Genomic DNA, 72,089 nt, shown 5'->3' with positions numbered 1-72,089 from the left:
AGGGGGTTGGGAAGGAGGGAAGGGAGGGGGAAAGGGGGAGAAAACGACACTGTGTATTTTGGTCAATATAATTCATAATGTGAAAAATAAAAAAAAATTTAAAATATATATACATCAGGCAGAAGATCAAGAGCATTCTGCAACATCACAAACTGCTCTTGATGAGTCTTAGGTTGTAAACTCTTATCCTTTAGTGTTATCATTTCATTCCTGCATTACACAGGAATGGCTAGATTTTCTTCATATTATAATATGAAGAACTACATAACTTGCTGGTATCCGCAACATCCAACACAAGTTGCAGTTCCTGTACGAGTTAACTATTGTGTTTTAAATTGTGTTGTAAGTTGTTAGAAGTATATGAACTGGAACTTGTGGGTCAAGGGAAACAGCTAGGATTCAAGAAACTGCATAGCTGTTTAATTAAACTGGTTGAATGATTGTGATTTTAACATCACAAGGACTAAAAGAGATATACAAATCCCTTTGTGCATATTCAATAGTAAATCAGGTACCAAAAGGGAAATAATGAATTGGTGCTGGATATGGCATGAGACTGGATTGAGAGATAAATTTATACATTTTAAATTTATTTTAAATTTAGACATACAGCATGATAACAGGCCCTTTCGGCCCACGAGCTCGTACTGCCCAATTACACTCAATTGACCTACATCGGTGGTACATTTTTGGATGATGGGAGAAACTAGAATAACTGGAGGAAACCCATGCAGATACAGGGAGAACGTACAAACTCCTTCCAGACAGCGAGGGATTGGAACCCCAGTCGCTGGCACTGTAACAGCATTGCACTAACCGCTATGCTGCCTGAGAAATAAGTAAAAGAAACAAAATTTTAAATTGTACAGTTTTAAATTTCCAACAATAATCAGAACCTGAGGCAATAGGCATTGGACTTCTAATGGTTAATTTTCAATGTCAGAGAATTTAATTGGCAACAATAAACTCCAATTATATGATCAAGAGACTTGAAAAGATTCAAAGAGATGTTACGAGTTTTCTTTCTAACTGTTGCACAAAAAATTATATCAGTGATCAAAATTAACTTATCCTTTCTAATCCAGATCCTGAACCATGTGTGTCCACGAGGTTGAAAACTCCGTTGTACCCGTCATCAATTGTTCTTCACTTCTGAATATTTTTCCTTGGTTTTACTGATGACTGTTCACCTCAATATTGTACTCCCAACAAAAGCTAGGAAGCTTTCGTCAAGTCAATATTTTGAGGTAGATTGTTAACCTGACCATAAAGAAATCACTTGCTACGCTGTTCTGCATAGCAACAAGATATTTCATTCCCAATGATCTTGTTTCTTCCACCTCTCATTTCAATTTCTTTTCATCTTCTTTCTGTCAATAAATTTCCTTTTAAACTCTTTTCTAATTAAACCCAGGTGTAACTCTGTTGTTCAATACACCAGTGACAATACCAGTATTCATAGTCCAAGAATGGATATTTCTGACATGTTACAAGTCGAAACGAAAAACACTTTTCTGTGATCAAAGACTATTCCTGTATTGCCATGGGGACTTTCCTATAAGGATGTAGCAATTAAAGTACAGAAACAATGAGATAAAAAGAATATTGCTTCCTATTTGAGACAAAGCACAAAATGCTGGAAACTCACAACAGATTAATATGCATCTGAGATAGAAAGATGGATTAATGTCTTTGGCCTGGTCTGGGTTAGAAATGAAGCATTTATAATTTATTTGCCCTGCTCTTTCTGGCTTTTGTTTATCCACACATTTCCTCGGTATTATACTCAAACATCCTCCCAGGATCACAGCTGTTGTCCTGTCTCCTCCTGCATTTTGATAGAGAGTTGTTGAAATTCTCAATCCCAAAAATGGGTCAGGAGCACAAACTACCACAGTGAGGCACTTTCTTAAATTTATTTTGAGATTCTTATTAAAAAATAAAGAGAAACCTGTCAATCTGAAATGCTGGTATCCTTGAATTCTGAGAGCAGGTTATCAGAAGGCATGAGTGATGGACTCAGAGTCCCTCAGAAGGCCATGGCTGTTTGATGGAGGAATGGATAGATAGGAGAGCCATAGAAGAGGTGATGAGAAAGAATCAGATGGCTCTATGGGAGGAGAAGTAGCTATCCTCATGACTTTAATGAAGGGGAAAAAAGGTTACCCAAAATGTTGGTCATGTATCTTCGCTGAATAAAATACGCTGTTTGACCTGTTGAGTTTCTCCACCATTGTGTTTTTACTTCAACCATAGTGTCTGCAGACTTTCATGTTTTACTACTTCAATGAAGGGAAAGCATTCCCCAAGTAATTCCCACCACTTACCCCCACCACAATAAAAGTAATCCTCCAAGTGAAGTAATCCTCCAAGTGGAGACACTGGAATTCATTTTTTAAAAACAGCCCTTTTAACAAAAGGCTTGAGAATCAGCTGCCGCCAAATCTTTTCAGAGAGGTTCATCAGCAACGATAAGCCACACACAAACTCCACTCACTACCCCCTCCCTGAGACTCAGCACCCTTGTCCCAGAGCTTCCAGAGAGCACCAAGCTTCTATCCTAATGCACAGGCACCTTCTAGAATTTTGGTAATTAGGTCACCCTGTCCCTATTACCCAGATGAATATGGCAGACAAGAGATACAGGTGCTGAGATTGAAAGCTAAACACAGAGTGGTCAATGTTTCGAGCCACAACCTTTTATTGAGACTCTTCTCTCCCTGCCCCCCGCCCTCCCTAAAGTGGTTTCACCCCTCGAATTGCTCCAGGAAATTGGTTTAACTTGATAGACAATTTGGATTGCAGGTTCAGACAATAATTTGATGCCCAAAGCCTAACAGTATGGAGCCACATCAAAAAGGTATCACAGAAGGGCTTGACATTGAAGAGAACTTAATTACTGGGTAAAACACTATTCTGTCATATAGCCTGGTATCTCATGGCAGATTTCTATGATAAATTCCACACATGGGGGGAAAAATCAAGACTGATCCGACCAAGTGGATGATTCATCTTGGCTTGTCATTCAGGTTTCTACTATCACCATACCTTCAGCCACTCCCTCCAATATCAAGTTCCTGGATCCAGGTTCCATTTTCCCGAGGACATAACCCAGAACAAGCTGTGCTTCTAACCAAGCTTTTCCAGTCCACCTACAACAGTGGCATCTACCCAAAACTATGGAAATCATTCTGATTATGACCTGCTGAACAAAAAACACAGGAAGAGTCACCTCAATTACCACCCTTGGGCCTATGACATGTAAAATGATAGATGGCTTTGTCAATGGTTCCATCAAGCCCTCCCCACAAATCTGTAATTTTCTTTCCATCAGTTTTGCAAGAGCTTCATGCCTCAAGGCATTATTGAAAACCTGGACAAAAAGATTTGAATTCCAGAGATGAGTCACTGTTTTTATATCAAGGTAGTATTTAATTGAGAGCACGTGAAGGAGCTCTGTTAAGTTCAAAATTAACAGGAATCAAGAGGAAAGTTCTGCACAGGTTGAAGCTGCCCTCCCTACAAATAATGGCTGTAATTGTTGGAGGATTATCAACTCATTTCCAGGATATCACTGTCAGAGTTCCTCATGGCAGTGCTCTCCACCCAATCGTCTTCAGCTGCTTCATCGATGATGTTCTTTACATCAGAATGTTAGAAGTAGGGATCTCCCTGATGAAGGCACATTGATCAATTCCATTTCAACAAAGTAAATCATGCCAGCTGTTCTCAACCATTTTCTTTTTCCCCCACTCACAAATCACCTTAAGTAATCCCTTACTAACCACAGACCACCTACGACATAAGATGACAGAGGTGTCATAAAGCTGAAAGAAATGGATGCTGAAATGCAATTAATTTTAAGACCATACATGTGCCAGGAAATGACCATTTCAGGTAAAAGTCACGAGGCACTTATGCTTTACTCTCGAGTTTTCTCCAACAAAGGAAAAAAGGGTATGGAATAGGGTCTGAATGTGGGTAAGCATAGGTGGCCTGGATATGATAGGCCACTTTCTCAGCTGTCCAACTCCATAATTTTAGCCATGTCTCTGATGCAGAGGTTGTCAAAATGGATCCAAACCTTGGTCACATAAATCCAGTGTTTACAGGAGATTGGATGGGGTTTTAAATCTAATTAATAGAACATGGAACATTATGGCAAAGCATAGGCCCTTTGGCCCATAATGTTGTGCCAACCTCTGCATGTGCGCACGCGCACCTAAATCCTCCCTACCTCATAACCATCTATTTTACTTTCACCCCGTGCCTATGAGTCTCTTAATTGCCCTTCTTGTTCCAGCCTCCACCACCATCCTTGACAAGGCATTCCAGGCACCTACCACAGTGTGAAAAAGCTTACCCCTGATGTCTCCCATAATCTTTCCTCTGTTTATTTGTGCAGATACCCTCTAGTATTTGCTATCCTCGCCCTGGGAAAAAGGTGTTGTCTGCCCATGCCTCTCAGAATCTTATCAGATTCAACTTTATATCATTTTGCCAAGAACAGATACAAAGCCAATTAAATGCAATTAGCATCAAAACCAGAAGTACGAAGAATAGTGCAATTTACAAGTAACTGTGAATAAAAGCCAGCGCTTCAGCAAACAAGTATAAAAGTTCTGACAGTACATTATGGGTGCAATGTGGCCCGGCACTGCAATTAAAAATTCAGCAGGATCACAGCCTCAGGAAGGAAGCTCTTTCATGAGGCCGTGAATCTTACACTCCTGTTAGATCACCTCTCATCCTTCTTTGCTCCAAAGAGAAAAGCCCAGGCTCTGCTAACCTTGTCTCATAAGACACATTTTCCCATTCGGGGAACATCCTAGTAAATTTCCTCCACACCCTCTCCATAGCTTCCACATTCTTCCTGTAAATGAGGTGACGAGAACTGAACACAATACGCTAAGTGTGGTTTCACCAGAGATTTGTAGAGCTGCCTCATTACCTCACGACGCCTAAACTTAATCCCTCAACTAATGAAAGCCCGCAGACCACAGGCCTTTTTAATAATCCTATCGACCTGCATGGCAACCTTGACAGTTGTATAAATTTAGACCCAAAGATCACTTTGCTCTTCCACACTGTTAAGTATCCGACAATTAATCATGTACTCTGCCTTCAAGTTTTACTTTCCAAAACATCTCACTTATAAGGATTGAACTCCATCTACCACTTTTCCCACCCAATTCTGCATCCTGTTGTAACCTACAACAATCTTCAACACTATCCACAACTCCTCCAACCTTCATATTTTCTGCAAACCTACTGACTGACCTCCAGCCAGAATACTCCCTGTCCATTGCCTTACTTTCTACAGGCAAGCCAATTCTGAATCCACACAGCCAAGGTTGCATAGATCCCTTGCTTCATGACTTTCTGAATGGGTCTCTGAAGAGGGACCTTGTCAAATGCTTTACTAAAATCCATATTCACCATAACTTCTGCCCCTACCATTTACATTGTATGTCCTACATTGGTTTGTCTTCTCACTTGTCAGCATTAAATTCCATCTGCCATTTTGCATCCCATTTTTCCAGCTAGTCCAGATCCTTCTTCAAAGTTTGAAAGCCTTCCTTGCTGTCCATTTCACCTGCAATTTTTGTGTCATCTGCAAACTTACTGATCCAATTTACCACATTATCAGCTAGATCAATGACAATTAACAATGGGCTCCGCACTGATCCTTGAGGCCCACCACTAGTCACAAGTCTCCAGTCAGAGAGGCAATCATCCACTACCACTCTCTGACTTCACCCTTTAAGCCAATGGCTGCCTGATGTGATAGGACCTGGAAAATTTTGCTGTCAGGATATACTTTGGAAAAATTTCAATCTTAATTAATTTTGCCAAAAACTATTAACTAACTCAATTTCCATGCAATAATAGTTATATCCTTCTGCCACTCATGTGACATGCCACTCCTACATTGCAGTGATGCAGAAGTTTTTAATCATATATTAGTAGGCTTAGCACAGAAGTGAGATCATAAATTTCATTCAGTTTCAGCTGACCCATGAGCAAGAACATGAGAATAGCAGTAATTCTTTTATTTGTGATGGTTGTAAGCATATGGAAATCAATAAGTGGTCAGGAAAGGCACATAAAAACAGAAATGGGTCATTAGCTTCTTAAATTGTTCAATGAGATCATGGCTGATCTGTGACCTAACTAAATATCCTTCATGTTGGTCTTTCCCTATAATCCCTTAATATCTTTAGTTAAGGAAAAACGATAAGTTGAACAATTGATCCTGCCATTTATGGAAGAACATTTCAACTTCCACTGCTTTTTGCACATCAAAGGATTTTCCAACTTTATTGCCAAAACATCTGGCTTTGAATTTTGGGACAAAGTCCATTTTCCCCAAACTCACCAGTCACTTTTCTCTCCATGCACCTAACCACTTCACATTCATAGCGTAAAAGATTTTGTCAATCTCACTTCATTTTTCATAATTACAGGGAACTCAAGTCTTTGTGATAGAATACATATATCATATAATGACAGACATACAAATGAAATTATAGCTGCCCATTGTTGGAACATGCATGGGAATCTCAGCATAATATTCATTCTTCTCCTCCATAAATCAATCGCTGTTAAAAGGGAGAGTTAAATCTAAAGGTGCACCAACTCTCTGTTCAAGTGAAAATCAACAACTGCAAAGAGTAATCTCATCAGCAGGAAGAATGCATTCAAGGAAAATAGACATCGTTGCCAATCAATGATTAAGGCTAACAAAAGAAAGACCCATGGCCTAGCTCCAGCAACTTACTTTAATCATTCTGAACAGCAGTCTGCTGGAGAAGAATTTACCAATGCCCCAGATGTAGGTTATGGTTGGTTGCCAATATTTCTAGGTGAGATCAAATGCTACTGAACAAAGTCTGATTCTAATTAGGTAAGATTCATCATGTTAGTTCCATAATCAAGAAGACATGAACCTATGGAGCTGGGCTGCATTAATGGAGGTGGCCAAAGGGGTTTCTGGAATCACCATCATGGAAAACTTTGCAAATAATTTCAAATGAAATAAATACAGTGAACTGGGAAGATACAGAATAATGGACACTGAGGGGAGTTACTGTAAATCAAGGAGTAAAGGGTTGCACGCCAAGCAGTAACCATTAAATACTCAGCATAATTGTTTTTTCAGCTCCAAGGAGGGGTGGGTGGTAGGGGGTAGGTTAAGTGGGGGAGAGAGCTGTAAAGGTTTTTTGTTGGATAATTTTGTAGGTATGTATTTTGTAAAACTTTTAAATAAAATTTTCAAAGAAAATTCCTCTCTTTCATTTGCAGAAATTAACTTTACTTTCCCAGCTAGATTGCACCCATGATCCTTCTTGGATTATACTAAACTCAATTGCTTTACCTCAAGTTCAAGTTTATTGTCATCCACTCACACAAGTATAACCTGACAAAACAACTTTCTCCAGTCCTTGGTGCAAAACATACAAGCGCACAACCAAACATAACACAGACAAACAATATGTATGCAGGACATATATACATGTATAAAAATAAATAAATATTATTTAATAAATAGTAGCATTTCAAATGATTAGTATGAGCAGTTCATTTAGTCATTCAGCATTCCCACTACCTGTGGGAAGAAGCTGTTTCTCAGCCTGGCGCTGGCTCTGATACACCTGTATCACTTTCCTGATGGAAGTAGCTGAAAGATGCTGTCTGCGGGTGGTAGGGGTCCTCAAGTTTCTGTATGCGAGCTGAACCTTGACCCAGAAATTATTAACTCCTTCTCTCACATGCTATTTCATATAGGAATTTTCAGTTGAAAGCATCAACCACTAAATACCCGACAATTGTTTTTTTTCAGCTCAGGGAGAGGTAGGTGAGGCGGGGGGAGGCAGGTGAGGCGGGGGGAGGCAGGTGAGGCGGGGGGAGGCAGGTGAGGCGGGGGGAGGCAGGTGAGGCGGGGGGAGGCAGGTGAGGCGGGGGGAGGCAGGTGAGGCGGGGGGAGGCAGGTGAGGCGGGGGGAGGCAGGTGAGGCGGGGGGAGGCAGGTGAGGCGGGGGGAGGCAGGTGAGGCGGGGGGAGGCAGGTGAGGCGGGGGGAGGCAGGTGAGGCGGGGGGAGGCAGGTGAGGCGGGGGGAGGCAGGTGAGGCGGGGGGAGGCAGGTGAGGCGGGGGGAGGCAGGTGAGGCGGGGGGAGGCAGGTGAGGCGGGGGGAGGCAGGTGAGGCGGGGGGAGGCAGGTGAGGCGGGGGGGAGGCAGGTGAGGCGGGGGGAGGCAGGTGAGGCGGGGGGAGGCAGGTGAGGCGGGGGGAGGCAGGTGAGGCGGGGGGAGGCAGGTGAGGCGGGGGGAGGCAGGTGAGGCGGGGGGAGGCAGGTGAGGCGGGGGGAGGCAGGTGAGGCGGGGGGAGGCAGGTGAGGCGGGGGGAGGCAGGTGAGGCGGGGGGAGGCAGGTGAGGCGGGGGGAGGCAGGTGAGGCGGGGGGAGGCAGGTGAGGCGGGGGGAGGCAGGTGAGGCGGGGGGAGGCAGGTGAGGCGGGGGGAGGCAGGTGAGGCGGGGGGAGGCAGGTGAGGCGGGGGGAGGCAGGTGAGGCGGGGGGAGGCAGGTGAGGCGGGGGGAGGCAGGTGAGGCGGGGGGAGGCAGGTGAGGCGGGGGGAGGCAGGTGAGGCGGGGGGAGGCAGGTGAGGCGGGGGGAGGCAGGTGAGGCGGGGGGAGGCAGGTGAGGCGGGGGGAGGCAGGTGAGGCGGGGGGAGGCAGGTGAGGCGGGGGGAGGCAGGTGAGGCGGGGGGAGGCAGGTGAGGCGGGGGGAGGCAGGTGAGGCGGGGGGAGGCAGGTGAGGCGGGGGGAGGCAGGTGAGGCGGGGGGAGGCAGGTGAGGCGGGGGGAGGCAGGTGAGGCGGGGGGAGGCAGGTGAGGCGGGGGGAGGCAGGTGAGGCGGGGGGAGGCAGGTGAGGCGGGGGGAGGCAGGTGAGGCGGGGGGAGGCAGGTGAGGCGGGGGGAGGCAGGTGAGGCGGGGGGAGGCAGGTGAGGCGGGGGGAGGCAGGTGAGGCGGGGGGAGGCAGGTGAGGCGGGGGGAGGCAGGTGAGGCGGGGGGAGGCAGGTGAGGCGGGGGGAGGCAGGTGAGGCGGGGGGAGGCAGGTGAGGCGGGGGGAGGCAGGTGAGGCGGGGGGAGGCAGGTGAGGCGGGGGGAGGCAGGTGAGGCGGGGGGAGGCAGGTGAGGCGGGGGGAGGCAGGTGAGGCGGGGGGAGGCAGGTGAGGCGGGGGGAGGCAGGTGAGGCGGGGGGAGGCAGGTGAGGCGGGGGGAGGCAGGTGAGGCGGGGGGAGGCAGGTGAGGCGGGGGGAGGCAGGTGAGGCGGGGGGAGGCAGGTGAGGCGGGGGGAGGCAGGTGAGGCGGGGGGAGGCAGGTGAGGCGGGGGGAGGCAGGTGAGGCGGGGGGAGGCAGGTGAGGCGGGGGGAGGCAGGTGAGGCGGGGGGAGGCAGGTGAGGCGGGGGGAGGCAGGTGAGGCGGGGGGAGGCAGGTGAGGCGGGGGGAGGCAGGTGAGGCGGGGGGAGGCAGGTGAGGCGGGGGGAGGCAGGTGAGGCGGGGGGAGGCAGGTGAGGCGGGGGGAGGCAGGTGAGGCGGGGGGAGGCAGGTGAGGCGGGGGGAGGCAGGTGAGGCGGGGGGAGGCAGGTGAGGCGGGGGGAGGCAGGTGAGGCGGGGGGAGGCAGGTGAGGCGGGGGGAGGCAGGTGAGGCGGGGGGAGGCAGGTGAGGCGGGGGGAGGCAGGTGAGGCGGGGGGAGGCAGGTGAGGCGGGGGGAGGCAGGTGAGGCGGGGGGAGGCAGGTGAGGCGGGGGGAGGCAGGTGAGGCGGGGGGAGGCAGGTGAGGCGGGGGGAGGCAGGTGAGGCGGGGGGAGGCAGGTGAGGCGGGGGGAGGCAGGTGAGGCGGGGGGAGGCAGGTGAGGCGGGGGGAGGCAGGTGAGGCGGGGGGAGGCAGGTGAGGCGGGGGGAGGCAGGTGAGGCGGGGGGAGGCAGGTGAGGCGGGGGGAGGCAGGTGAGGCGGGGGGAGGCAGGTGAGGCGGGGGGAGGCAGGTGAGGCGGGGGGAGGCAGGTGAGGCGGGGGGAGGCAGGTGAGGCGGGGGGAGGCAGGTGAGGCGGGGGGAGGCAGGTGAGGCGGGGGGAGGCAGGTGAGGCGGGGGGAGGCAGGTGAGGCGGGGGGAGGCAGGTGAGGCGGGGGGAGGCAGGTGAGGCGGGGGGAGGCAGGTGAGGCGGGGGGAGGCAGGTGAGGCGGGGGGAGGCAGGTGAGGCGGGGGGAGGCAGGTGAGGCGGGGGGAGGCAGGTGAGGCGGGGGGAGGCAGGTGAGGCGGGGGGAGGCAGGTGAGGCGGGGGGGAGGCAGGTGAGGCGGGGGGAGGCAGGTGAGGCGGGGGGAGGCAGGTGAGGCGGGGGGAGGCAGGTGAGGCGGGGGGAGGCAGGTGAGGCGGGGGGAGGCAGGTGAGGCGGGGGGAGGCAGGTGAGGCGGGGGGAGGCAGGTGAGGCGGGGGGAGGCAGGTGAGGCGGGGGGAGGCAGGTGAGGCGGGGGGAGGCAGGTGAGGCGGGGGGAGGCAGGTGAGGCGGGGGGAGGCAGGTGAGGCGGGGGGAGGCAGGTGAGGCGGGGGGAGGCAGGTGAGGCGGGGGGAGGCAGGTGAGGCGGGGGGAGGCAGGTGAGGCGGGGGGAGGCAGGTGAGGCGGGGGGAGGCAGGTGAGGCGGGGGGAGGCAGGTGAGGCGGGGGGAGGCAGGTGAGGCGGGGGGAGGCAGGTGAGGCGGGGGGAGGCAGGTGAGGCGGGGGGAGGCAGGTTAGGCGGGGGGAGGCAGGTTAGGCGGGGGGAGGCAGGTTAGGCGGGGGGAGGCAGGTTAGGCGGGGGGAGGCAGGTTAGGCGGGGGGAGGCAGGTTAGGCGGGGGGAGGCAGGTTAGGCGGGGGGAGGCAGGTTAGGCGGGGGGAGGCAGGTTAGGCGGGGGGAGGCAGGTTAGGCGGGGGGAGGCAGGTGAGGCGGGGGGAGGCAGGTTAGGCGGGGGGAGGCAGGTGAGGCGGGGGGAGGCAGGTTAGGCGGGGGGAGGCAGGTTAGGCGGGGGGAGGCAGGTTAGGCGGGGGGAGGCAGGTTAGGCGGGGGGAGGCAGGTTAGGCGGGGGGAGGCAGGTTAGGCGGGGGGAGGCAGGTTAGGCGGGGGGAGGCAGGTTAGGCGGGGGGAGGCAGGTTAGGCGGGGGGAGGCAGGTTAGGCGGGGGGAGGCAGGTTAGGCGGGGGGAGGCAGGTTAGGCGGGGGGAGGCAGGTTAGGCGGGGGGAGGCAGGTTAGGCGGGGGGAGGCAGGTTAGGCGGGGGGAGGCAGGTTAGGCGGGGGGAGGCAGGTTAGGCGGGGGGAGGCAGGTTAGGCGGGGGGAGGCAGGTTAGGCGGGGGGAGGCAGGTTAGGCGGGGGGAGGCAGGTTAGGTGGGGGGAGGCAGGTTAGGTGGGGGGAGGCAGGTTAGGCGGGGGGAGGCAGGTTAGGTGGGGGGAGGCAGGTTAGGTGGGGGGAGGCAGGTTAGGTGGGGGGAGGCAGGTTAGGTGGGGGGAGGCAGGTTAGGTGGGGGGAGGCAGGTTAGGTGGGGGGAGGCAGGTTAGGTGGGGGGAGGCAGGTTAGGTGGGGGGAGGCAGGTTAGGTGGGGGGAGGCAGGTTAGGTGGGGGGAGGCAGGTTAGGTGGGGGGAGGCAGGTTAGGTGGGGGGAGGCAGGTTAGGTGGGGGGAGGCAGGTTAGGTGGGGGGAGGCAGGTTAGGTGGGGGGAGGCAGGTTAGGTGGGGGGAGGTAGGTTAGGCGGGGGGAGGAGGCTGTAGGGGTTTTTTTTTAGATAATTTTGTATGTATTTTGTAAAACTTTTAAATAACATTTTCAAAAAAAAATTCCTCTCTTTCAACCTATGATGTACTGTAGAACTGGAGGTAAAATAATTGAGTTACAAATTATTGCATTAACAAAGACATGATTCACTAAGGATCAGATAATTCTAACAAGGTTGATGTCCTCAGTTCTCAATGTCTCAGTTACAAGATCATTATTTAAGTCCTCCATCTTCACATGTTAATTCAATCTGAAGTTTAATTCTGGAATCAAACCCATTTGTAGTTTTTTTTAAAAATAGTTAAATATTGCAAAAATAATTTGGAAAGTAGTTCTCCCTGAAGAATGCAGTGTTACTTGTGGAAGTACCTCATGCAACCTGATCCACTTCCACGCGAGTCAGTGTAATGTTAACTTGAACAGGACTAGTAGTGCAGCCAGGGTTCCAAGGAACTCCATCAGGTAAGATCTTTGTGGCGGTTTACAGTGAAAGTTAACTTGTGTTTAAAACTATGTTCATATTGTGTTGCATTATACAGTGATGTCATGATCTTATTCTCCAAAGCGATGTGAAAATCTCCAAAGCAAGATTAACTGAATTTGTTCCACAATGAACCATAACACCTTTCTGCCTGGAGAACGTGTAATATGGTAAAGCATGTTCCTCAAATGTAGATCATGGTATTTTAAAATTATCAATGATGTCTGTACAAAAAAAATTGATATTATCTGGATTCAAGGTGGATCAAGAACCAGGATTAATTGCTCTTGCTGATGCTTCATTTACACCAGTTGGTTATGTGCTATGATTTCAAAGATGCAAATGCAGAGAGAAACTCAGCATTCTGACAGGAATAACCGACCCCAATGTAAGCCCCGGGCCAATGGGTATTCTAAGCCTTGGAATCAACCAATGCAACCTTTCCATCTGCTCTCACACTACAGCTAAAGCTGTTGCAAGGCGATGCTTGGGAGGTTTCAAGGAAAGCAAAACAATCCTAAATGTACAAAAATGTCAGCTTACAAATTGACTTAGTATCTGCAACATGATAAAAATAAGCAATATATAAACCACATGCTTATAGCAAGAATTTAACATTGCAGTGCAATGAAATGAAATTCCAAAACACTTCAAATCTGATTTTAAACAGGACTTGGTCTGTGGAACAGAATGTGCATTGTTTTTCTCAGAAGTTATGATTATTCATCATCATTTAATGATGGTACTGTCACAGATTATTGTGGTCACTTTACGAGGGCCAACTAACTGACAAGCAAAAGGCTAATTGACTGCTCCATGCTTAACATTTCAACTGATATTAGGCAACATTCCTGCTTTGACTGTTGGAATTGATTGAGTCAACAGATGTAACAATCTCAAAAAAAAAGACAAAGTCTAACATAGGATGGTTTGTCAAGGAGATTGAACTTTTATGCCTGCAACTAGGACATGAAATGCATCAAAGATAATACATGTTAGTCAAGTGCTTCATTTTTTCGTGAAGACATGGAGACATAATCAACATGATATATATTTATACATAATACTGTATACATTTACTTCAAACCTACATTATTGTCTGCAGCAGACACCTCAAGGCACTGGAGAAATATCATCAAATCATTGGTAGGATAAGCTGACAAATCTGAGAACATAACTAAGGCAGTAGATAGTGAGGGGACTAGCAGCTAGAGTAAATCCTGATAAAGCCCCAGTGGACTGAAAGAATTTTTATGGAGTAGCCACCTCAACCTTGGGACTCTCTTCAAAGTTTATGGACCCCCCGACCCACCCCACTTTTCCTGTGACGCAGTCAAATTTAGCTGGGTCTTTTTTCTGTACTTCTCTCCTAATAAAAAGAGCTCTAAAAATATTTTCAGATTCAGTCCGTGCCCACCCCCAAATGCACTGCGGTCCTCCGGGGGGGGGGATAAACAGCCCCCATTTAAAATTGCTATTATAGAGCAAAAATTAGTAGGTATGATTAAATGGATCATAAATGGATCTTTTTCAGATTGGCAGTCTATAATTATTGGATTGCCAAATAATTAGTGCTGGGTATCAGTTTTTACAATCTGACTCAGAACTTTTCGTTGAATGAAATGGCCAGCTTGTACTCAAAAATAGCCATCAGGCCCAGCTGTCGACTTCCTGAAAAGTGGTGAATTAATCATCTAAAGGCTGTATGTGATGGCAAAGTCCTGTGTTGGTAACTGTAGGATCGGACAGATGGACGGACAGGGGCGATGGGGAGGTTGAAGAGACCAATTCCTGATCATAAAATTCAGAAAGTAACTTTTACTTCCTAGCCATTTTTTTTAACTTGTGAAATGTATCAAAAGTGACAAATGCTTCTTACTGACGCTGTCCTTGAGAAACATTAAAAATTATTAAAGATCAGTAAAACAAATATTTCAAATGACCAAAAACATAGAAACCATTTAAAAACATGTACATAAAGTCAATTAATTCAGTATCAAATCACTGAATACCTAGGTGTTAAAGAGGACCCAAGATTGCTCCGAAGACAAATACAATCGCAAAATCAAACTTTTAATCACTTTGCCAAGTGTGATCACTTGTTACAGCAAGAAGCACTTTCCACAAGAAGCTAACTTACTACAAAAGAGAATAACTGATTGTTGCGAGTGAGGAAATAAGCTTGGTAGATCTCAAAGTCAAGGACTCTGGACAGTTTTGATGGGGAAGGATTTTATTTACCGAACACAAGTTTGGGAAATGGTAACAGACGCACGCACGCACGCACGCACGCACGCACGCACGCACGCACGCACGCACGCACGCACGCACGCACGCACGCACGCACGCACGCACGCACGCACGCACGCACGCACGCAGTTTACAGCAGCCATGGGAAAGTAATAGTGGACAATTAATAACAAACATGGCGTGGGAACAAAATACACAAACATACAATGAACTGCTATATACAATGATCAAGGAAAAAAATTACTACGACGCCCCACCATCCCTTGACTCAGTGCAGGCACAGCTCTATGCTACAAGGAACACTAATTAAACACTCCCAACCCTTTTAACAGTGCACATCTTACCAAGTTTCCCTGGTACTCTTCCACATTTCTAGGCCTAGAGTGAAGCAGGGTGGTCACAAGCTGGTAAAAAGAGAGAACAAACAACACATGGCACCTTTATAGTGCTGGAGGGACAAGCCCAGGTCGTTAGCAGGGACAAATGCCTCAGTACCAGGGGGATTAATCCAATTACTATAGCCAATAGCCCAAGGCCAAGTACAGGCAGGTAATTTACATGAGACCAATGGCAATGTGTGCGCTAATGGGCGAGGTGGAATGGAACCAAACCTTGATTGGCAGCTGGTGAGTCTTCCAACTCGGTAGGGGGGCAGTGCTGTCATGTGATAGCTACAACCCTTCCCAAGAGACTAATGGCTTACAATATCACCTTGTTTATAATTTTTTAACCTCTAGTGTTCTGGAACATTCAAATGGGCTGCTCCATGTAAGTATTCCTTAAAATTCTGTTGGGATCTGTAAGTTAGTCTCACACCACCCTGCCAAATAAGGAGCTTTTATTTTATCAGCTCCAAAACTGATAATAATAAAGGAAGGCAGCCCTCCTTTTCCCTTCCAGTCATCATTTTAAAAGTTACATTTTTATATTCTACAATTTACTTTCTTGTATGTACCTTGTAGCTTCTCTGCTACATTCTAATTTAAGGATATATTATTCCTCCAGTAGGTTCAGTCAAAACCTTCTCAGATGTGAAATTGCTACAGTATTGTTCCAATGCTGAACTCGGGGAGGAACCCACTGTCAAATAGCAGTCAACAAAGCATCTGCAATAGATGACAGTGAGTTTGGGACTTCAGAATTATACGGTGTATACAGAAGCAGGAATCATGAGCGAAAGGGAAGACTCAGTAGGTGGAGCTCAGAGGAGGCAAAGAACACTCAACAGTTTGAAATCAAGACCCTGCATCAGGACAGGGTCTTGACCTGAAATTTTAACCATTCCTTTGCTTCAACAAATGCTGCTCAACCTGCTGGGTTCTCCTCAGTTTACCTCATGCTCAAAATTCCTGTTTCTGCAAAGACAGGTCTTCCAGCAATTTATTTTTTGATCCAGATTCCAGCATCAGTGGTCTTTTGTGCCTCCAATGGGAGTCATAAACTTAGTGGCATTTATACAGAGAAATACTTGCACTTCCATGTGAAAATATCATTAGATCCCTGCAAGAAGGAGGTACAGGAGCATCAAATTCAGGACTGCCTGGCTCTTATTAAGGTATTGCAGGCCTGTAGCAAATATTTTAAAGAGGCCTTAAATTGTGCTGGCTGACGCATGCACAGTGAGGGGGGAGCCACCTACACTGAAATTACACCTACACTCTCCCTTCCCCTCCCCTGATGGGGGACGGGGACCACTCCCTGCCCAGTGGGATGGAGGGTGCGACTTCTCCCTGCCCAGCAGAACAGGAGACAGGCCAAGGGACACGCCCTCTCCCTGCCCAACTGGACAGGGGACAGGGCCGGGGAACTCAACCTTCCCTGTAAAAAAAAAAGCTTAAGCCGGCGGCGGCTGGCAGCATGGGGGATCAATGGCCATCTTCATTACCCATAATTCCCCATGCAGCTGGAACCACTCTACGTTTCCCTAACGCTGACACTGGCAGAACAGTTCCAGCTGTGTGGGGGATTATAATGAAGATGGCCATTGCTTCTGCATTGATCTGCCGGGGATGGTGTGTGTTAATAACCTCAATTAAATTTAAGGTTAGTGAGTTTTGCAAATTATCATCTTTAAACAGGGTTATTAACACAAACTGTCAGTGGAATCTGATAGCCGCTGCACAAAGATGAAAACAAAAGTATTTCTCATAATTCATAAACATGGGGGCCCTTGAAATTAAAGGACCTGTAGCATTTGCTACTCTTGCTACTATGTTAATGTGCCCTAGCTGGGTAACAGCTTCTTCCCGCAGACTTTTAAATTGATGCACAGTATCCTGTAACTGTGTAGCTAATCCCAAGTATTTATATATTTATTTTGAGAATTTATGTGCTCATTATTGTTTCTGTGTGTGCACCGTGGTCTGGAGAGGTGCTGTTTTGTCAGAATCAGATGATAATAAATTTGAATTTGAACCCATACAAAACAGTGGAACCAGACAACATACCTGGGTTATGAAGGACTGCACAGACCAATTGACGGAAGTCTTCACGGACACAGCATTGCAACAGTCCATCATCCCTGTAGGTTTCAAAACAGCCACCATCATCCTGGTACCAAAGAGGGAGACAGTAACAGGCCTCAATGACTCCCACCCAGTGATACTGACCTCCACCGTTATCCAATGTTGGGACACATCACGCTCCCATTTCAATTCACCTATCGAAGAAACCGTTCCACTGATGATGCTATAGCCTTGATCCTACACTTCATCCTGACCCACCTGGAGAACAATGCCTCAGAGCAGGCTGCTATTCATCAACTTCAGCTCAGCATTTAATACGATCATTCCCCAGAGGCTAATGGAGAAGCTGCCCCTGCTGGGACAGCATTCTGAATTCTGGACTATGTAACAGAAAAACCACAGAGGTATCAGGGTGAGTAGCAGAACCTCAAGCAGTCACGCTGAGCATTTGAGCACCTCAGGGCTGTGTGCTTTGCTCACTCCTGTTCATGCTACAGACCCCGGCTGCATCGCCAGATCTAGCTCCAATATTCATCAAGTTTGCAGATGACACAACTGTTTCATCAGTTTGTACTTGTGTGATTGGATGACAATAAATTTGAACGAGGTAAAGCAATTGAGTTTAGTGTAATCCAAGAAGGATCATGGTGTTAATCTAGCTGGGAAAGTTAGCTGTGAATTTCTGCAAATGAAAGAGAGAGAGAAATTTGATTGATTGACCAGATAAGAGGAAAACACAATATTATTTAAAGAATTATTTTGTGTTCAAAATGAATTGGGTCTCCTCCTATACATAACACCAAAAGTCACTAAGTAGATAAGTATACAATTACGGGAAAAAGACCTTTAGGACAAGAATGTTAATGTCATGAAGTCTGGGTACAATTGTACAGGATTATTGGGAATCTAAACCTGGAATGTTATGTGGAGAAACCCAGCAGGTCAAACAGTGTACTTTATACAGCAAAGATAAAGGCACATAACCATCGTTTAGGGTCTGAGCCCTTTACCCAGATAAAACAAAATGTTATGTGTAGATCTGGTTACTGTACTTCAATACAACAAAGAATTGCTAGATTGATTTCTGAGATGAGGTTATCGAGGAGAGTTTGAGAAAGAATCCATTCTCTCGAGTTTAGAAGTATGAGAGGTGATCTCATTGAAACATATGAGAAGGATTTGAAAGAATTTTGAAATTGGGGCTTTCCTTAACCAGGAGCTATTATAGGTCAGCAAGCAGAGCAGAGCACTTATCAAGTTGTCATAGTTTGGGAAAACAAGAGTTAAATGATAAAGCACAGAGCCTGGAGAACGTGCAATAATGAAAGTAGTGGTTTAGTGTTTATTTCTGGACTTGCAGTTCTTCTGCTATTATGATATGCCATCTGTGTTACATTCTAGGCCTGTCCAACCTCACTCCAGATATGCTTTTGAGCAGATTTATATATTTAAAACAAGCACAAATTTAAAAAAGAACTGGCAGATGTGTGCCAATATGCAGAGTAGGGAATTTCATGAGAGAGAAGAGAGAGAGTTAAGGTGTCTTCTAATCCTCACCCAGCACCATGCCACATGTTGTTAATCAGCATTATGTTCCAAACTTTTTTGTGCTTATATGATGGAGATGTTAAAATGTACAGTTGTGTACTTTTTAAAGAAGATTTCATTTGTAGAAACTTGATTTTTCTCACTGGGTCCAAGCACCTTTTCTGAATGATGAGTCTGCAAAAAAAATGCAAGACTTTCTTCCAATGAGTTCTGCAGAATGGTTCATGTCTGGGGTAACCACCTTTTTCAAATCAAATTGTTGCAATTAGATATATTCTGAAAGTTTGCTTGTATTTATTCATCTGCTCCATCTGAAGTTAACAAACTGGTTGTTATAAAGCTGAAAGCTGTAGAATTTATCCCCAGACTGTACAAAGCCAGCTAACTTCATCCTGGGTATCAAGGGCAACATTAAAACTGATTGCCGCAATCCTGCTTAAATGAAGAGTAAAATCGGCAGGGTTTCTACTCCAGAGCATTATCTGGCAAAGACTGGAGGTTCGTATTTGAGCGTAAATTGCACAAGGGCAATATTTGGCTGTAATGTTTCCTATTGATATGCAGAGTATCTAAACAGATGAAGAATGGCAATCTGGGTAGCTGCAGGGGGTAACCAATCTCCTGGGAAATGTACCAGAGTTTAATATGTCAATGCATACAAGAAATGATCAGAAAATTGAAAGTCAAGGAAAAGAACCATCAGGTAACAGAATGTAAATTAAAGCTGCTTTCAGATGCTCAGATGCAGATAATGTGCTGGCGAACACGGCTGGGGGAGTGCAGCTGGGACGTTCAGCTCGCGTCTGAGCGAACTCTGGCTCCCGTGGACTGTGGCCGTTGTCCCACTGCTGCTTTCAGGTGCAACGGGGGATTCTCGGAGCCGGAGATTATACTTACAGGAGGAGGGTTAGGTAAGTGCTCCTTCTGGTCGGGATCTCCACTTTCAGGTGGCCTCCCGACATAGGGGTGGAATAGGCAGATTTACATTGGGGTATTTTTGGCCACTTGAAAGCGCCTGAAGTCACATGAAATTAAAAATGGAAAGAAATCTTCCATTAATGGCAAGGAGCAAAAAGAATGGACAATAGATCAGGTGCAGCTGGAAACCAGGGGAAGGGATAACCGCAGTCAAAGGTTCTTTCACCACTGGAAATTGAGGGAATACTCCTCAAAAACCTGAAGCATGTGGAACCTCAGGGGGGTGTGGGCATATTAGTGGCCATGAGGCTAACACTACAATATGTAGAATCTGAATGTATAGACTAAATATCAATATGAAAGCTTGGAGATTAGAACTCTAGAAAGCATTTGTACTGTTTTCCTTGAATACATTTTTATTGTGAATTAAGTTTATTTTTGAAATTTGAAAATTTCTCAAATTCAATTGCCCAACAATTTTTTTTTTACAGCATGGCGATTGCTATTGTTTCCATGTTGCAAAGAAAATTTAGCCAGTTCAGGCCATATGTGATTCTGGGTCTGAAGTGTTTTAAGGCAAAGTGGGAGGCTTTGGGCTGGCTGGGTTAACACAGCAGAAGATGCATTGGGAAGGATGGTGGCGTATGGGGATTTGAGGTGGGTGTGAGTGGTGAGGGTGAATGAGGCTGTAGAAGGGTGTATGAGTGAATATGAGAATGAGCTTATGGGGTGAATGAATGGGAGGCTGGAGGTTTGTAGGTTGGATGGATAAATGAAGGATTGTGGGGTAGGGATGTGTGGATGTTTTGGAGTGTAGGCTTTTTTGGGATGGGTTGGTGAATGGGTAACTGTGGGTGCATCTATGATGAGCTCATCAACTTCATTCACTTCATTGTCAACTTCCACCCCTGATCTCAAATTCACTTGGTTCATCTCAGCCAACACTCACCCCTTTCTTGATCTCTCTGTCTCCATCTTGGGAGACCAACTTTCCACTGACATATTTTACAAACCCACCAACTCCTTGCCTTCTCAATGCCTTCCACACATCATATGATGACATTAACAGCGAAGTGCCACCCCTCTGCACCCACTGGTGTCTTGCAGGGGTGTGGACCACACCAGGTGACACCATCAGAGGGGGTGACACCAAAATGGCTGTCTACAATTTTTTTGTGCAGTGTTTCAGTAGAAATTTATTCCTTTTTATAAAAATATCCCTGTAGTTAATTATAACAACAAAAATATTTTTGTAAGCCCAGCTTACAAGGCTAAAACTCGATGCTAATTTGCTTTTTGAACCTTCTAATGTGCTACGGTCAGAGCTGTCATTATTACCCAATTACAAAGATGCTTCGAATCACGTGGTTTCATCTACACGCACAACAAACGTGCTGGTGTTTTTATAGTTGCTGCTTTTGTCAAATTTTCTGGTGTTTTAGCTACAATATTGTGGTAATTAGTATTTGTGAACCTATATCAATAACTCTTTTGAGAATGAATTAAAGGAAAAAAGGATGTAACTACTAATGTTGCCATTCAATGTAGAAAGATTTTACAAAACAATTTTGTTGTTAGTATTCATTTAATATTCATATGATATTGTAATTTGAAGGTGAATTTTAATTTTGCTAGTTGTTTATCTCACTGCTGTTGCCATTACATGGGAATTAAAATTTAGGAGTAACATCAGTCCAAAAAACATTACAAAGGATTCTGTATGGTCTGGTACAGGAGGAATCCATAAGGGGGGGGGGGGGGTGGGGGGAACTACATGAATTACTTGCACTGGGTGACATCAACCTTAGTGACACCATTGTGCGCACCTCCACATCCCCTGATGATCCCATCCTGTCCGTATCTGAGGATGACGTGTGTGCTGCCTTCAGGAGAGTGGATCTGAGGAAACCATCTGGCCCAGATGGAGTACCCGGCCAAGTATTAAAAATCTGTGCTGACCAACTTACCAATATATTCCTGAATATCTTCAATATCTCACTCCAGCAGGGAATGGCACCCTCCTGCTTCAAACAGGCATCAATCATACTGGGGCGCAAGAAGAATGTAGTAACCTGCTTTAAAGACTAGTAGCACTTACATCAACAGTGATGAAGTGTTTCAAAAGGCTGGTGTTGATGCATATCGGCCCCTATCTGAGCAGTCACATGGATACGATCCGGTTCGCCTATCATAGCAACAGCTCTTCAGCAGATGCCATCTCACTGGCTCTACAATAAGCCCTGGAACACATGGACAGTAGAGATGCATTCATCAGAATGCACTTTATTGACTGCAGTTCAGCATTTAACACCATCATCCCCTCAAAACTGATCAGTAAACCAAGACCTGAGACTCAACACCCCACTGTATAATTAGATCTTGGATCTTCTCATCTCCAGGCCACAATCAGTGAGGATTGGTAAGAACATCTCCTCCACAATATCCCTCAGTACGGGAGCACCACAGGGTTACATTCTTAGCCCCATGCTCTACTCACCTGTGTGACTCAGTACGACAATAACACCATCTACAAATTTGCCAGTGATACCAACGGTGGGTTGTATAAAGAAAAGTGATGAGTCAGCATACAGGAGGGAGCTTGAAAACTTGGCTGAACGGTGCATGAACAACAGTGATACACTCAATGACACCAAAGCTAAGCAGCTAATGATTGACTTCTGGAAGGGAAAGCCAGAGGTATGGAATCCAGTGATCATTGGGGGATCAGAGGTGAGCAAATTTAAGTTCTTGGGAGTCACTATCTCGGAGAATCTTTCCTGGACCCAACACACTAATAGCATCATGAAGAAAACACGTCAGCACCTCTACTTCCTCAGGAGTTTGTAGAGGTTTGGTATGACGCCAGAACTCTGTAACTCTCTACTTACAAACGGCAACATTGTAATAGTGATTTATAACTCCAATGTCCTGAGTGAACTGAAAGACTCCCATTACCACAGCTCAGGGTGCAAGTAAAAAGAGAGAGAAAAAAAGCAAAAGGTTCATTACACAAGCTGCACTCGAAATGTGCATTACAAAAGATGCAGTTGTTGAGCTCGGGTGTCCAATTATGACTTTTCCATGGCAACAGCTGACATTTGCCTGCTTGAAAGTTCTGTGCATAAGTGACAACAGTTCCTTGCTGTTTAAACAGAACAGTAGGAATCCGTGATGGGATTGCAGCAGTCTGGTTTGATGAGTGTTTCGTAAACCCTCACATAGAGAAGGGGAACAACTTAAAAGGTAGTCTTCTCCTGCGGGGGGGGGGGGGGGGGGGGGGGCAGTGGGTTGTTTGGAGAGCTCAAAAGATGGATTAGTCAGGGGCCATCTCCGGTGTGGGAGGACCAGATGGGAGGCTGGTCCAGGTCAGGGTGAACTGCTCACGGGAAGCTCCAGCCCCATGGGGCTTCCCTCCGCGATGCTCTCTCCTGTGGTTCACCAGCAAAGTGACATTGTTGAAGTTCCCCTCTGTAATGCAAACTTGAGCGGGTGCTCCCTGGTGCATGTTCCCTGATCCATTCACGAGGGTAGTGGCTTCCAGGATATTTTTCCCAATTGCCAGTCAAATAAGAGGCAAGACCACTTCTCTAATGTCAGAGCTAAGTAGCCCGCCAAGGCACCAGTCATATAAATATCCACAATCACTGCCCACTCCATAACAATCTGTGTCCCCACACCAATGGTGTGTCATTGTGGCCAGCCGTGCAGGCCCCATTCTAGGAGGGTAGGTGTAATGGAAGATTTAGACCAGCTGATGCAAGAAGGGATGCAGTTGCATCAGAAGGCATAATCTAAATTCCACCATGAGGCCCAGGATGCAGTTGAATCGGAAGACATTATCTAAATTTACACTATGGGGCCCAGGGATGCATATGAATCAGTAGACATTATCCAACTTCCACCATGAGGCCAAGAGATGCAGTTTTCTTTTGTTGGTCGCAGACTGTCAGGAGACCTTGAAGATAATTAAATCATTTGTTCAAAGAGATAAAGATCTGAAGTAAACAACTTTTGGGTAATATAAGCCATGGTCCCACTGCTGAAGTTTGAGACTCTCCAAGAGGCGGCAACATCTCTCAGCAAGAAGAAGAACTTCAAGATTCCAAACCAAAGTCCTGGTCCGGGGAGGTGGAGAAGCTGCTACCGGCGCCCAGACAACCTACTACAAGTGTACAGTCGTCGCCTCGCTTAGGCAGTTGGGGCCAGTCCAGGCATTGATAAGTATAATTGGGAAGGGCTTGCATGTTATAGTGTGAATTCAGTTTTAGATTTAGTAATAAAAACTTGTATAAACTGAACTGCTCTTGGTGTGTGTCTATTTTCTTTCGGTAGCTCGAACACTGACCAATCTAAAACGAACAAAGTGAGAGGTACAAGTTTACCAAGACAATTGGCGTAGTCAGCAGGATTGGTCTCAAGATGTTTCGCCAAAAGAAAAAGGTGAGCCCTGAGCAGTTCTTGATTCCGGGATGGACTTGCAAAGACGATGGGTTTGGCATGTTGGCCAATACCCTGTCTTTGTTGGGACCACCCATTAGATGGAATGAGAAGTTAGACCCATCAAGTGCACCTCTGGGAGAGCGGGTTGCCACTCTCCTTCGAGAAAGTAAATTTCCTGGTAAAAAGGGGATGCTGATGGACAGTTTTTGGCTGCTGGCCACAGCCTTACGCCACTCCGTTCAGCATGAAGCAGAATTAGTTCAAAGAGAAGTAGAATCTTAGTACAAGAGAGAGCAATTAGAGGAGGAGCTAGAAGCCATGCGACAAAGCCGTTCCATGATGAGCGAGATTGTTCGCACCAGTCAGGACCGAGCCAAAGAATGGGAAGATAAGCATGTCCAAATGATCTGCCGTAATATTAAAATCCGGCAGCAGCTCTGTGCAGATAAAGAAAGGCATGGAGTAGAACCCGATCCACATCGTATTCATGCCATGATAAGGAATGGTGATGATCCTGATGCAATTGATGAATGGGACGGGAATATCTGGAATGATGACCATGGTAATAATGCAGATACTCCTCAGCATGTGTCTAACATACTGCCCTCTCCACCCGCTGTTCACGCCCGCCCCATAAGGCAGCAGACTTCCCAAACAGATGGAAGGGGGGATGATGTAAGGGTAGTGATTGAAGGGATAGATACCCCAATCTCCCAAGCGGACCCAGGGGAAAATACCCGAACCCCTGCTTATGCTCTATGGCCTACCCCCTCTACAGGATGGCCTAGGCCTCGTCCCGTCCACTGGGTAAAGGACCCTGTGGGCCAAAGTGGGAGCAGAGGTCAATGATACTCGACTTCTCTATAAAAGAGCTGGCTGCCATTGGAGATCGATTTAGGCAAAAGGCGGGAGAAACTCTGGCAGCCTGGCTCCTGCGAGTTTGGGAGCAAGGAGGGGGTAATGTATATTTAACCCCTGAGGAATTGTTGGGATTAGGAACTTTGACTACTGATATCTGGGACACTGCTGAGCTGCGGGGTAGAGGAAGAGAGATGGATTACTTACTTGCCGCTCTAGGGGATGCCCTGCTACAAGTATACCCATCACCAGTAGATTGGGATTTACATTTGCAGAACAATTGGGCACCCCAGAGGAGGGCATAGCAGTAATTCGTCAACAGGCCCTGGCCTCTGCCTTGTATGCAGGGCGTTTGAGGCTGTGGGGACATGGGGGAGCCCTGATGAAGAGATATTCACAGTCGGAATGCACACCCGATTGGTTCGTTCCGCCCAACCCACTGTGCGGGGACTGGTTCCGTCCGTAACTAGTCCGCTAATTCGGCACCCTGTGTCTGAAGCAGTGCATGCCTTATCTGGGCTTCGAGAATTAGAGTTGGGAGGTAAAATCCACTCACGTACAGCCCGGGTTAAATCAGACAAACAGGATGAAAAGAGAGGGCCTGCTGCTAATAACGGACCGACAAGAAAGGACCTTTTTCTAAACTTGTTAAAGTTAGGCGTACCTAAAAGTGATATTGATGGGAAACCTACCTCAGTCCTTAATGCCCTTTATAAGAGGAAGGCAAAGGAACATCATCCCCAGCTGCTGAGTCCTCCTGGCCCAACTGTGCCTTCCGCTCCGACTGCTGCTCCCATCGAGCCAGCTTCTCTTGCTCCAGTTATCCGTGATGAGATACAACAAATGGTTAAAAAGGCTCTTATGGATAATAGTGGCATGTGGGCCTGGAAGCCCCCGAACCCTACTAAAGCATGAGGGTGTGGGCAGGGCCCCCATGTCTTCTCTATTGAGACACGACGGATACATGGGGACCCACGACCCTACATACCGTTAACAAGCCATTGGGGTGGGGGTAATGACCGCCAATATTTGGCCTTGGTCGACACCGGTGTGGAGCACTCGGTGATTCCTGGTAACCCCGACCTCTGGACTGGACCGACATTTTGAATAGAGGAGATGAGAGGAGCGATCACCCTGGTGAAGGAAATAAAAGTCCGCACCACAGTGGGTGATGGCCCTTCCCCTGTCTGGTTACATGCCCTGGTGGCTGCCACTGACGAGTGCATCCTGGGTATTAATATGTTGGCCGGTATGGCCCTTAATACTAGCCAAGGGGGATTTTCATTTGGAATTCGGACTATTACCAAAAGACTAGTGGTGCGTCGGGCTAAGTGGGATCCTGTGATGGTGCCTCCCCCCCCCCCCCCCCGAAACCAGTATGCATTCCACAATATCGCCTCCCTGGGGGCAGGAAGAGATTACTACCACCATTGATGCTTTGCAAGAAGGGGTAGTGAGGCCCGCAACGTCGCCCTTTAATAGCCCTGTTTGGCCGGTCCAGAAGCCAGACGGCTCCTGGAGAATGACAGTTGATTATTGTTTCGTGAACAAACATGGCCCACCACTTGCTTCGTCAGTTCTGGACATTGTCACCCGTAATGAAAACATTGCTACTGGGAACTCAGGAACATGGTATGCTGTCATTGATCTCGCTAACACCTTCTTCAGTATTCTTATAGCTGAGGACTCACAGGATCAGTTCGGCTTTACCTGGAAGAGGCGTCAGTATACCTTCACCCGCCTCCCTCAGGGCTATGTACACTCTCCCACTATTTGCCACAACTAACTGCCCGTGATTTGGAGACGGTGTCAGTATTGTCTTCCTTCTCAATTCACCATTATATTGATGATGTGATGATCCAAGGGTCCACGGAAGAGATCGTACAAAAAGCAGAACAAGAGGACGACTGGTTTACTGATGGTAGCAGCCGGTGGGTGCAAGGAAAGCAGAAGTGGAAGGCGATGGCTTACCATCCCAGGTCAGGAACTCACTTATTGGAGGAGGGGTATGGTGGCTCCAGTCAGTATGCTGAGTTGAAGGCGGTCACTTTACCACTAGACCCCCATGATCACCCTCTTCGCTTGTTTGCTGATTCCTGGGCTGTGGCTAATGGACTACTGGTATGGATGCCTGATTGGCAAAATAATGACTGGCTGATACATGACCGCCCAGTATGGGGCAAACAGTTGTGGCAGCTGTTGTGGGATGCTTCCCATCATTGTGAGATAACCGTATATCACTTTGACGCCCATACCAATGCAACGACGAACATGGCACAACATAACGCAGTAGCAGATCAGCTTGCCACTATCAGCCATGCCAATACCATCCTGCTGGCTCAATGGGCACACAAACAGTGTGGCCATTTGGGGGAGAAGGGATCAGCTATGTGGGCCTGTACACATGCCTTACCCATTCATCAGGACGATGTCCGCATGGTCGTGTGGACATGCCCAGCATGCCAGCTTGTGAAGTCCCACACTGTTCATCCTGGTTCGCATGGCTGAATAAGACTGGGAACTCGCTATGCCAGACTGTATGGGTAAACGTTACGTCCTAGTAATGGTTGACACCATTTCGGGCCTGGTTTTTGCTTTTCCCACCAACACATCTGACCAAGCTAGCACTATCCAAGGACTAAACCATTTAATTTCTTGTTATGATGTACCAGAGGAAATTCAGTCTGATAATGGCTCGCACTTCTTCGGGAAGGCAATCTGTGATTGGGCAGCTGACAACAGTATTTTATGGGTCCACCATATTCCTTATTACCCACAGGTTGCCGGGTTATTTGAACAAATGAATGGCTTACTGAAGGAACAAATTCGTTTGTTAACACCACTGGGGACCCTGAAGGGGTGGCGCCATGTGCTGCAGCAGGCAGTCGACAATTTGAATCATCGCCCTTTGAAGGGAGGTACACCTTTCCACCAACTTCTTCACACTTCTGAACTACAGCCTATTCCAGAGGAAAAACAGTCATTTCCCCCCATTCCCGAGCGAGAGAATGTCGGACAAAAGGTATGGGTGGCACCAGCAGGTAGTGGCCCTCATGTAAAAGGGGAAATAGTGACACCTGCCCAGGGTAACACTCGGTGGGTAGCTATTGAGGGACAGGATGATTTAGTTTGTTTAAATACTGAATGCTTACGGCATCGTGAGTGACATATGTCAGGTTTCTTTGTTCCAGGTCCTCCATCTTGTGCTCATGCTGATCTGCCTTAACCGCTGCTTTGGTGCCAGCAACTGGATTTGTAATGTCAAGGACATTCCAAGGGAATTGCCCTTGGGGGACACGGCCCGATGTATCCACTAATATATCTGATATTGTTAAGCATGTTTCAAAATCTGTTCGTGAGCTTCAGTGTCTGGGTATTGTGGCCCACAAAGATAGTTTGAATCCTTTTTCATGGTTAAATGGTCCATTTGGGGGGATTGGACCACAATATTCTCCGTTGGTTGTTCGCATTATTGCTATTTTTGTGCTTATTATAGTTTTAGTTTCTTTTTTTCACTCCTTCTGTACTCAAATGCTTGTTAGGTCTCGTAAGTGACAGGCTGCGACCAAGGGGTGGAACGTAATGGAGGATTTAGACCAGCTGATGCAAGAAGGGATGGAGTTGCATCAGAAGACATAACCTAAATTCCACTATGGGGCCCAGGATGCAGTTGAATAGGAAGACATTATCTAAATTTACACTATGGGGCCCAGGGATGCATATTAATCAGTAGACATTATCCAACTTCCACCATGAGGCCAAGAGATGCAGTTGTCTTTTGTTGGTCGCAGACTGTCAGGAGACCTTGAAGATAATTAAATCATTTGTTCAAAGAGATAAGATCTGAAGTAAACAACTTTTGGGTAATATAAGCCATGGTCCCACTGCTGAGAGACTCACCAAGAGGTGGCAACATCTCTCAGCAAGAAGAAGAACTTCAAGATTCCAAACCAACGTCCCAGTCCGGGGAGGTGGAGAAGTTGCTACCGGTGCCCAGACAACCTACTACAAGTGTGCAGTCATCACCTCGCTTTGGCAGTTGGGACCAGTCCAGGCATTGATAAGTATAATTGGGAAGGGCTTGCATGTTGTAGTGTGAATTCAGCTTTAGATTTAGTAATAAAGACTTGTATAAACTGAATTGCTCTCGGTGTGTGTCTATTTTCTTTCGGTGGCTCGAACACTGTGACCAATCTAAAACAAACTAAGTGAGAGATATAAGTTTACCCAAGACAGTAGGGAACCCACAAGGCATTGCCCATCACAGGTCACCCAGGATGCTCTCTTTCCAATGAGAGAGGTGGACATTAGGGACCCCCTCATCCCACAGCTGCGGCTAAGTGTTCTCTTGACTCTGGTGGTATCAGTCCTCTTGTCTGTTTAGCTCCTTAGTGAAGTAATCCCAGGACTCCATAATTTCACATACCCACCCTAGGCATCCCATTTTTGGCTACAGCCTCATTTTGGAGGGTCAGCAAGGTGCCCTTGCAGCAGACCTGGGACCAAGTGTCCAGCCAAAACTCTTAGAAACCTGTTTGCAGCACTTATTGTCATGTTTGGAAGGGTATCGGGCTCGGCGTGTTCCCAGAGAGATGAGTCAGGACACAAGTGTTACAAACACAGGTAACTTTAATGAACACACAGGAGACAAATTGGGGAGAACTTCAAACGAAACTCAACTACCATATTACTAAACAACTATATAGGACCTAGGTGGACTCCAATACCAGTGGCCGTCTATAATCACAGGGACTTCAGCAGACACTCCCAATCCCTGTATCTCAGGGTGAGGCTCCGTGTTAAGTTATAGTCACACATTCAAACAAGATAGGGACTTAAACGTACACTCGTGGTTCCCTTTACCTTTGAGGGGGGATGGCTTTCTGCAAGGACTGATCTATCAGTTGCGACATGGTGCACAGCAATGTCCAGAGCTTGGTCCACGAGGCAGTGAGAAATGTTTTATACAGTTCTGATCTGGACACCTAGCCAATAATGACCCTAGGTAAGTTAAATGAGCCAACAGCAAGGTATGCAGCAATGGATGGCTAGAATCTAACCTTAATTAACAAGATGATGTGACTTCTGAATATGTTTCAGACAGGGAGAGCATGTGACCACCCGCAATCCACAATATTCCATATAGGCAGGGAGGCTACGTTTTCCTCCACAATCCATATATAACAGGGATACCCCTGAGTGTTACACCCTCCAAAAGGTAGTGGATACAGCACAGGACATCAAAAACAAAAACCCTCTCCACTATCCAGAACATTTACAGGGACTGCTGCCATCGGAGAGAAGCAGCAATCAAGGATCCACACCACCTAGCACACATTCTATTCTCGCTGCTGCCATTAGGAAAGAGGTATTGGTACCACAAGACTCGCACCACCATGTTCAGGAACAACTGCTACCCCTCCACCATCAGACTCCTCAACAACAAACTCAGAGACTCATTTAAGGACTCTTACTTGTGCACTTTATTGATATTTTTCATTCTCTGTGATTTGCGCAGTCAGTTGTTTACATTCATTGTCTGTTTACAGTTCTTTATTTCTTTACATTTTGCTCTGTGTAGTTTGTTTTTGCACTACCTCAGGAAAAAGTACTCAGGATTATATATGATGTTATATATGTACTCTGACAATGAATCTAAAATCTAATCCCCCAGTTACTTCGACTACACTTCTTCATACCCAGTCCCCTGTCCTTTCTCGCAATTTCTTCTCCAATACCCTCGCTGAAGGATGGGTTCCAATCTCTCTCCCACCTCCCAAGCAAGGCACAGACTCCAAACACTTCAATTCCGTGCTCCACAGTCCCATGGTCAAATGTCTGTTCATGGCCTCATGTACTATCCCACCAAGATCACCTGTAAATTGGAGAAGGAAGACTTTATTTTCCATCTGGGTATTCACCAACTGGATGGCATTGCCTTTGGGAACATTCTCCTCCCCCTGCCCCTCTCTCCCTACCATTTTGTTTGTATTTTTCCATACCTTGCAAAGGACTCTCACCCAAAGCATTATTTATGTATCTTTATCTTTGTTAAATAAAGTTCACTGTTTGACCAGCTGAGATTCTCCAACATTGTGTTTTTACTGTGGGTTACTTTGAGGATCCATGGATATATGTGAAAAAGGTGAGGGGAAGTCATAAATGTTGTTAATCTCATCTTAACACATCGAGGGAAGTTGTGGTATTGTTTTCAGAACTGCAACAAAATATCAGATTAACTTCTTATCATCTGCCCCCACTACTAAACCTTGCAATGACTACATTGAACATCCTGTCAGCGACTGCCAGAAATTCATTTGCGTAGAAATGATGATACGTTCTTGCGAATTTTCACTGCTTATCCATAGCACCGTGAAATGCCTAAGCTGCAAACAAGCAGCTAACCAATTTCCATACAAGTAAAAACAGATGAAGATAAGAACATGACTCAAATGCTACAAGGTTGCTGAAGTCTCCAATTCCATGCACTCAGACTCACTAAGAGGTACTTCAAGACTTTCCAGGTTGCTAATGTTTTTAATTGGACAAAAATACATTTCTTGTAGCCCATAAGTGATGGTCAAATTGAAAAAAAGTGGTATTGATGCAAGAAGGTTTCAACATTCCATAAAATATTACAGAAAAATGTTGTCTTGAGTGTTAAGACAAGTATATCCATTTTATCTATTATCAGACCACATCATTTACATCTGCACCTTGCCTTCTTCTGTCTAAACTACTTTTGGCACAGACGTCATCGGCCAAAGTGTGTAAATGATGGTCAATGTTGACTCAGTGTCTTTTTCTGTTTCTGTGCTGTATGATCCTATGATTCTAAGTACCCTTGAAGTGTAGTTATTGTCAGGAATATAGCAAAATGAAACAGCCAACATAAACACGGTAAGTTCTCAAAAACATTAATTTAGGTCATGAATGGAGAAATTCATCCTCTGTGGCCTTCAATAGAAACAATGTTTATCATAAATCCATGACTACATTTCATGTTTAATGGGCAAAACAGTCACTGAACTTTCAGCCCACATGATATCACAGTGATGTTGACTGACAAATTTATATCAAACAGGACATCAGTGATAACTCCTCTGCTTGTCTGTGAAATTGCACCAAAGGAATGTGAGCGATGAGGTAGGGTCTCATTTTAATGTTTCAGCTGAAAGACATCTCAATACTGCACTGAAATCATGTACTGGATGCTCCGTGCTTAAGGATCAGAAAAGGGATTTGAATGTGTAACCTCTGATTCAAAAACTGGCTACCTACTCAGCCACAGTGCAGCGATGGGTTAATCTGAGATTCAGATGAGCCAGCTAGAGACATATGGAGGCATTACAAAAGTTTGGCTTTGTGTTTGTTCTGTAAGCATCTGTGTATCTTTCAGTGTCTGGGATCATGCCTATATCCAAGTTTTTTTAAAAAAAGCTAAAGCTTCTCTTTCGCAATTACCCATCTCATTTACCCATTTCAACACAAGTTAACCTTAGAGTTGATTCTGCACAGTAGGAGGACATTTGACCAATCGGGTTCATGCTGGCTTCTCATGCAACCATTCTGCCAGTCGCTTCCGCCTCCCCTTTCCCATAGCCTTGCAATTATTCTCCCTTAGATGTCAATGCAATTCCCATTGGAAGTTCGTCTGTCAACAGTGAAATTCCAGATCAAAACTACTCTGTGAGGGAAAAAAAAATCTTCCTTCCCTCTCCCTTTGATCTTTTGACCAAAACATTAGATGTGTGCTCCCTGATCCTTGACCCATCTATTATTTACCCTAGCTAAACCAGTCATGATCTTGGACATTCTTATCAGCTCTCCTCTCAATTTCCTTCACTCCACGGAGAGAAGCCATAGTTTTGTGAGTTTTATTTGCTCGCAATCTTATGCCGTTTTAAGTGCATGTTAGAGATGCTTGATTTTCGACATGTCATTAAACCGAATCCTACCTCCCTCAGGTGGTTGCAAATTACTTGAGTATGAAGGTATGCTCATGTCAAAATGATTTATAAAGGAAACAAAAGAGGCATTGGTGCTTTTTAAATTTAAAATTTTAATTTATAAAATTTATATTTGGTCTTTGTTACGTCTCAATCTTTTGGATCCCGGATGGGCCCCCCACTTTGTAACGCCTCAAACCAGCAACAACGAAAGACAAAATTTAAAAGGGTTACATTTTAATTCTATGGTTATTAATGACTATTAACAATACCATATTAACCCAATTAACGCCACTAAAAATATCTATAACAAATATACTGATATATCTTTATATACTGTGTATGTAAAAAGAAACTCAGACCATTATGGTCTGTGCCCAATATTCAAAAAGAGAAAAATACCCCCAAAAAACCCAGGTCAATCAGGGATGGAGGTCAGTCCAAAAAACACAGTCCACAGAATTCAATCTCAAAGCTCAATGTCCAAATTCAGTTCTTTAACTGAATAACAAAAGGACATCATATTGAAAGTTGGAGAGAGAGATGACTGATGTTATGTTGTTGTAAGCTTACAAATCCTTTTTCAAGGTTTCCCTTGGTTTTCAAATTGTGGTTTTTAACCCTTCATTAACTTGTGAGGCATGTGCCTTTTACACAGCTATCCAGTTGGTCTCTGCTGCTCCAATTGCCGTTTTGAACGTTCCATTATCTTTCTGGCTGCATCACAAGTCACACAGAGTTCCCAGCAGAATTCCATCCTTTATGATGACAGTCCACAGTCCAAAAGGTTAGTCCATGGTCCAACATACACTACTAGAACAGGCCCTTCTGGCCCACGAGCTTGTGCTGCCAAAATACCCCAGTTAACCTACACTTAACCTGTATATTTTGAAGGGTGGGAGGAAACTGGAGCACCTGGAGGAAACCCACACTGACATGGGGAGAACGCACAAACTCCTCACAGACAACGCCAGATTCGAACCCGGTTGGCTAGCGCTGCAACTGCTACACTAACCATGCCTCTTGGTAAAATTGTGCATTGGTTTGGCATGCTAATTGTATAAAAGTATATTTTTAAAATTAAAAATAATCTGCATGCCATGCTGGTATTCATCCCTCAATCAATATAATTCAGCCATTTGTTGGGGCATAATCACATTGCCTTGTGGAATCTTGCTGTGCACAATTTGGCTGACACTTTTCCATTTATAACTGTGTCCGCACTTCAAAATTGGTTGTGAAGAGCTTTGGGATTCCCTGCGGCAATAAAAGATACCGCAAAAAGGCGAGTGTCCCTTTTCGCCTAGATTAGCCATTCTTAACGTGGACATATTTAAGGGGAACCACAGAGTGAAATCATAAAATATTTTCTTTTACGTAGTTGGTGGAAAAGAAGTATGGAAGAAACCCACTAAACTTGACCACTTCGCAGGGAAGGTGGCCCATAAACTTTGAGCAGAGCCTGTAGAGGGACATAGCTGAAAAAAAGGGTTGAGAATGCTGCTCTAAAGCTCCGACAAATGCACCAGATTTTATTTTCAAATTAGGATTGCTTGGTTTTGAGTTGCTGCTGTTTATGCAGTGCTCACCAGAGTATGCTGTGATAATGAATGCAAGAAGTACCTTATGTATCTGTTTATAATATGCCCAGTAAATGAACTGTGACAGGCACAGATTGAGTCTGGTGTTAACCATGCTGAAATAATTCACTTCTTGCTGTCGAAGAGACCATTGATTTTTCTGTGACATGGACTCTTGCAGAATAGTTAGTTAGTTATTTTAGCTTCAGTTTTCCCCATTGCACCATGGAAAAACTAAGTAGAGTTTTCTTGCTTTCTCCTTCCTTTTCATTGTACTATTTCAATTTTAAAAAAATAATAAACTAAGAAATCCCACAATTACAAAATCTTGGGTCATTTTTGGGTTAATTAATTTGAATGGTGAAGAAAGAGTGCTGAAATTGATCACAAGATATAGGAGCAGAAGTAGGCCGATTGAAGCTGCTCTGCAATTCTATCATTCCATCCTCCCACTCAGCCCCACTTTCCGGCCTTCTCCCCGTAACCCTTGATGCCCTGACTCGTCAAATACTTGTCAATCTCAATATAGCCGATCTAATCTACTATAATTGTGTATCTTAAGAGAAAGAAAATGATGTCATAAGACCTTGAGGTCAGGCCAGGTCACACAGATGATGAGTTTGAGGTTGCATGGAGAGCCATCAGCTCCCTGCCTTCAGTGCATTTGGGCATTTTTGACCCTTGTACTGAGTCCAGGGCTGCTCTCTAATATCTTGAATTAAAGACCAAATAGGTTTCCTATCTGACCCTTTATCCCAGCCATACTTGGTGCATCATGCCGAACTTCATTCATTTGGATAAGGATGATTAAAAAGATAAGGTTAACTAATTTATTTTGTTCATAATTCTTTATTTCTGTGCACATTTACGTTTTCAATGAATTAACAGTCTGTGCAGTGCCTTGTATTGATTATGGTATGGCCCATTATAAAAGTCATTCTCTAAGTTAAGAACTTCACATTCTGTAAGTCCTGTGCTCTAGATGACTAAAGGGAGCAGCATCTTAACTGAGAAATTTGTACCAAAAAGTCTATGTAAAGCCTTTTAGACATACCAAAACTTATGACTCAGGTCTTGAGTTAGAAATAAAACACGAACGTCTGCAGACACCGTGGTTGAAGTAGAACCACAATCCAACTGGATGGCATTAACGTTGACTTCTCCAGTTTCTCCTAGCCAACTCTCTTTTCTTCCTCCCTTCTTTTTCTCTTTCTTCTTTCCTCCCAGTCTTCACCACCTTCCCCCTTTGTTCACAGAGCCATACCTACACCCCCGGTGTGCCCTTCCTCCCTTATCCATCTTATGACTTCCTGGCTTTGGGACCGTGCCCCACCGCTGTCCCTCCCTTTTTCCATTTTGTTTGGGTGCCTGCTGACATTTTTCCATACTTTAATGAAAGGCTCAAGCCCAAAACATTGGTTATGTATCTTTAACTTTGACCTGCTGAGTTTCTCTAGCATTGTGTTTTTTTTTAAACTTTATTGATTCGTTCAAAAAACAAATAATACATGACATATACAACAATAAACCATAAACATGAATGTTATTTCTTATATATAGAAAAAAAAGAAAAGAACCCCACCCCCCTTCAGCCAACTCTCCCAAGGAGAGCCATAAAGAAAGAAAAAAGAAAAAAAATTTAAAGAAAAATTAAATATACATAAATTGAAATGTAAATATTCTGAATATAACAACCACTTATTAATAAAATATTATAATTATCATGTGAAACATACGTAATTTTTTCCATTATTAAACAATATTTCATCTCATTATGCCATCTATTAATATCAATCATATTTGTATCTTTCCACGTACTAGCAATACATTTTTTCGCTACAGATAAAGCTAAATATACAAAAGCGAGCTGAAACTTATCTAATCCCAAGCCTTTCAGAGGTTGCAAACTACCCAATAAAAATACTGTCGGATCTAAAAGTATTTTAATTTTATACAGGTATTCTAAAAACGATTGAATTTTCTTCCAATAAGATTGTATATGTATACATGAGCAAACAGCATGAAAAAAAGTTCCAACCATATCACCACATCTAAAACACAAATCTGATTCATGAAAACCATACTTTATTAATTTTTCAGGTGTTGAGTATAATTGATGTAAAAAATTATAGTTAATCATTACATAACGTGCATTTATCAATCTAGTAGCATTGTGTTTTTACTGAGTCCTGTGTTGCAGCTCAAGGTTCAGATTTATCATCAAAGTACAGACATGACATCACGTACAACCCTGAGGTTCATTTTCCTGCGGGCCAGGCGGAATTTCTATTTATCAGTAGTGCAGCTACTCCATATACTGAAACCTTTCCCAGATTCCATTGTGATAATCAGGTAACCTCAATTGAACTGTGAATTGTTTTGTGATGTGCACCAAAAAGATTTGTTTTGCATGCTATTTAGGCAAGTCAACCCATACACTTAGTGCAATAATAATATTAATAATAAAAGTGCAGGGTATAGAGAAAAGTAGTTAAACAGTGCAGGGACATCATCTTTTACCAATGACAAGACTGTTCTAGAGTCTGTTATCTGTTAGAGGAAATTTTGACTGAGAGATGAGTATTGGCAAGGTACTGGAAATAATGTACCTGCTTACCTTCAAAATGATGCTTAGTTGATATCCTGAGAGGATAGACAGTGCAGTTCTCCCTCTGTATTGAACTGGCTTGATTTTTTTCTGCTCAAGTGTTGGGAGTGCATCAAACCAGAACATAGATGTAACTTATTTTGGGAGGATCTTATAATGCGCTGGAAGTGCTGGTAAACTTTAACTACATCTGTTGAACAACATCGAATCAAAAGTGTGAACGTTATTCTAATCAAGGCACATGATCACATTCACATTGTGATACAGTGCGTTCAATAACCACAAAGTATCACAAGAGCAGATTGCTATCCTCAATGTCAACAGGAGTTGAAAGACAAGATAAGGAAGCAAAAAAGGAGCACCCATTTTTATGAGGGGTCAGATACATACTTATGGAAGGTGTAAAACCTTGTGATTTTCAAAATAGAACATCCTATGGTGCTCTCTCAGAGATGGTGAATTGAGTCACCATACACATGTTCAACCAAAGAGGGTATAACTTGAATGATAACAGAAGGATCTGCATATCAGAAAGAAAAAAAAGACAGCACAACATTTCAAGTATGATCCTTCGTTAATCTCCATCATCGGTATTGAGTTTCCTAAAAGTCCAACCTCCCACATCGACGACAAACTTGTTGAAAGGTCAGCCTGTTGAACCTGGTAACAAGAAATCACAAAGGACCTTCTAACACACTGATGAAAAATTTCCCATGTATTTTGCTCTGCGTGGGAAATATGGACAAACCTAAGCAAAGTGGAGATTTTTTTTTCCCGCTTTATTCACTGACACTGCTCATAGAGGAACAGCAGTCGCATATAGCGTCCAGCTCTGTACAGTCAGAGAATGCACTTTGTAGTCAATGCTGGAGACCAAGGAAAAAAGTGATCCATATAGTAATAGATGGCAGAGCTACCAGATATTGCAAGCATCAGAAACAACGCTAGCCAATGTAGCTCTCATCTCCCTCTCATAATTCACACATTACTTCCAATTTTTACCAATAGATTTCACATCTATTTCAAATCTACGCTTTGGGATATCCACAGAACAGATTGAGAGAACTACAAATTGTGGCAAAGTTGATTTCTAAGATTGAGTATCAAGTCCTCTCATGGAGCTTTCACCATTAATGGGCTTGATAAAAATTTTTCTTCCATGAGACACTCACTATCACCACTTATCATTGCATCACCAATCAATATTCCCAGCATCTTTGGTACTGTCGCCATGGCACAAGGAAGAGCAGTCTGTGCATGGAGACCAGGTGTCAGGGAATGCAGTCTGACACCTAGCCCCAGACTACCCTGATCTCCACAGGCCTGCTTTCTTAGCATCCTGGTCAGTACGCCATACACCTACAACTGCGTGGCTTGGCTCGACCAAAACACCATCCATAAAACTTCTGATGATACCATGGCAGTGGGTTGTATAAAGAGGGGAAACGAGTCAGCATACAGGAGGGAGATTGAAAACTTGGCTGAACAGTACACCAAAAATAACCTCACACTCAATGTCACCAAGGAGCTGATTATTGACTTTAAGAATGGAAAATCAGGGATGTATGATCCAGTGATCATTGGGGGGAATCAGAGGTGCAGAGAGTGAACAAATTTAAGTTTTTGGGAGTCACCATCATGGAGGATCTTTCATGGACCCAACACACCATTGGCATTGTGAAGAAAGCATGTCAGCGCCTCTACTTCCTCAGGACTTTGCAGAGGTTTGGTATGACAAACTGTATAACCTTGGCAAATTTCTACAGGAAAGTGTGCTGACCGGCTGCATCGTGGTCTGGTAAGGGGGACACTAATACTCTTGAGTGAAAAGCCCTGCAAAGGTAGTGGACACAGCCCAGGACATCACAGGCAAAATCTTCCCCACCATTGAGAACCTTTGGAGAGCAGCAGCAATCATCAACGATCCACATCACCCAGCACACTGTCTGTTCTCACTGCTATCTTCAGGAAAGAGGTATAGGTGCATCAAGACTCATACCATCAGTTTAGGGAACAGTTGCTACCCCTCCACCATCACATTCCTTCAACAACAAAATCAATCGGACTCCTTTCTGAACTCTTTTGTACTTTATTGATTTTTGTTTCTCTCTGTAATACACAGTCAGTATGTTTACATTTCTTTATTTATTTACATATGTATGTTATGTACAGTTTTTTTTTGCACTACCAATAAGTGGTAATTCTGCATAGGCCATAGGCAAAAGGAATCTCAGGGTTGTATGTAATATCATTTACTGTATGTACTCTGACAATAAATCTGAATCTGCTGCGGACAGTTCAAACTATCAAAAGTCTTTTCCACTCTCTCCAAAATGTCTTTCATGATCAGAAACTTTTAGAAACAATTGAAATAAATTTTAATCACTTTTAAAAACTCAAAGAAGTAGTTAACATGTAAATTAATCAAAATATTAAAACTAATTAAAATGCATCAAGAATAATCCAACTACTCAGCTGTCCTACTTATTTAACAAAGGTCCAGAAGCCTAGGTTCAATCCTGACCTCTAGGGTAGTCGGTGTGGAATGTACACATTCTCCCTGTGACCACATGGGTTTCATCTGAGTGCTCCTGTTTACTCCCACATCCCAAGGTAAATTGGCCACTGTTACTTGTTTCTAGTGCATGGGTGAGTTGCAGAACCCAGGGAGAGTGGATGAGAATGTTGGATGCTTCATATTAAGTGTGGACTTGGTGGCTGAGTGATTTGTTTACATGCTGTATGACCCTATGAACCTTTGACAAAATATACCCTGCTCCTTTGCTCTGCATAATCAATAACTACCCTTAAACTCAATATCAAACCCAGAAATAGAGCCATTCTTCTGCTCTGCCATCTGCCTCATCCATTCATAACTGCCTCTTCATTGCGGCACAGTTATGTTTTTATTGTGCCAGCCAGAAGTATGTTTTCCCTTGTCTATTGGTTATAAAGAACAGTTAGCAGTAAAGTCATGGACTAGTACAGAATATTAAATATTTGTTCATTGGTGAAGGGGGATTGTTAGAGGGTCCCCATACTCTCCACCCACCCCGTGCCCCCACCCTTTCCCGTCACCTAACACATGCCCCTGAGTGAGCTTAGATAATGGACAGTTGATAATTGTTCGGATTGGTCTCCTGATTGATCATTTAAACAGAAGTTTGTAGAAAAAGAACAATCTGATCTCAATGAGATAAGATAGAGCTGATAACTCCATATAAATACTAATGCAAAACATGATACCACACAAGTTGAGAGCAGCTTAAGTCATTAACAGAATATTGTTACAGAACTCTGTGTGTGTTAAAAGTTCTGATTCAACCCAGCAGTGTGTTTCCAAAATCCAGTGGAGGAAAATATGGATTGTTCTTGACTCCATTTGACAGAACAATATTGAACAAAATGTTATCGAACCAGAGTAAGATCATCGATAGAAAATGAGTGAGGTGCATTTCTTTATAACATCCAAAATAACCTGGAAAACCTCAAAGTTCAACAAAGAAAGGAGCTGGAACCATAATACTCACATCAGAACTGAACACCAGTCCAGACATTAACAGTGATAATGTTTCACTGTTTCCTGCACCCACCTCTCACTTCACATTGAATTACTGCAAACAAAATCTACACCTTTTTTAACTGATTTATTCAGTCAGTTACCAGAACTTGTGCAAACAAAACAAATCTATCGCTCGTGCCAACACTTTACAACAGTTTCCTTTCAAACATTGCATCTTTAGCTCCATGGGGTTTTGACAACAATAAGCCAAATTCATCTTCCAAAATAAACATTGTTGACAATAGACCCTCAGCCCAACATCATTATTTTACTTTGGCTGACATCAACTGCCCGGTAAATAAGAACAAGACAGACGAAGGTAACATAGAAACTGTAAGAAGTACTTTCCCTCCAAATCATTTCAATTTAACTTTCTACAGATTTTAGCTTACCAAACTTGAGACAGTAGGCAGCTGTATTTCATCATGAACCACACGAAATCTATCTGTCTATCCTACTATTTCTGGCTATAACAAGCAAGTGAAGCTGTCCAAGAGTGACAAAGATGAGATAGCAAAGGATGTAAATTCAGGAAGACTAAAATAACTATTGCTTCATCTGGGCTTTTAGTAAATGTTATCAGTTTGACCCAACAGTGAAGAAGAGAGGAGTACAACTGAAGCTTATTGAGAAAATAATAGTCTGCAATTAAGAGTTATTAAGAAATAGGAGCTTTTGAAGGGTCATTAATCAACAAACCCTGGTGGATGACAGCTGTGAATAACCAAAAGAAATGAGCAACAGAGAATTGTCTGGTAAATGGGGAATTGCCACACTAAACTCACAAAATCAAAACCCTTGGTCCAGCACCAACCATGACGTTTAAATGGGTGAACTTCATTATCATTCCTCACCCTTGCCTTGGACTTCTTGCCTGCAGTAAAAGTATTTCTTTCAGCTTTTCCATGCTTTTGATACATCCCTAATTAACACTCCTTTATGTCCAAAGGACGTTGGTATGATGGGCAAGTGGTTTTAGTCATTCACTGCCAGATCTGGAGGGACCCCAAATTCCGAACCTTCACCCTGCCGCCTGACGGTCTCGTTTCTATCCCTCACAGACTGCTCATTACCTGATGTCCAGATATCAGTAGTTCTCCCACAGTAGTCTCCCTCCTTTTTCACCCTCCCAGAAAAGAACATGCAGCCCATACCCAACTTTACTCTCCCAGTTATGATGTTAATTCCCAAATCTATGTGGTTCTTTCCAATATCCTTCCAGCCAGATCTATGCCTCTGCCCAGCATTCTTACCAAAGTCATAAATTGAAATTCACATGGATGTGACAGAGGTAATCAGTTCCTTTTCGACTTGCCAGCTGTTGGCATCCTTTGATGTTGCTAACGCTCCATCCTCCTCCCATATGTCTCTTTAGATCCAGTATATTGTGCATGCATGATACCTTTCTTATCTAAAAATTAATTACTCACAACAGCTTCACTTCCAACTCTCAAAGCACCACCCCCCCACCCCTCCCCCCTCCCCCCACCCCCATCAGGTCTATCCCCACCTGCCTCAACTCTACCATCTCTAAATAGTCGCTCTGCTGGTCAGACACCAGATTGAAAAGCCACAAGTTTTTCTGAAGAATCATCTGCCAACATAAAACAAAGCACTGATGCATTTAAGAAAACATTACAAATTGCTGTTGAAGATGGGCTCTCAAACAGTTTTTCTTCAGGAATGTAGACAGATGTTGATAACTGGGATTTGGCAAATTGTAGGTGAAGTCTGTGGCTAATTTTTCATGGTAATTTCCTATTAAAAGTATAAGAGAACTTTAAACAAAAATCCTTTCTAGAAGAGGATTGTAGTGCATCTTTAAGTATTTATGTGACATTATTTTTGTACCGATGTTTATGTTCATACTGTTTTCATTAACTTCAATCAGATATCTCTTGTTTCTGCACACTTCCATTGTGTTTCCTATCTTTTACTCCTGAGCGCTTGACTTGCTGACTGGGCTATAATCATAAATGCGCTCATTTTGTTAATAACAATGTTCACTCTGATCAGGATCATCAAGATGTTTTTGGCTCAACATTTTCACTTCAATTCCAGGAGCCACATTCGGTTGAACAAGGCTCAAGCACATTCACATTTTTTTTATCATGGAAGTGTGTATACTGCAGAATTGTACAATGGAGGCATATACAATTACAATCTTTAAAATACATTTAGACAGGCACACAGTCAGGGGAAAAACGGAGAGTGCAGTGCTACTACAACAACCAAAGGTCCTGCTCATACTAAACATCCAAAACTCTCGTATTGACAAGCAACATTTATTTATTCATGTCTATAGATGAATACTTGTCCTGCATATGTATCGTTTGTCCGTATGTCTGTGCATCTGCGTGTTTTGAACTGAGGACTGGAGAACGCTGTTTCATCGGGTTGCACTTGCGAAATCAGGTGTGTTACAAACCGAGCATAACGAGCAGCAGACAGCGTTTAATTTTAAAACACTAATTTTATTTCTAACTCTTAAACTATAGTCTTAATTTTTAAACTACTGTTAACACTAATTCTATCCCCGGCTATGCGCAGGTGCTGTGTGCGTGCGTGCGTGCGTGCGTGCGTGCGTGGGTGGGTGGGTGTGTAATATACCCAAACCATTACCGTACAGGCCAAAATCTACAAAGTTACTTCAAAGCTCAGTCTTTTAAATTCAGTGTTATAGCGTAGGCCTTTGACATTTGATGCCCAGAACTAATGTTGAAATGATGAGAAGACTGAAGTTATGGCTGCTACAAACTCATGAATTCTTCTTGCGTTGTCTTTGAAGAAATGTCCATCTACACGGACTATGGTCATAACACTCCTGGCCCAATTGTAAGCAAGACGAACTGGGCAGCCTCCACGAAGCTTCCAAGACCCTGGCCCTGGTCACTGGTGGCACTGCTAATCACACTCAAAATGAAGCAGTCTCCCCAAGTGACCTTCACTGTTGGTCACAATCAAAATGAAGCAGTCTCCCCAAGTGACCTTCACTGTTGGTCACAATCAAAATGAAGCACTTTGCTTCCCATAAGACCCTCCTGGCACAGGTCAAGCCATCAAAAAGAGCCAATCATTCACAGAACATGCTTTGCTCTGAATTCCACAAAAATAGCTGGCCACAAGAGCTGCTTCAAAAAGCTGCTTTCTCTCCAGCAGTCAGAATGGCTCTCCCTTTGCAAAATCACAATGTATTTGCAAATGTATCAAATTCTAGAACAGACTGTGACAAACCTTCCCTCAGTTCTTCCAATGTATCGAATTAGCATTGGGCTGTGACTTGTGCTTGTGTGAAATATTAAATGTTAAATGTGACCATTCAGTCCCTCCTGTCTATACTATCCCTTACAGAGATAATCCCACTTTAGTAAAATGGGAGCTCACACTAGGTGACAATAAGCTTGACTTGATTACAGCACCAGCAAATCAGGTTCAAATCTGGTGTCTGTAAGGAGTTTGTACGTTCTCCTCATGACCTGCGTGGGTTTCATCTAGGTGCTCTGCTTTCCTCCCACGTTCCAAAGACATACAGGGTTGTAAGTTTGAAAGGTCACATGGATGTACTTGGGCGATGCGGGTTCATGGGCCATAAGCACCTGTTACCACACTGCACCTCAAATAAAGTTTTTGCTTTGCTAGACAACTTAGTCGGCATTGAAATTAAGCATGAAGGGCCTGTGTCTGCACTGTAAAACTCTATAACTCTTTCAAAAAGGTATTGGACAATTGACATTTATGCTGAGGTTTCGAATATCCCTGCATCATTGACTTCCTGAGAGCTCGTCCAACTACTCCTTCTGACCTCTTGGATGTTCTATTTGAAAATAAAACGACATTTGACACATTCCTTTTCATGGAATTAGTGGACGTTGGCAATTTAGGCCTATCCTCTGGAATGAGCTCTTAACTAATCCATAACTTGCACATGAAAGCTTCAACTATATTTGAGTATGCCTGTGTGTTTCACTTCAAACCATTTTGAATTATTATTGTTCACTCTCATTCATTTTTTTTCCTGAGGTATCCCAACAGACTCTCTGAGAAAGATTCAGTGGGCATTGAAAAGGTGAAAACCTTAGGTTTTTGATTCTTAGTTAATCTTGTGCTTATCTCTTGTTTGAATATTGTTTGTAATGTTACCATAGTGACTATGAAGTAATATCTGCATCTCATTCTTCAACGAACCATGAAGGAGATGTAAGCTCGAGATTATTTGCTTTTATTTCTTCTTATATATCTCTTTGAAGTTGAATATCATTTTGTCTTTAAATATGTTTTGTTTACTCATCGTTATGAAAATCTTAATGCGACATTATCCAAAATGTTTATCCGTTTTATAAACGAATTAAAGCTGCATCTACAAAGTTTGGTTTACTCGATTAATAAGATGGCTATTCGGAATACCATCCTCATGTTTCCTTGAAGATGACACATTCTGAAATTAGGAAATATTAGAACCTGGAAAGTGTCATATATATGCACGACCAAGCCCGTCATCGTTCCTCCAATGTTGGTAATTATTTACTAATAAATCTTTATACAGTGGATTTAGTTTATTTCACTAGAGTGCCTTGCATTTTAGTTAGAACATAATTTCTGTGTTCCATCAGAAGCTCAGCCAAAACTTGCTGTCCTCTCTTTTTGACTTTACTCGATGCATGTCAGATGTCGTAAAAGCTTACTGAGATGATTGTGAAAAATCTTTCTGCTCCTTGACTGTAAACTGCTCAAGTCTAATCCATCCCATTCATTGCTTGTTATTAGACCCTTTTCAACAATCAGTCTTCTGGTCTGCTTTGTGATCTCAAATGCGATTATGGGCCATCCTTCTCAACTGAATTCAATGTGCTCATATTGGTCAAACAATCTCTGTGAAATGTGAATAAAAAATACTAGTCAAACTATTCCGCTTTGAAGTTGTGTCCGAGCTGAGACCAGTGCAGTTTGTGAGGTAACCAGATCCAAGTTATGCTGGTAAAGAATAGAACCTTTGTTGAGTTCACATCCAGAACAAAATAGTCCAAAAGTAGATCCAATGCCAAAGTCTGTAGAGGGATTAGGAAGACTTTGAAAACAAATTAATTAAGTAGATCACATCTTCCTCCCACGAAGCACACAAGATCACCACTTATCATTTCAGCACTTAACAATGTTCCAAGTGTCCTCAGTGCTGTGGACATTACATGAGGCAGAGCAGCCAGTGAATGAAGACTAGATCCCAGGGAGTGCAGTCTCAGGCCAAGCCTCTGGAATTTCCCGCACGCAATTGGAGGAACAGCACCCTATATTCCGTCTTTGTAGTCTCCAACTAAAAGGAATAAATATCAATGTCTCGAATTTCTAATAATCTACCCTCCCCTTTGTTTTCTCAACCCAATCTGACCCCCTCCAAGCTAACTATCAATTGGCATGGTTAGTATGGGGGCAGCACGGTCAGTGTAGTGGTAAAGACAATGCTGTTACAGTGCTAACGGCCCGTGTTCAAATCCAGTGCCTCTGTGAGTTGTCTCCCCATGTTTGCGTGAGTTTCCTCCAGGTGCTTCAGTTTCCTCCCACCATTCAAACCGTACCGGAGCTGTAGGTCACTTGGGTGTAATTGGGCAGCGTGGGCCCATTAGCCGAAGGGGCCTGTTACTGTGCTGTATACCCTTCTTTTATTCTCTTTGCTGTCTCCTACCCTCTCTACTAGCACCTTCCTTCCTCCAGCAACCCCCCGCTCCCCACCCCTTTCCCTTCATTCCTCCTATCAGAGCGCATCTACCTCGGCCCTTTGCTTCTTCCTCCTAGCACCTCCTAGCTTTTTACATTTTTTCCCTTCTCCCTCCCACCTGTATCACCTGCCAATCTGTGCTCCTCCTACCCCCTCCCCCCCACTCCCAATTTTATTTGGGCATCAGCCCCTGTCTCTTGCCTGGGCTTCAGCCCAAAACATTGACCATGTTTTGCCTTGGAGGAACGATGACGGGCTTGGTCGTGCATATATATGACACTTTCCAGGTTCTAATATTTCCTAATTTCAGAATGGACATCGCCTGACCCACTGAATGCCTCCAGCAGTCCCTCTTGTTGAACAAAGTAGATTTATAGTTGTTGATCATTGGATAAAATTTATCTGAGCCTTACCACTGAAAGTGTGAAAGACATAAATACATATTTTCTTAGAGAAAGAAAAGCACCATAGAGCATTGTTAAAAATGCACATACAGTATTTCTGTATGGAACACAGAAATTATGTTCTAACTAAAATGCAAGGCACTCTAGTGAAATAAACTAAATTACTGTATAAAGATTTATTAGTAAATAATTGCCAACATTGGAGGAACAATGACGGGCTTGGTCGTGCACATATATGACACTTTCCAGGTTCTAATATTTCCTAATTTCAGAATGTGTCATCTTCAAGGAAACATGAGGACGGTATTCCGAATAACCATCTTTGAGCAAGGAAATTATGGCCTAACTGCATTGTAACAACATAACCCATGTCACAGACACAGTTTAAAGCAGCTTAACGTCTCAAGATGTAAGTAGATTAAGTGTTTTATCTTGTAATATAAGCAATTGCCTCCTGATGTCCATATTCTGAGCCTTATTGTTTCTCTTAAGCCGTTTTCTGCCTCTTTAAAATTACTGCCTTGCTTTTAATACAATTAAAATTGAGCAAATTGGAACTGCATTGCATTTTATTTAAAATTTTGTTCCTGACTGCAAACCACACTGTACTTCAAAACAAAAATATTTAGAAACAATGTCTCAATTTTTAATTCCATTTTGCTGTGATATTAGGAGGGAGGGATTCCAATTGTTTAATCTCATGCTACATTAACTAAATTCTTACAAAAGTAGGGAATTATCCACCAAAATAAAACATGTGTCAGCACCAAATAAGCTTTCATATACTGTATATGGTGCCTTTCAAATGCTTTGTAGAATTAGAATCACATAAAGGTTACTGAAAAGGAGGTTCTTTGACCATTCAGATGTCAACTCTATGCTAGTGCTTTCCAATTAATCCCATCCTCTTCCCAAAGTAATTTTATCTCATTGCTTATACAGTGAATCTTTGAGTGTATGAACTGAAACACTTGCACTGCTCACCATATCCGTGCACCCCACTTGCAGTTTAATGAATCTTTGTTGTGTGAATAATCACATTCCATCCCTACTCTCAGATTCTCGCACCTACCCCCCATTGGGAGATGTTTCACTCTATCTTCCTATAAAGGAGACAACCACAGTCCATGGTTCAAATCATCCCAGAGTTCCTTACACAACCAATGTGATTTTTGTTGTGTTGGAGCAACCACACCAGTCAAACAAAACACAGGAAGCTCGCAAAAAATATCAAGTGATGAGTCTGCCTTAACTTTTCCCAGAGGTCGACTGGACTTTTTTTTTGATCCGATGATATTCTGGGAGAGTCTCACTGGCCTGAACTTCATATGAGCACATTTGAAACAGAATTGAGTTTTGGAGAGGTAGGGAGGAAATCATATATATGTTGCCCCCGTGAACATTACACACAATATGCGGCAAAGTATTTGATCATATCTCTGTACTTATTCAGCTCAAGCTTTCTCCAAAATTACATTCGAACAATTCTCATCATTTGCCCTCACTGTTCAATGAGACCTCAGTTATTTTATTACTGAAACCCACTGGGGCCCAGCTGTTATTAAAATAGATCAAGATCAGCTGTTTCAACTTATTTGGAGATACCATTAAATAAGAAGTGGTCTTTGTGACAATTCTCTGCTTCATTCCTGAGGAATAGTGTAAACAATAAAACTTGCACTTAATGGGAAACATCTTCCCCTGCGGTGGGTGAAACCAAGAATGAGCAATGAACATTTTCGCTTTCATGGACTTGGACCACGTCTCACAGGGCAGCATTGCAGACATTTGGTACCAGTTAGTCACCATAGAAATGGTCACCATCATCATTTCAAGGGGCTTTTTTATGCTTCCTCTTTTTTCTCCTTTGCGCCTTTCCAAGTCAGTTTGTAACAAGCATTGGGAAGATGTGGAGGAAGTCCTGATCTCTGTTCCAGCTCTCCGTTAAGCAATGAGGGGGGGATAGAGACAAGGATTGAGGTGGGGTTGTTTACAAAGGGATCTCTAAAGTCAGTCTTGAACCACAAGGAAACAAAATAAAACCCAATAATATCTAATAGGCTTATTTCATCCTACATCATTGTTTCCTGATTAATTGAGAAGCGATGTCATATCAACTTACCACTTACCCACAAATTGAACTCAGATTTATCTGCATTTTGAAAGAAGGAATTATCTCACCGAGTTTTCTAATTGCCTCTTCAAAAGAGCAGGAACCGCCATTTTAACCATCTTGGGTTTTTTTTTTTCTGATGGACCATATTCTTCGAGCTGCTGAGAAACTGGAGAAATCTGACACTTTTTTTCAGAATCATTATCCATTGCCTTGTCTTCCAGTATCTATAATGACATTTAAAATGAGCGAGATCACGAGTTTTAAAAAGGATGGAAAATTATGAAATCCCAGCACTGTCGGCCTCCCATCACATTCCATCCATTTAATAAAGGGGAAATTCTGATTTAATCCTGGCCATTCACGAGGCAGAAAAATCGTTTGGCACAGACAAGAAGGCCTGAAGGCCCGTTTCTATGCTGTTAAGAATGAATCAGGGAAAGATTTTATATTTTTACTTCCTTAAATGGTTTCTTTTAATTCTAAAATCATTAAAAGCAAAGACTCTTGAATTCATGAATACCATTAATTTGAATAAGGCCCGACTGGTTCTTGGTTATGCATCCTAATTCTTTTCCTTGTTCCATAATCTCACCCTTCTCTGCTGACAAAGAGTTCAAGCATAATAGCTCCTGTCTGAGTGCCAACATGGATCTGTTCCAGTTCGCCTATCATAGCAACAGGTCTATGATGGATGCCATCTCACTGGCTCATTATGACAACAACACCATCTTCAAATTTGCTGCTGATACTACGGTAGTGGGTTGATGAGTCAGCAGGGCGACTGAAAACCTGGCTGAATGGTGCACCAATGACAACCTCACATTCAATGTCACCAAGACCAAGGAGCTGATTGTTGACTTCAAGAAGGGAAAACTCAGAGGGGTACGATCCGGTGATCATTGGGGGATTAAAAGTAGGGAGGGTGAGCAAATTTAAGTTCTTGGGAGTAAACATCTCAGAGAATTTTTCCTGGAGCCAACACACTAAAGGCATCGTGAAGAAAGCACGTCAGCACCTCTACTTCCTCAGGACTTTGCAGTGGAGGAGTCCAGACTAACAAACACAAAGCGTTAATTGGATATGATGAGAGGAAAGTTGAGAATTGGTTTTGGCTCTGTGAAAGGAGACCGAGGAAAAAGGAAAGAGAGAGAGAGAGAGAGAGAAACAGACAGAACAAGAGGAAAGGAGACAGAGGAAAGAAGATGGGGTGGGGGGGGGGAGGGGGCAGGCTGGGGGTTTCCAACAGAAACTGGAGAAGTCGATTTTAATGCCATCTGGTTGGAGGTGCCCAGTCGGAAGATAAGGTGTTGTTTCTCCAATTTGTGGGTGGTCTCAGTCTGGCAGTGCATGAGACCAAGGACAGACATGTCACCAAGGGAATGAGATGGGGAATTGAAATGCGTAGCTACTGAGAGATCCACACCATTGTGGTGAACAGAGACAAGGTGCTCTACTCCCTGTCTCCCATGTCCCCATCCCTCCAGTTCCATCTCTTTCTCTCTGTCTCCTTTCACAGAGCCAAAATCAATTCCCACCTTTCCTCTCATTATATCCAATTAACACGTTGTGTCTGTCGGTCTGGACTCCTCTCCTTTCCATTCTTCCCCACTTCTCTCCTCAGTCTTTCATTCAGATGCCTGCTTACTTTTGGCTTATACTTTGAAGACAGGCTCAGGTCTAAAATGTGGATAATATATGTTTACCTCCTATTGATGCTGTGAGAACAGCATTTCTGCATTTTTACTACAATCGCAGCATCTGAAGTCTTTCATGTTTCACCTCGCTCGTTGACCAAGCTCAGTCATCTGGGATTTTTTATTTTATTTTAACGTTGCTTCTGTGGCAGGCTTGGGTCACTTTTACTATGAAAGAAATTATCTGCAAATGGAAATGGTTACTGATAAATTGAGATATAGTCAGCTGTACAACAGTTTAAAATGTCCTTGAAGTCTTTTCGCAGCTTCAGTGAACTGAACACACTTCAGTATAACTGACCTGAAATGTATCTTAACTAGATACTTGGAAATGAGCTGAGCTCGTGCTTGCTGGTGGTGAAACAACTTGAATTTTGGCCTTTTTCGGTTCCTGCATTAACATTTGGAACATTTTTGCAAAATATCTCTGAACTGTAATTCCAGACAAGAGGGGAATTTGTCATTTCTGCCTCAGAATCATGTATTAACTAGCTGTAGAGTAAGCCGAATTGCCAAAGATATTAAATTGAATTCAATGTATATGTAATAAATTGCTTCAATATTTTTCTGAGTATTGCTAAGGTATTGGTACTTTAAAGTTTGTGTTAATGTAAGCCTTACAAATCCTGCTGTGTAAGAAGTTCAGTCAGACAATCTCCATATGAGTAAAAAAAAAGTTTTATTCTCCTGAATAAACGCTCACCACACAGATTTAATCATTGAAAGTTGAATATGTACAATTTGACTACATTTTCAACCTTTAAAAATAGACCTGCAAAGTACTTACAACACTTTTGACCCATCATCTTCAAACTTTGTAAGACTGTAGCTCTTAAAAGCTCCAGCAAAAGAATTCTTCCTTGGATCTAAACATCTCGCCCAATTACATGGATTTTATGTTCACCCTGAAATAAATGAAGTCATATTAGTGACCTGATGGACATTTTTGAGGTAATGAAATGGTTCAACAGAGTCCTCCAGCTGTTTCTCATGCTTGGCTTGAAATAATATCCTATTTTTCTTTCTTTTCTTTTTAAAATATTTTATTGATTTTAATAGAGCTTATACAAACAAAAAGGGTGCAAGTCAATTAGACGATATGGACAGTTACACAAACTAGATATTCCATATATTCCTAACATACATAAATTGTAAATCATATCCATAATTCATATTTTAAATAGTGTATTCATTTTTTTAGAAAAAACTCTATTAAGAAGGAGGAAAGAAAAAAATAGTAGAGGAGAAAAACTCAAACCCCTTATCTAACCGCGTTGTCAGATATGACTGGTATCAAAAGAAAAACAAAGGTTAAAAAAATTAATATAAGGAATGTGGAAAAGATACAAGTCAGACAACTTAATTATATGGAGTAAAATTATAAAGTAAGATAGTGAGTCAGAAATGGCCCCCATGACTTCTGGAATCTTATTTCAGAATAACAAATCTTTTCCATGTTCAAACAGGACATGATGTCACACAATCACTGATCATGAGTAGGTGGGGCAGTCTCCTTCCATTTAAATTGAATCGCACACCCCGCCAAAAGAGAGGCAACAAAAAGGGCGCAGCTCTGAACCAGAGGTAAAGCAGAATCATTCCCTCCCATTGTGCCGAAGTGGGCCACCAAACGATTCAGTGTTAAATTTATAATGTAAATTTTTGATCATGGAAAACCTCTCTCTAGTATTTTTCTAGACAAGGACAAGTCCAGAAAATATGAATTAATGAAACTTCTCTGCTCTTACACCTGTCACGCCAGGGTGTCAGATCAGAATAAAAGTGAGACAATTTATATAATTTATGCAACAATATTCTATTCTTGATGCAGATTTAATTTCTATTTTCTCTTGCAGGACTATATTCAAAGGATGCAAGAAGAGATGTCAACCCATTTGATGCTAAAAGCTTCCATTTGGCCAGGCAAAAGACAGGCAAGATGCAGCTCAGTTTGCAAGGACAGCCAAATGACTATTATTTGCCCTGCGAGAAACAGGCACATCATTATTTGCCTGCGTTTGTGAAAACATTTACCTCCTGCTGGAGATTGTTAGATAATGATCAGCCTAAAACAAACACTAAGCTGCAGGAAGCCCATTTGGCCCGTGACAGATTTGCTGTCATTTGCAAAGAGCCGGCAGAGTCACTTGCTCCATTTACAACCATGTTGATTTAAATCTGGAATCAATGCATCATTACTGTGCGCTAAAGCCATGTGGAATGCGCTGATTGTAGGGGGCCATTCACATCACCCCTCATAAGCACCTTAATTACATAGATTGACACAGGGCATGCAACATAGAGACCAGGTGTTCAGCTCCGCTGATTATATCCCAATGTTTATATTTCCTATGAACCTTCTCCCGCCTCTTTTCATTAGACTACATAGGATTACCTCGCAAGCAGAACACTGGAACAGGCCGTTCAGACCAACCAGTCCAGACTGGCATTTTCCTCATAAAAATTTACTTCTTCCTATTTCCCCTTTTAAACGCTTCTACTAGTTTCATGTTTCCACTGCTTTATATGCAAAGTTTCTTCAGTGTTCCCAATTGTTTACCTCTCACAGTGATTGTTTCTGGTCACACCCTTCCCCACAAATGGAAACATTCTCTCTGCATGCATTCTGTTAAACAATTTCTTAACCTCAAAAACCTCCATCAAGTCACCAATATGCCTTCATTATTTTTTCAGGGATAAATATCAAATCCACGTGGTTGAGCCACATGATTAGAGCCAGGGCAGAACTCTTTTCGAAATTAAATCAAATAACTTGAAACATTAATGTTGATTGCAAATTATCTTGCAAATTGTTGTGTACTACACGTACCAACACATTCCTCTTGTAATCAAGATTATATTTGCATAGTTTCACTAATGTATTGAGACACTAAAAACTCATTCCAAAATAGATCATTTAAACTATTCACGTACTGAGACTTCAACTTTTCATAGAAGACCATCTGTGGCAGTGACACATTTGGTGCAAACCAGATAGATCACTTGGCTCTTCTGTCCAAATAGATTACAATATAAAGATAGACTTGCATGCAGACACAATGGAATGTTCAAGTTACATAACAATGCCTTTTTGCACTTAACCTGTTCAGTCCCGTCAGAAAGGCATATGTCTCAATGAGATCGCCTCTCGTTCCTCTAAGTTGCAATGAATATAACCTGAGTCTTACATCAGTCTGGAGAACCTTTACTGGTCTCCCTCATTAGCAAGAATGTCCTTCCTCAAGTTAGGAGACAACAACTGAACACAATACTCAAGGTATGGCAAAATACACAGTGTAAATCCAGTCAAGTCGCAAAGTTTTTGGAATCTTACAGGCTTTTGTTTTTGAATCAATGTTTGGACTATATGGTACTAGGTTTGAACTAACAGAAAATTCTGTTTCTCTGTTATACTTGCTTTGGTTTTGTTATTTAATTTTCTGACATTTTCAATGTACCCAGCTAGGACATATTTATGATCTAGCGGTTCAGCATCCACACAGAGCTCACCTCTCAATTACATCTTCTAATCTATATGAACTCTTCAGATCTTGACCCCAATTCCAACCAAATATTTCATGGTTTTGCAAAGTTCCAGCAAGGTATTTACCTCCATTTGCATGAACTTGATTTCCTAGGTTGGTTGGAGACACATGCACGTGTCTTTTGCTTGATCTGCATTCTTCGTAATTCGTGTTGTGGAGATGCTTTTGGCCAAACTGCTTCAGTTCAACTCTAGCGGTCGAATTGGTTGAATGAAGTTCAAGCCAATGCTTAATCTGTAGGTATGTGTTCTCTATTTCTGAGTGCAGTTGTTCAGTAATGCAACAGGGTATTGGGTTCACAAGTCTATGCATACTTTCAAAAGGACTATTTGCACCATGAAACATAAAGAAAAACGGTGGAAAGCTTCAGCTGGACAAGCAGAAAGCAACCTATCTGGTCTTCTACCTTTCAACTTGCTCATGTTAATAGACCAAAAGTATTTAACTTGGTGATCTTTTGCTTGAATATGCTTTGCTGCTTGGACCCTGTTCTTTTTCAACAGGGGACGGAATAGGGTCACAGGGCAGGAAAAGAATCACATGTATAATTGTACAGACACTCACCTCAGATCAACGAGCTCCATTTTAGTTCCAGGTTTTGATGCATTACTAATGGCCTCTATCGTTTATTTCCACTCCACATAGACCATTGGCATCAACCTTCTAGATAAGGATGATAACTAGTCTCCAAAAAATTTGTCATGTTTTAGTTTCTTTTTTTTTGCATCCCATCTCCTGAACTCTTCTTCCAAAATCTGAAGGTTGCCTTCTTCTGTACTCAATCATTTGTCAAAATCTTGGTTACTAAAGAAAAAATCCTTGCAAAATATTTTTCCATGATAGCCAAGGAAGTCCAGCACAAAGATTTGGCCATGTACAATCATCTGGTGTATGAGTCGACCACACAGTATTTGCTTACAGTCGCACACTCCTGATTTTGTGAACACATGGGTGAGGTCAGAATTTGTGAAGACCATTGTCCCTGTTAAGTCTCTATGTGATGACTTTTGCCTGTCATCACTTTTTGGCTCAACTTTTTCTTTTTATCTTTTGTATATATGGTTTGACCTGCTGGCCATATCCAACACCTTTACCAATAAGTGCTTCTGTGAAAGGTGCAGTCACATCCTTTTTGTCATTATAACTGGCTTCCAAATTTCTAAGAAATGTAATGCTGTTTCAAACTGTTCCTGCTTGAATTTTTGGAAATTCACTAGCAAAATTAATGAAAAGAAGCATATCGCAACAGGAATCTAGTTCTGAGCCCCTGAATCTCTTACTGAAAAGCCTTGAGGTTAAACAGATCTCATTGAATACAACACAATACAGTACTTTAGCTTTCACTGCGTGCCCATTTCTGTAGTTAATTACCAGTTTTAAGAGCACCACATTGATCCTAAATTGGAAACTATACAGGGTTAAGTGGAATATTTAGCCACAGAACAGACATTAAAACCAAACCATCCATGCCAGCTCCACTTGGGTCTTGTCATTCCTTCTTCCCCATATGTATGTCCAGCCTTCCCCTTAATTATATCTGAATCACTCTCTGGTAGCGAGCTCCACATTGCTACCACTCTTTGGGTAAAGAAGTTTCTTGGTGACTATCTTATGATGACCTTTAATAACATTCTTCTTTACATGTAGAAGCATTTCCTCTGTATTCATTCTATCAAAACTCGAAACTTTCATTACCTATGTTAAGTTATCCCCATGCCTTCTTTTCTCAAGAGTAAACAGATCTAATTTATTCACTATACTGAAAGCCAAAGTGCATTGAATACTTGAACTCTTTACATTGACCACTGTTGATAAAAAACAAGGAAGGGAAGTATAACGAAGGCAGATCTTGTTTATAAAAACACAACGCTGGAGAAACTTCTTTATATAGCAAAGATAAAGATACATAACCAGTTTTTCGAGCTTGAGCCTTTTATGGAGGCTTTTGCTCATACCTTGATGACGGGCTCAAGCTCGAACTATTGTTTATGTATCATTATCTTTGCTATATTGTAAAGTGCATTGTTTGATATGCTAAGTTTCTCCAACTTTGTGTTTATACTTCAATCACGGTGTCTGCAAATTTTCGTGTTTTACTCGTAGATCTTGTTAAGCTGTGCAGAGCAGTCTACAACGGAATAGCTTTCTGACACGCTACAAAGTCCCATACACTGGAAAAGGTTCCATAGGGCTAACAGCCCCTTTCACACTGGCAACCCACTAAATGACCCATGTTGCAATACTAGGTGAGCCGTTCACCAGGAATTCCCTGGTTCATGTGGATATCATGGATCTAAGGGGGCCCCCGACCTCTAGTGATGACGTCTTGAGTGACATATTACGTACCTGCAGGGTAGTGAAATCGTAATGGGAATAAAGCACACAATGTATGAAAGAGTGTGGGAGAATTTACTGCAGTGGGTTTCAGACCGTTCAAATTTAGAACAAACCCACAGGCCAGTTCCGTCACAAACTAGCAGACCTAATGTCAAATCGAGGTCCCTGAGCCTACAGGTGACCCTCTCATATAATGGGCCGTCTTTCATGGTCCTACAGTGTGTCACTACATGTGTCGCGTCATGTCAAGTCAGTACTACCCTAACACCTAGATTAAAAACCTTCAAAATATAGTACACTGATAATAAAACTACCTAGTTGAGCAGGTTGCCCCTTCTCATTGGAGCCAAGTCAACTTGGCCGGGCCCTGATACAACCCCCTGGGTATCAGAGCCCGGTTGATTTTTACCCCCCACCCCCAGCCACCCCCCCCCCCCACCCCCGGCCCGGTTGGGAGCATTCACACTGATAGGTGACCCGCTAAATAACCACTAAATTGCATGGTTCAACTCAACCCACGTTCAGTGGCAGTGACGGTCATTGGAATCTTAGCCAGTTTGAATCAGTGCTTTTTATTGAAAAGTAAGAATCATTTTAATTTATTCTATTTTAAGCTTTAATGAAGGATGATTGTTAAACAATTTCAGTTTTCCCCTGACACAGGAAAACCACTTGCATAGAGACTTATCATCAGGATTCTCAGTTGTTCATTACACCTACAAGATTACCACTACTGAAACATTTTCTCACTGATTAATACTTGACTTTTTCTTTAATAGCCATTCATTTAGATTATCCATTATCCTCTGCAAATAGTTGTGGATTCCATAACTCAAAATGAGCTGTCCTAGCCCCAGGCTGAAGCTAAATCAGTCAGCTGGAAGTGTTTTCAAAGACCTGATTTCATCCTGTTCCTCTCTGAACCAATGTATTGAAAGGAAACCATTGAGCTTACTAATGGCCATTTCATGTTTTAATGCATCTTCTCAGATTGCTACGTTTCAACTGATCTTTTTCGCAGTAAAGTCAGACTCCCTGTAGATGAGAGACAGTGCTGGTCAATTGAGGTCAATTCCCCATTTGAAATCAGAACAGGCCAGCTTTTAATGCCAGATATACTTAGGAGAATCCAAATATAATAGCATTTCTTATCAGCCACTGATTTGTAGTACTCACTAATGTGTACTGCTGGTATTTCACCCTCCACCTGGGGTCAGCTCACTGGCTATATGAAATGGTAGCAGAGAGATAGGTTCTGACAACACAGAGATTGGAATATCCACTCGAAAACAATATTCCTTTTTCCTGGTTGCACTGACAGATTAGATGTGTCCCATTGGAACTCTTGCTCTTCTTTAAAGTCTTAGAAACAGAACACCTCACTGTTTGTATGTACGATTATAGGGTAGCCCTGGAAATTATAGACCAGTGAGTCTTATATCAGTGGTGTGCAAACTGTGGGAGAGAAGATTCTTAGGGACAGGATTTATGAGCATTTTGAGAACGATAATCTTCTCAGGGACAGTCAACATCACTTTGTAAGGGGGAGTTCATTGAGTTTATTGAGAATGTGGAAAAAGAAATTGAAGGAAGGGGGTGGATATAGTATATATGGATTTTAGTAAGGCATCTGATATAGTCTCCCATCGTAAACATTCAAAAAGTCATGAGGCATGGGACCATGGCTGTAGGGATTCAGAATTGGCTTGTCTGCAGAAAGAAGAGTAATAATAGATGGAATGTATTCTGCGTGGAGGTCAATGACTAGTGGAGTTCCACAGGGATCAGTTCTGGGATCCCTCCTCTTTGTGATTTTTATAAACGACCTACATAAAGAAATAAAGGGATGGGTTAGTAAGCTGGCGGATGACATGAAAGTTAGATGTGTTGTGGATAGTATCGAAGGTTGTTGTAGGTTACAACAGGATGCAGAGTTGGGTGGAAAAGTGGCATATGTAATTCAATCCGCTTAAGTGCGAGGAATGACATTTTGCAAGGTCAATCTTGAAGGCAGTGTCTATGGCAGGATTCTTAACAGTGTGGAAGAACAGAGAGAACTTGGGATCCAGATCCATACATCTCTCAAGCTTACCACACAGGTTGATAGGGTAGTTAAGATTATTGTATGCTGGCCTTCATTAGTCAGGGGATTGAGTTCAAGAGTCATGAGATAAATAAAACTCTAGTTAGACTGCTCATGGAATTTTGTGTTCAATTTTGATCACCTCATCACAGGAAGGATTTGGAAGCTATGGAGAGGGTGCAGAGAAGATTTACCAGGATGTTGCCTGGATTGAACTAACCGTCTTGTGAGGCAAGGTTAACAGAGTAAGGTAGTTTTTTTTCATTAGAGCAAAGAAGGATGAGAGGTGACAATGGAATTCTACAAGATTATGAGATGCATAGATAGGGTGGACAACCAGCACCTTTATCCTGAGGCAAGAGCGGCAAATACCAGAGAACATCTATTTAAGGTGAAGAGAGAAAAGTTCAGAGGAGACATTAAAGTAAGTTTTTTTACAGAAAGAGTACCATAGTAGGTGCCTGGAGTGGGTGTGAGTTATGGAAGGATTAGATTGTTGAGTACATTTGCACAGGTCAACAAAACATTGTGGGCCGAATAGTCTGTACTGTTCTTGTAATGTTCTCCGTCCAACTTGATTGTAAATGTCAGACTGTTTTAATCTTACCAAGGTGATGATGATGGACTTCAGTAGAAAGTCAGGAGAAAATGAACTAGTCCTCATTGAGGGCTCTGCAGTGGAGAGGCTCAAGAACTTCAAATTCTTGGGTGACAACATCTCTGAGGATCTGTCCTGGAGCCTCCATGTTGATGCAATCATTAAGAAAGCTCACCAGCAGCTATACTTTGTGAGGAATTTAATGAGTATGCCACCAAAGACTCTTGCAAACTTCTACAGGTGTACCTTAGTGAGCATTCTGGCAGGTTGCATCACTGTCTGGGATGGGTATTTTGACACTCAGGTCAAGAAAAAACTCCAGAGAGCTGTCAACTTAGCCTGCGATATCACAGGTACCAGTCTTCACTCCATTGAGGTCATCTACAAGAGACGGTGTCTTAAGAAAGCAGCATCTATCCTCAAGGACCCCCGCCACCCAGGCCATGCTCTCTTCACTCTGCTACCATCAGGAAAAAGGTACAGGAGCCTGAAGATGTTTGTCCAGTGGCACAAGGACAGCTTCTACCCTTCTGCCATCAGATTCCTGAATGAACAATGAACCACAGACACTGCCTCATTTTGACTCTTTTATTTTGTAAGGTAGTTTATATAAATGTCTTCACTGTGATTCCGCCACAAGACAACAAACTTTGTGACATGTCCATGACAATAAATTCTGTTTACTGCAAGAAAAAGAATGAAAGTGAGTTTCATAATGTGGAATATATCAGGCCTTTTTATATATAGATGTGAGTTTTCTAAGTTATAACAACACTTCATAAAGCATTGCTCAGAACTCACTGAAACCACTGAGTGCAGTTTTGGACACTACTTCAGGAAGAAGTTTAGGATCTTCTGGATGGTTCAATGGGAATTTGCTCAAATAAAAAGGGCATGTGTGGTTTAGATGATGTGAAAGGGCTGCAGTAGGTGATTTTGTTCTGAGACCTAACATTTTTAGGCAGGAATGAATGAGAATTTAACAAAGGTTTTGGAAGTTGTGTTGGATTTAAATGGAATAAATGAGAGGAAATTGTTTCCAGTGCCAGAATAAGCTAGAGAACCAATGTAGAGTTGAGAAGAATTTTGTTTAATTTGAAATGTAACTCTTCAAACAATGTGGAAAACATATTCAATTGTATCTACAAAAAGTTGATCATATAAAAACTTATGAATATTAGAACAAAATAGGGCTATGGGAAATGCACATGACCCTGGGACAAAACATAAATCCCTCCCAGAGTCAATACAGACCTCAATCTGAATAGTTTCCTTCCAAACTTAAATCTCGTATAGTTTAGAAATTCTATTGACCAGTGGAACATTTTGTGAGTGCATTAAAGAAATCCATGGATGCAAGGAACGGTAGCACATACCTCACAGTAAATTACATTGTAATGTAAGGATCCTGGTGGAGTTTACTTAACTTGCAATTTATAATTAATATAACTTGCATGATTTTAGTGTAAAAGAGGCAGGCCTCATGTGCAATGGAGGTTTTATTTCAGCTGGGGACATGGAAGTGTTAGAGTGAAGGTGATATGGAGAGGCCTTCATGTTAGTTAAATGGCTGACCCTACTGGGTTAATGCCAGGGATCCAGCAATATACATCTACCTCAACAAAGGATTTTCCCAAGGTTGGTTCCTTAAAGTTAAATTCCTCATCTTTTCCTTGAGGGACCATACCATTTTCCCATCTAATTTTCTGCTGCACCTACACATCAGCCTTCAGTGACTGTCTTTGCACTTCTCGATCCTGTTGAACATGACAGCGACTTAGTCTCTCAGCATTTAACATAGGCTATCTTATGTGCACCAACCCAGTTTACATTCCATCCAACAGGTTCTCGCCCACTCACTCAGCTTGTCCATGTAACTCTGTATGGTCAATCTCACCCATTATCAGGAAACTTTAGATGTTGAAATTTTTGGTCTCCGAGCTTAAATTATTAATTCTATAAAGCATGTACGCCATCACATAAGATGAACATATGGAGTATTATATACTAGGTAAGCACCATATCTACAACTTCAAGAATAATCAAGAAACCTATCAAGATGCAGGAAAACACAGTTTAGTTGATTCTCTCTTCACTTGTTTTCATTCATTATTCTACACCGTAAGTGAGAATTCATCATGTATAAAAGGAACTGTAGCAGTTTGTCGACTACATTGCCCAAACCATCATTTCTACCATCTAGAAGGACACAGCAGAAGGGGAATGACATAACTCACCTGATAACTCCAAGACAAACACTGTGGTGGCATAGAAAAAGATTGCTGTTCATTCATTAACACTGGATCTAAATTAAAGAAGTTCCAGCCAAAAGCAGTGTGACACAGGGACTCCAAAAATTCAAGGAGGTGTGTCATCACCTCTATCTATTAAGGAACCCTAGCACTATCCATACAGTGAAAAGGGGAGTATAAAAATACTTTAGAATCCAGGGAAATAAAATCAAACAAAAATTCCAAAGAATTGTCATAGTTCCTGCTTTAAAGTAAACAATTACAGACACACTTCTCACATTATTTAATGACAGCTTTGGAACAGGAAGAGAATCAGTTGATTGAATGGTGTCACAATAACAGCCTTGCACTCAATGTTAGCAAATCCAAGGAGATGTTGTGGAAATCAGGAGAACACGAAGCAGTCCTCATCAAGGGGTCAGCAGTTGAGAAGGTCAAGAACTTCTAATTCCTGGCTGTCAACATCTCTGAGGATTTGTCCTGAGCCTCCATGTCGATGCAATCACAAAGAAAACTTGCCACCAGCTATACATCAACAAAGAGTCTCAAACATTTCTACAGGTGTACCATGGAGAGCATTCTGACTGTTTGCATCATTGTATGATATGGAGGGGCCACTGCACAGGACAGTAAAAAACTCCAGAGAGGTGTTAACTCGGCCAGTGACATCATGGGCACCAGTCTTCATTCCGTCGAGGACATATTCAAGAGTCGGTGCCTTATGAAAGCAGCCTCTATCCTCAAGGACCCCCACCATCTAGGCCATGCCCTCTTCATACTACTTACCTTTTCAGAAAAAAGGTACAGGAGCCTAAAGATGAGCATCCAGTGGTACAAGGTCAGCTTCATCCCCTGTACCATCAGATTGGTGAATGGACAATGAACCACAGACACTATCTCATTTTATCATATTTCTTGTACTGTTTATTTATTTTTGAAATGTTATTTATAGCACTGTGGTGCTGCCACAAAACAACAAATTTTGTGGTATCTCCATGACTATAAATTCTGATTCTGATTGTGAATCTTGAAACCTTAAATGTTCGACATTGCATGGAGATTCAACTTATCAGTTCCTCCAGACTGCCACTCATCCTCCTCCTGTTTAAATCTTTTTTTTTCCGGAGCTCATTTATACAAGCTCCTCCAACAAGTTGAAACAAGCAACGGACAGAATGCTCTCATCCACATCCCTTTTCACAAATGAAAGGACTCACTGTATTTGGATCCCCCTACAATGGGCCTTGGAACAAAAGGCATCCACAAGATTTTCTCTGTCCTCAGTAACTAACTGAAACTGGCCGCTTTCACTACATAATTGGGAACCTGGAGACAAAAGTCCCTCTTTTATTGGCTGACCTCAAATCCATTTGGAGAGAACTGAGACTTTCTCCTGTTCTGCAGTTTGATCAGCCTTTTGGAAGACCACTTCCTTTATTGAGCCTTCAAATAAACCTAGGGAAATTAAAAGATAAATCTGACCCTAAACCTAACCCTAAAATAAACGTAATGTGATTAAGAGCAGTAATAATGGAGGTATGGTGTTCACCAACATGCCTAGCGAGATGTGGGTAATAACGGAAATATCACTGTGCTTCATGTCGCTTCCACCTTCCCTTCCTGCACAACTGTTCCACACAGCCAGTTCGCTCATTCCATCCCAATGAGTCTGCTTAACACTGGCAACCAATCAAGTGAAAATGAATGCAGACAATAAAATGTATGGAAACGTGTTTTTGAAATTGGGCACATCCAAGTGGGCAATTTATGCCGAATAAGGTGTCATTTGATTAAATGAACAATTACTAGTCAGGCAATCCAACTTCTTTTGTGACTGGCTTTGTTTATTGACCCACATCTTCCATTAGAACTCTATTCTTAATTCAAAAGAAGCTTTTCTTCCCCAATTTCTCTTTATTTTGTACTCAACTGAAGCATGACTTTGTAAGTAGCATGGCTTTAAGTTTGCTTTCCTGAACTTTCATAATCATGAAGTGTGAACACTGGATCGAAGAACTGTAACTAACTGTAGCCCATTTCTCACAGCACCTCACTGTATCTCAAAATTTCTTGCACAAAACAACTCCTCGCTGAGCATGTCCCTCAAGCCCTCCTATTAGCAAAAAGTGAACGCATACAAGAATAATCGTCCTCTAAATCCCCACCAACATGTTTGACTGGACACTGCTCTATCACAGATATTCCTTTTATCCTCCCCACCCCTCCCATCATTGCAACTTAAAATCACCATTTTAAAAAAATTATCATTCCCAGTTCTGACAAAGGATTTAAAATCTGAAATATTAATTATGTTTCCCTTTTCCCTGCCTGACTTGATGAGCATTTCCAATATTTTCTGTTTTAATTTCATGAATTATTTTTACCTTCTCACTAATATGTAACAAACATATTTTTACCTAGGAATTGGAGTACACTCACTTTGTCCGCGAGTCAGGTGCTGCACCTAGTAGGAATTCTTAATCAGGTGACCAATAAAACCTGGAAGTTGGAGAACACCTCAGTTATTAAAGCATTATCACCTGAAAGTGCATTTAAAGCCTTAAATCTCATTGATCGAGGGAGCCATAAGAGGGGCCCAGTTAGTGTAGCAGTTAGTGCAATGCCATTACAACACCAACGACCCAAGGAATTTGTACGTTCTCCCTGTCTCTGCGTGGATTTCCTCCAGGTGCTCCGGTTTCCTCCCACCCTTCAAAACATATGGGGGGGGCTGTAAGTTAATTGGGGTATTTGGGCTTGTGGGCTGGAAAGGGTCTGTCACCATGCTGTATGTACATCTACATTCATAAAAAAATCAAAACTACAGCAGCATAAAATGTTTCTGGGGAAGATGGATGGTGGAAGGGAGGGGTTGTGGGGTGGGTGTTGGTGGGATACAGCAATTTCCCATATGCAAGATCAACCCAATATAATGATTTGCCTAAACAACTCCAAGCTATAAGTAACCCCTTTAAATTTGCGTCACATATCCACTTTGCTGTAAGTTCTATTCCTTGCTATACCCCTGTGTGAAAAATGCACCAGAAACTGCAGCTAGTTTCTAGTAGTAACCAATAAAATATCTGCTGACCATAGATTACATCATTAAATGAGCACCTGATTTTGAATGGGCACGTGATGTATGGCAAACAAATTTATTTCCTCCTGTCTTCTGTAAAGCAGGAGTGATGCATGTTCATGAATAGTCAAACTAATATGCTTGATATGACCTATTGAGGAGAAGCCCACAATTACTGATTTCTGGTCTTCCAGTCCAGTACTTCTGAAATCTCTGCCTTCTTCCACAAACGTTTGTATGCAATTACACAGTCCACTTGTCTTGCTTGACTCTGTACATGCTTGACTAATGTTTGTGTTGAATTGTAAATTGAAATGAATACTGTATTAGTGTGTCATGTTGATAGATTAAACATCTCAAGGAAAGGAGATGAAGTGATAGAGTGCTAGTGGTCTTCCTGACCAATAGGGGGAGTGGAAGACAAGTTGATTGCAGCTTGGGTTGAAGTCAAGATGAATGCCTCCACATGGTATGAGTTATTTTTCTAAGAAAGTATAGTTGTTTTAAAATAACCCAAATTTCTTTATTGCTTAAAAGAAACATTGCAGTCCCAAATGAGCTCCACCCAGTCTATATCCCTCCATACCCTTCCCATCCATGTACCTGTCCAAATTATTCTTACTTGTTAAAATTGAGCCTCAGTCACCACCTCAGCTTCCATCCTTACCAAATATTCCTCATGTATTGCTCCCGGGCCATCAATGAGGTTGATTCCACTACCTCTTTACATCATGGGCAATTACATGCAAAAGCTGGATTTGCCAGTGATCTACACATTTCATGATTAAATTTGAAATGAATCTTACTTTCCTTACACAGTATTGCTCCACGGTATATGTAGGTAAGTTGTTCCAATTTGTAGGGGAGACCAGAACAAGGGGATATAGCCTCTAGATCCAGGATTTAGGTCGGTGATGAGGAGGAACTGCTTTTTCCAGAGGGTGGTTGTAGTGATAGAGTGCTAGTGACATTCCTGACCATTATAGGAAGTCAGAGACAAATTCAGTTGGATTTAAGATGGATGCCTCCACACAGTCATGAGTTTGTTCTATATTTTCTTTATTTTCCAAGTTTCTTTATTACAATAAAAGAAACATCACAGTGGTGAATCTATGGAATTCACTACCAACTGAAGCAGTGGAGGCTACCTCAATGAATATATGTAAAACAAAATGATCGATTTTTACAAAGTGGAAGAATTAAGGGATATGGGGAAATGGCAGGCAGGTGATCTGATGAGCCTATCATCAGATCAGCCATGATCTCCTTGAATGGCGAAGCAGGCTCGACAGGCCGGATGTCCTATCCTGCTCCTATTTCTTATGTTCTTATGTTAACTGCACTGAATTTATGGTGAGCCTAGGACACTCTCATTCTGACTCTCAGCTAAATTCCAGGCCTCTTTCTGTATGTAGTACAAGGCCACGTCATCAACCTTGGTTAGTGTTCTTGTGGCACCTACCTCGCTAGCTAATGAGTGTGATTATTCATTTTATTTCTGTGATTAATCCCACCTTCCAGCACTTCCTCACCCTTACAATCATGTTGGTTTCACTACAATAGGCCTTGATGTCACTTCTGCTGTTTTACCTTTTCAGGAGGATGTTGACCTACTATCACCACTTGGAGAATTTTTTTGAGATGGTGGGGTGAGGGCCTGCAGTGGGGGAAGGTCTGTTTAATAAAAATCTATTAGCCTACAGATTTGTTTAATAAAAAACAAATCATGAAAGATGGTTAGCTCTGCTCATAAGAAAGGAGCAGGTTCAATCCAACTCCATCTGCCTGTGTCACTGGAGTATAACGGCTATACAGTATTATTGAACATTAGGGTGAGTTAGTTCCACAGCCGCATGTTGAATATGCTTCAGTCACCATCATTTCAGACACTGTCACTAGGAGCAGTCAATACTGCATCTATCACATTAAGTAATGGCAAAGCAAAGAATGCGTTAGTGTACAGTATGACCTTGATTCACTGCCTGCTCAGGAGAGCCAGTTCAGAGAAGAAAGCTGTTTGGCAGATCTAGATTGCATGAGCTACAAACTACTTTCTTTGAATATATTTGCTCCTTAAGTTTTTTTTTGTTTTGAATTCTGCAACGTTGTTTTTCCACTGATCTGTGTGTCAAAAATGTCCATAAATGTTACATATTACAGCAAGAGAATATGAATGGGCCTTTAAGTACAATCTTGGGAACCACATCGAAGGCATATATTGTACATAAGAGTCTGCTGTGTAGTGTTTCTAATGCCGAAGAGTGTTATAGTGAAGTGCATGAAGTATATCAGAGATTATGACCAGTTGTGTTTGAGTTATATTTTAAAGCACAAGAGTGAAAGGTAAGCAGTATATCGCCATATTATAGTGAGAAACATGCATATATCAGAGAATTTTATGGTTGGGATGTGAGCTATATCAGAATTTATTGCTTTTTTTAAAAAAAGTATTCTTAGTCTATGCTGCACCAGCTCAGCTACATTTAACATGGCCTTTAAAAATGGTACTGTGTCTCCTCCTTGAGCTGGTCATGGATTTAAGGTACTGCATTCCACAATGGTGCTAGGTAGGGATGTCACAGGGCTGTCTTCTCCTTTATTGCCATCTTTTACTTCAAATGTCAATAATTTCCTTCCTTTGTCTTTTTAGTTGCTTTTTGCAGGCTGACAAGCCAGGGAAGATACACTCATGCTGAACACGTAACAGAAGATGAAATGGACGGAGAGCGAGTGGTTGCACAGACTCAAATGACAAGGTGGCATTGTTGACCTGCTACAATGAATTCTGTAAGTAAGATGTCCAGCACCAATGAGGGGGTTGGAGCCTGAGTTCAGAAGCAGAGACATCAATCAAGCCACCTGCTTCTGCCTAGTTTGTTGTGATAGTAATCATCTACATTAATGGCAGGTATTCCATCAGATTTGTCGGTGCTTCATATTTGTGGGTTTGAACGTTGGCATTGTCACACATGACCCATGGGATGGTGACCATGGCGGCAGACCAGTGAGAGGCTCGGAGGATGAAGAAAACACAGGCAGTGGGCTGCCAATGACCCATGGAGGTCGCAGGCTGCTGGCAACTGCGGTCAAAGAACTCATGTTAGGCTGCAGTCTGCTGGAGAATGGCTCAAGACTTGGCTGAAGGGCTATCAGGTATTCGAACTGAGATGCGAGAGAGGATGCCGAGGGTGTTCGAGGCTTCCTGATCATGTCAGAGGTGTGCATCAGGAGCTCGGGCTGCTGATGGTTTGGACCGAAGGGTGTGTGGCTGCAGAGGCTACGGGAGCGATGGAGGCCTCCATGTCAATGCAATCATGAAGAAGACTCGCCAGTAGCTACATTTCATGAGGCATTTGAGGAGATTCAGTATATCACCAAAGATTCTTGCCAACTTCTACAGGTGTACTGGGGAGAGCATTCTGACTGATTGCATCACTGCAGGTGATGCACTGCAGGTGCCAATGCACGGAACTAGAAACAACTCCAGAGTTGTGAACTTCGTGAGCCCCATCACAGCCATCAGTCTCCTCTCCATTGAGGACATCTACAAGAGGTGTTGTCTTAAGAAAGCAGCCTTTTACCTCAAGGACCCTCGCCACCCAGGTCATGCTCTCTGCACACTGCTGCCCTCGGGAAGGAGGTGGAGAAGCCAGTGGCATAAGGACATCACTTCTGCCATCAGATTTATGAATGGACAATGATCCACAGAAAATACCTTATTTTTTCTTATTTTTGCAGTAGTTTATTTCTTTTTTAAATGTAATTTTTAATACCATATTACCTGCATTACCACTACAAACAATACATTTTGTGGCAAGTTCAGACAATAAATTCTGAATCCGAATTACAAGAATAATGTACAAGCTTGTTTTACACCAAAAGAAACTAATATTTTGTCAGAGACACATGAGAGACTGCAGGATCTGGGATCTGGAGCAACACACAATCTACCGAGGGAGTTTAAAAAAAATCTGCACGTGCTGGAGTCGAGTGCAATTTTTTGCAAATGTGGGAGAAATGGAGAAGATGAGAGTGGGGGCTGGGTTAACGTCGGTGGAGTGTAAGGCATGTTTTCTGAAGAACTCCGATATCCTGGAATGGAAGGCCTCATCCTGGGAGCAGAGTCGGAGGAGATAGAGGAATTGAGAGAAATTGAACAGCGTCAGGGGGAGAAAATATATCATTAACATTTCAGGTTGGAACCTTTCACACTGATGTTTGTCATTTCTACCCATTCAGACCCATTGAAAAGGTCTTGGAAGATGGAAATGATAGGAAATAAATGATATAATTTCAAGAGTGGATATATCAATGGGTACAAATAGAACTGAATTTCTACAATTATCAACAAAACTCTAAGATATCAATGAAGAAGTCAACCGTACCGTAAGAGAAGTTGCATTCTAACCTGGCTAGTATACAAGGACTGCCTAAAGAAATCTCTTGATGCTTGCCACATTGACCACCACCAGTGGGCTGATATCGCCTCAAACCGTGCATCTTGGTGCCTCACAGTTCGGCGGGCAGCAACCTCCTTTGAAGAAGACCGCAGAGCCCACCTCACTGACAAAAGACAAAGGAGGAAAAACCCAACACCCAACCCCAGCCACCAATTTCCCCTTGCAACCGCTGCAACCGTGTCTGCCTGTCCCGCATCGGACTTGTCAGCCACAAACGAGCCTGCAGCTGACGTGGACATTACCCCTCCATAAATCTTCGTCCGCGAAGCCAAGCCAAAGAAAGAAGATATTCTAACCCACGTTACACTGATGTGAAAGTCTCATCTGGAACTGTGTGTGATAAGCAAACAAAGGAACGGGCTGCTGTCAAATCAAGGACACAGCAAAACAACAATTAATAGCTCTTTGATTAACTGAAAAACCACACAATGAAACAGCTTTGATTAACTGGCTACATATTAACTTGATGTTCATTCAAAAGCCATTTACCACTTTGAAATGTCTATTAAATTGTGGTGAGCCAGAACAATGAATCTCATTGGCTGCAAATTAGTTTAAAGCTTGATTGTGTTTTTTTTAATCTCTCTTGTTCCCTTTTCGCCTGAAAACTCCAGCTATTACTTTAATCAGGAACAACAGCTCTCTGGAGCCTAATTCCAGTGACCATTCTTCACGAGAAACCCAAACAGTGTTTGACAAGAGGCAATTTTCTTACTGGGAGTATCATAGGCTAAGTGAGATCCCACATCTGTCTGATATCTATGCAAACACAAGCAAAGTCACACTAGATGACTTTATCCCTTAAATATGCCTAGAGCCCATAAACACCACAGCAATCTTCATTCCTTGCAACAAGATCCCTGGGTATGATGGCAGTACAGAGTTGTGTACAGTTTTGTCTGGTGAGTGTGAAGAAAAGAGGACTGCTACAAATAAGGAATAATCTAGTTTGAAGTCAACCACTGCCCAAGTCAAGTTTATTATCATTTGATTGCACATACAACCAACAAAACAGTGTTCTCTGATCCTTGGTGCAAAACATGCAGACACACAACCAGACAAAACACACATTCAAGCAAGCAATTCATATGCAGGACAAGTATTCATCTATACAAGTAATTGAATAAATATTGTTCCATGAACATGAGAGTCTCGGATGGTTAGTGTGAGCAGTTCCTTTTGTCGCCCAGCGTTTTCACTGCCTGTGGGAAGACGTTGCTCCTCAGCCTGGTAGTGCTAGTTCTAGTAGGTTTCATTGTTGAGTCTCCTCCTCAAGGCCAGCTAAATGCGCAGAGAAAAATTCAAACTTACCCTTTCATGGAGCAGAACCTAAAAATGCTGCTCGCGCTGCTTTCGTGAAGACCGGCACCTCATAGTGCCCACCGGAGCCGATGGAGGCGGGGTGACTGGTGCCGTGGCACCGCCCACCAAGTTGACATCATTCACACACACCAAGCATGAGAAGAGCCCTATAGTGGAGAATGACGACCCAGAGCAGGTAGGAAAGTTGATAGCGATGTTTGCAGCCAGTCTTAGTGACCAGGTAGAAATCCTGTGCGCTGTCGGCATTTTAAAAATCCCGCTCCTGCGTCTCAGGCTGATGACATAACCGCGACATCATCAGCCCGCCCCTAGGCAGTACATTCATGATGCGTGTCTGCCACTGACACTAACTTACAGAGGGATTTGAGTCGGCGCCTTGGAGCCGGACGGGGAGCATTCATGAAGGTAAGTTTTCCAATGTGAGAGCGGAGAATCTCCACCTTTACGTTCGGATTTTTTTGCTTTATGAAAGGGCCTTCTGATACTCCTGTATCTCTCTTTCCCGACGGGTGCAGCTGAAAGATGCTGTGTGCAGGGTGGAAGTCATCCTCAATGATTTTGTGTGGCCTCTTCAGACAATGATCCCAGTAGATCACGTTGATGGGGAGGGAGAGCCAATCCATTTCTCTGCAGAAACAGTATGACACTGGGATGCAGCTGGCCATGACGTTCTCTTTAGATCTTCTGTAGAAGGCCCAGATTGGTGACTGGCATTGCCTACCTACATCAATGACCCTATCCAGAAGTGAAGGGTTAAAAGCACTTTCACCTGACAGGTGGAGTAGGTTCTGGCAGTATGAAAGCCTCAAATGGCATTTAAAGATTACATGCATTTGTTAAATGTAAAACTTAATCAGGATTGTAGACTTGCATAATGATAAAGGAAAGCAATGTTCCTCAATGAACTCCAGATTATATATTTCTGTTAATAGTGAGAAATAATGTGTCCAAAGTAGAACTTGTGAAGATCATGCTGAATTCTTCACACTTGTTGCTTATTTAGTAAATGTTTGCAGAGGATCTGTTTTCTTTTCGATCACTCGGCCATTGGAAAGGAAGGTGGCTGCATTTTTTCAGTGCTTTGCACAAGACTCTCAGGTCAAATGATGAACTGGGGCCATGATAATTTGTTAGGCCAAGCACATGAATATGAGAGTCATGGTTTCACAACACAGAAACAGGCCCTATGGCACAACTTGTCTATGCCACCAAAGTTGAATGTTGGAGAATCAGTAGTGCCTGGTTGATTGCAGATCGGTGAGTACCATCCAGGCACCAGCGCACCATGACAACAGTGTGTGCTTTCAACATTATGTTGTCTCAAGCTGTTCTGAATTTCTTGACAGCATTATGAGGTACGATGACAGCACAGAAGTTAATTTATCCAACATGTAATCCAGGGATTAGACTAAGAATTGGAAAACCCAAGTTCAAAAGGTAGTGAACACAGCCCAAGACATCACAGCCAAAACCCTCCCTACCATCGAGGACAGCAGCAGCAAATTATCAAGGATCCACACCACCCAGCACACACTCTGTTCTCGCTGCTACCATCAGGAAAGAGGTGTAGGTGCCACAAGACTCACACCACCAGGTTCAGGGACAGCTGCTCCCCCTCCACCATCAGACTGCTCTACAACAAACTCAACCAGAGACTCATTTAAGAATCTTACTTTTGCAGTTTATTGTTTTTTTGTGTGTGTTGCAGAGTCAGTTGTTTACATTTCTTTATTTGTTTACATGTGTACAGTTTTTTTTTGCATTAACAAAAAGAGATAATTCTGCCTCATCCACAGGAAATGAATCTCAGGGTTGTATGTGATGTCAGCCATGTACTCTGACAATAAATCTAAAATTTCCATCACCTGAGAAATTCAAATTCAGCTAACAATCTAAAATGTGAAAAAAAACAGTAATAATTGGTTTTAGTAATGATGAAGTCTGGATTATTATTAAAAATTAATCTGGTTCATTGATGCCCTTCAGGGGAGAGATGTGCCATACATAGATATCATTCCGGCCTATT

General features: G+C 43.1%; 1 long non-coding RNA gene across 1 annotated transcript; it reads left to right on the top strand.

Annotated features, from left to right (window-relative positions):
• The first annotated feature begins 31,798 nt into the window (after nt 1–31,798).
• Nucleotides 31,799–69,254, top strand: LOC138737442 (uncharacterized). The gene is made up of 4 exons (XR_011340922.1): nt 31,799–31,909; nt 44,483–44,528; nt 52,243–52,320; nt 66,931–69,254. It is a non-coding gene; the product is annotated as an uncharacterized lncRNA (long non-coding RNA).
• Nucleotides 69,255–72,089: the final 2,835 nt, after the last annotated feature.

The sequence above is a fragment of the Narcine bancroftii genome, chromosome 6 (assembly GCF_036971445.1).
Source record: "Narcine bancroftii isolate sNarBan1 chromosome 6, sNarBan1.hap1, whole genome shotgun sequence".
Lineage (NCBI taxonomy): Eukaryota > Metazoa > Chordata > Chondrichthyes > Torpediniformes > Narcinidae > Narcine > Narcine bancroftii.
The sequence above is the reverse complement of the archived record's forward strand: the minus strand, read 5'-3'. Positions and strand labels throughout refer to the sequence as shown.